General features: G+C 43.6%; 1 protein-coding gene across 1 annotated transcript; it reads right to left on the bottom strand.

Annotated features, from left to right (window-relative positions):
* Window positions 1–37,752: 37,752 nt before the first annotated feature.
* Window positions 37,753–59,446, bottom strand: wnt7aa (wingless-type MMTV integration site family, member 7Aa). Its single transcript, XM_070894709.1, has 4 exons — window positions 59,376–59,446; window positions 57,512–57,738; window positions 55,058–55,329; window positions 37,753–38,232 (listed from the first exon to the last, which is right to left on the bottom strand). Exons 1-4 carry the CDS (start codon window positions 59,444–59,446, stop codon window positions 37,753–37,755), a joined length of 1,050 nt encoding a protein of 349 aa, XP_070750810.1.
* Window positions 59,447–72,089: the final 12,643 nt, after the last annotated feature.

Genomic DNA, 72,089 nt, shown 5'->3' with positions numbered 1-72,089 from the left:
AATAACCTGCTCACTGATGCTTAGTTTGGGTTCTGCCAGGGCCACTCAGCTCCAGATCTCATGACAGCCTTGGTTCAAACATGGACAAAAGAGTTGAATTCCAGAGGTGAGGTGACTTGGCCTGGAGGGTATTGCACGGAGCAGTCCCGTGAAATCAGTTTTTAAGTCGGTTCATGAACTCCCAGGCCATCTGCAATTTCTGCGGTCTGGAGGAGTCCGTGTTCCACGTGTATGTTGAGCGTGTGATATAATCTGAACGTTGGCACACGTAACTTACTTACACAAGCTTTTCTCCAGTCCTGCCCAATATTTATCCCTCAATCAACATATAGGTAGAACAAAAAACTCTTTTATAGCCCGACCTGTGGAGGTGTTCCCTTGCAGGTTAGGGGGCTACAATTAGCGGCGGGCCCTGGGACATCATGGCCCCCTGACCTGCGAGAGAACACCTCCGCAGGTCGGGCTATAAAAGAGCTGGAGCGGTATACCTCCACCGCGAGCTGCTCCAAGTGTGCGACGACTTTGAGACGGGCGACTGGGTGACGCCTTCAAAACCCGGGTCGCCGTTTTAGAGTGTGGCCAGGAACATCAGCGGGGCCCAGGTACAGAGGAGTGGGAAGGTCGGGGCGGATGAGCGGCGAGAGTTTGTGGCGTAGGTGCGGCAAGAGATTGTGATGTAGGAGCAGTGAGAGATCGTGGCAGAGGTGCGGTGTGAGATCGCGGCAGAGGTGAGGCAAATGTTTGGCGGAGGAGCGGTGAATGTTTGTGGCGAAGATGCGATGAATGTTTGTGGCGGAGGAGCGCTGAGAGATTGTGGCGGAGGTGTGGCAAAGGAGGGTACGGGGCTCAGAAGAGCCGAGGGCCCAGGGGCAGCACCGGGCCAGCCCACACTGTGATATGTGTGCGCACTAGGTCTGTGCAGCAGAGCAGGTCTCCAGTCGTCCTGCTTAACACCTGCCACTGGATAAAGCCCGTGCAATGGTCACCACACATTAAAAAAATCCTCGCACAGGCACCTTCCACTCTCTCAATTGGAGTTCAGGACTGGAACATCAGGTCCTTCATTGAAACACTTGTGAACTCGTGGAAGCAAGTCATCCTCGTTCGAAGGACCGCCTATGATGATTGACATCAAGGCAGCATTTGACCAAGTGTGGCATCAAGGAGCCCGAGTAAAATTGAAGTCAATGGTTATCGGGGAAAAACTCTCCACCGGCTACAGTCATACCTAGGACAAAGGAAGATGATTGTGGTTGTTGAAGGTCAATCATCCCAGCCCCAGGACATTGCTGCAGGAGTTCCTCAGGGCAGTGCCCTAGGCTCAACCATCTTCAGCTACTTCATCAATGACCATCATAAGGTAAGAAGTGGGGTTGTTCACTGATGATTGCGCAGTGTTCGCAACTCCTCAGAAAATGAAGCAGTACATGCCCGCATGCAGCAAAACCTGGACGACATTCAGGCTTGGGCTGATAAGTGGCAAGTAACATTTGTGCCACACAAGTGCCAGGCAATGACCATCTCCAACAAGCGAAAGTCTAACCACTTCCCCTTGATATTCAACGGCATTATCATCGCCGAATCCCCCACCAACTTAAGAACATAAGAACACAAGAACATAAAAAATAGGAACAGGAATAGGCCATTTGGCCTCTTGAGCCTGCTCTGCCATTCAATAAGATCATGGCCGATCTGATCATGGACTCAGCTCCCCTGCCTGCTCCCCATAACCCTTTATTCCTTTATTGCTCAAAAATCTATCTCCGCCTTAAATATATTCAATGACCCAGCCTCCACAGTTCTCTGGGGCAGAGAATTCCAAAGATTTACAACCCTCGAAGAAATTCCTCCTCATCTCAGTTTTAAATGGGTGGCCCCTTATACTGAGACTATGGCCCCAAGTTTCCACATGATTTACTCCTGATTTTTAGGAGCAACTGGTGTAGAACGGAGTATCTTAGAAATCGGAATTCTCCACATTTAGTTTCCTCCAGTTCTAGTCAGGTAGAACAGTTTCACTTTGGAACAGAATTTTTTTTTTCAAAAGGGGGCGTGTCCGGCCACTTACGCCTGATTTCAAAGTTTTGTGAGTGAAAACTTACTCCAAACTAACTTAGAATGGAGTAAGTGAAGATTTTTGTACGCTTGAAAAAACCTTGTCTACACTTTAAAAAATCAGGCGTAGGTTACAAATTAGGCGTAGGGAACGAGGTGGGGGGGGAGGGGGGGGAGGGAAGTCATTAAATTCTACAATCAATCCTTAGTTATACTTATACAAATATTATACAAATAAATTCAACCCTGAATAAAAATTTATAAGCAAAGAAAAGATTAAATAAACCATGTTCCTACCTGTGTGAAAGTGCTTCAGGCAGGCCTTTCAGGCAGCGGTGTGGCGTCAGTGTCTCAACGGCAGCGGCAGCAAGCAGCCTTCGAGCTGAGCTGCAGTGCTTGAGGCAGGCCTTCATTCTCTTCGTGGCTGGCCGCGAAGAAGCAGCACCGGACGGACCCGAGGCCATTCGGCCATGAGATATCAGCGGCGTCAGTGGCTGGCCGGCAGCCGAAGAATCAGCGGACCGATGTGAGGCCATTCGGCCATTAGATAGCAGCGGCGTCAGTGGCTGGCCGGCAGCCAAAGAATCAGCAGCGGACGGACGTGAGGCCATTCGGCCATAGGATATCAGCGGCGTCAGTGGCTGGCCGGCAGCCGAAGATACAGTAGCAGCCTTCGAGCTGTGAGGGGGACTGAGGCCATTTGGACAGGGAGAGGCAGCCACATCGACAGTTTTATATTTAAATTTGCAGAATGGGTGCTGCATTGTCAACACCACGTATTATTGCAAAGTTGAATTGGCACTCTTATTTCTCCAAACACACAGTCCTTACTTTGCATGCACCAATGCAGCACCGGTTCTGCAAGTTTAGCAGTGAAAAGCTGAACTCACTGATTTCAGCAGGTGATTTATTCAGCAGTGCTGCTAAAAGCACTCCCTCACACACAGAAATACCAAAAAAAATTAAATTACAAGCCTTTGCAGGGGTCCAAGAAACAAATCTTCACTTTTTCTGTAGTATTTTTAAAAATGGCCGAGTGCCAATGTTTGTGTGAGACTGCGCATGCGCGAACGCTCCAACGCGCACGCGCAGGGTTGCCGGCACCACGAAGGCTAATTTAAATTGTACCCGCCCCCTGCTACTTAGAAAATCGGCGCGAGTGTTAGGCTCCGCCCCCTGCTGCGAAGAGTGCGCCGCGCTAAGCAGACATCGAGCTCCAAGGAGCTAGAGAATATCGGATTTTGTTTTAGGCGCAGTTTTCGGCACGAAAAACAGGCGCCTAGCTCGGAGGTGTGCCGTTTTCGCCGCGGCACGAAACTTGGGGCCTATGTCTCCTAGTTTTAGTTTCCCCTATGAGTGAAAATATCCTCTCTGCATCCACCTTGTTGAGCCCCCTCATTATCTTATAAGTTTTGATACGATCACCTCTCATTCTCCTGAACTCCAATGAGTATAGTTCCAACCTATTCAATCTAACTTTATAAGTCAACCCCCTCATCTCCAGAATCAACCTAGTGACTCTGAACAGCTTCCAATGCAAGTATATCCTTCCTTAAATACGGAGACCAAAACTGTACGCAGTACTCTAGGTGTGGCCTCACCAATACCTGTACAGTTGTAGTAGGACTTCTCTGCTTTTATACTCCATCCCCCTTGCAATAAAGGCCAACGTTCCATTTGCCTTCCTGATTACTTGCTGTACCTGCACACTAACCTTTTGTATTTCATACATCTTGGGGGTCATCATTGACCAGAAACTTAACTGGACCAGCCACATAAATACTGTGGTAACAAGAGCGGGTCAGAGGCTGGGTATTCTCCGGTGACTGTCTCATCCCTGACTCCCCAAAGCCTTTCCACCATCTACAGGGCATGTCAGCAATGTGATGGAATACTCTCCATTTGTCAGGATGAGTGCAGTTCCAACAACACTCAAAAAGCTCGACACTATCCAGGACAAATTAGCCCGCTTGGTTGGCACCCCATCCACCACCTTCAACATTCACTCCTCCACCGCCGGCGCACTGTGACTGCAGTGTGTACCAGCTACAAGATGCACTGCGGCAACTCACCATGCCTTCTTCGGCAGCACCTCTCAAACCTGCAACCACTGCCACCTAGAAGGACAGGGGCAACAGGCACATGGGAGCACCGTCAACTGCAAGTTCCCCTCCAAGTTACACAGTATCCTGACTTGGAAATATATCGCTGTTCCTTCATCGTCACTGAGTCAAAATCCTGGAACTCCCTCCGTAGCAGCACTGTGGGAGTACCTTCACCACAAGCAATGCAGTGTTTCAAGAAGGCGGCTCACCACCACCTTCTCAAGGGCAATTAGGGATGGGCAATAAATGCTGGCCTTGCCAGCGATGCCCACATTCCAGATGAAGGACATTTTTTAATTTAACATCAAGTTAAATGCACCTATTTAATAAAGCTAGCCCTTAAGCAACCAATTAGTTCAAGAAGTAAACTGCAACAATTAAATAACAAATACATTAATTAATTAATTAAGACATGGCAGTGCAGGCAGTGTGTCAGGATTGTAGCATGTGAGAGTGTGTGGACAAGGAGACTATCCCAGATGGCCACATCTGCAAGAAATGCCTTGAGAAACTCCAGCTCAGAGTCATTGAGCTGGTGTCTGAACTTAAGAGATACTCCGATGCACAAGGGAAGAGGAGGAATTACTGGGTAATTTACTCCAGAGTACATTCACACACTGGAGGAAAGCACAGGTGCAGGAAGGGAAGAGTCTGATTGTCAGTTGGCCGGGTAAAGGGAACGTAGGAGAGGTACAGAAGGAGGTCCAGCAGAGAAGGTTCCTGTCCAACAGGTACAAAGTACTCGATAAGGAGAAAGACTGTGGGAAGGACAGCCAGAATGACGATCAAGGTGCCATGGAACAGGAGGCTTTCCAAGGTGAGGAGGTGCAGAGTAGAAAGTTTTCAGTTATAGGGGATTCTGTAATTAAGGGGATAGATAGCATGCTTTGCAGTCAGAATTGAGAATCCCGAAGGATGAGTTGCCTACCTGATGCCAGGGTAAGGGACATCTCAAAACAGTTGGAAAAGAATCTGGAAAGGGAGGGTGAGGATCCAGTTGTGCTTCATGTTGGAACCAATGACATAGGAAAGATTAGGGAAGAGGTCCTGTTAAAGGAGTATCAGGAGTTAGGAGCTAAATTGAAAAGCAGGACCTCACTGGTAATAATCTCGGGATTATTACCCAAGCCATAAGAACAACAAAATTATGAAAGTCAACACGTGGCTAAAGAAGTGGTGTGGGAAAGATGGGTTCCATTTCATAGGACACTGACACCAGCACTGGGACAGGAAAGAGCTGTACTTTTGGGATGGGCTGTACCTGAACCAGGCTGGGACCATGGTCCTAGCGGAAAGGATAACTCGGGCTATAAATAAGACTTTAAACTAATAACATGGGGGAAGGAACTGTTAGAAATTGCAGAAACTTAACAATAGAAGAATTGGGAAAATGAGAATAAAGGATAAACTAAAGGAAGGAATAAGGATAACAGGAGATTGGATAAAGTCACAGAGCATAAAGGTAAAATAACTATTTAAAAAAAAGAGAGGAATAATAAATAAAAATAATTCAAACTGTTGGTGCAGCAATGTATGTAGTATTCAACACAAAATGGATAAACTGGAGGCAATAATTTGTAGACAGGATCCGGATATAGTAGGGACAGTAGATGACAGAAACATAGTTACAAATGGAACAGGGTTGGCAACTAAGGGCTACCTTTTACATTTTTGTGCCGATTGCCCAAAAATCGGCGTTATTTCCGGCGTGGGCGGTACAAATGAGTTTTCAGATCGCCGGCTTCTCGCCCATTCTCAAAGTCCCTAGTCTCCATTTTTGAAATTGGACATTACCGCGAGCGATATGAAATGGGCAGTAGCGTTAAATCTCTCTGACCTTTTGCTGTAAAGTGGTGCCATCTTTAGCAATGGCATGGCAACGCTCGATTCCCGCAATTCAGGAGGTCAAGGGTCATCATGACATCGGCAGAAGAAGAGACAGAGAGAGAGGGAGCTAAGAGGGACTGAAGGTGTGTGTGGGTGTGGTGTGGCTGCTTTGGGAGGAAGGAGGGAGAGTTTAGAGCTTTACAGCAAATAGGGAAACAAAAATTAGCTGTTACTAGCCAGATATTTGCCCAAATTTGGCCTATAATGGAGGGAGAGGAGGAGGCATCACAGCACGCTATGGAGACTGACGCTGGCGAGAGTAGTGAGCTGGGAGAGGAGCACATTGGAGGGCGCAAAAGAGTGAGGCGGTTCTTGGATGAGGCAAATGCTTCCCTCCTGCAGGAGGTCGAGACACGCTGGGGTGATTTGACCTAGGGAGGGCAAGGGAAGCCCACCCCAAAGGCCTACCAGAAGAGATGGGCCAAAATAGCAGAGGTGGTCTCGTCGGCGACCAAAGAGGTGCATGAGGGTAACCAATGCCGCAAATGATGGAACGACCTTGTGGGGTCCGCAAGTATTACATGTACATATGTATTTATATAATTTTGATTTGTAACCGTCATGAGTGACTATCAGCAGATGTGAGGTCTTCCACTTTTACCGGGAATGTTGTACTCAAAGCCTGCGGTCACGGTGTACATCTTTAGGTAAAGAATGATAATTATCATAATAATCATGGTTACTTCTGTCGGTTATGTGTTATCAGTCCCTGTGACAGTACCTAGCAATGATATCACGCAATAATCTCATGCCATGTCATCCTGTTACCTTTTACAGAAGAAGCTATCGACGATGAGGTCCGTGCAGAGGCGAATGGGTGGGGGGGCCATCAGTCCCCACCGACATCACTGACATGGAGTAGCGGATGCTCGCACTCATGGGAAGCACACCCGGACAGCCACGCAAGCAGCTGCAGACCCTGAATGATGCCACGTGAGTAAAGTTTACACCATTGCGTGATGTAAATTCAATAGATGCCACAACCACTCATACCTGAACAATCATATATGATAGATGATTTCTAAAATTGTCCTAGAAATAATGCTGGCCTAATGAAAATCATTGCAATGCACCATGTGTTAATGGTCATGAAATGTGATGTCTGTGATGATCTTGATAGCGGTGGTGCTTTTGTCGTGCATATGCTGTGTGTAGCGCTGGAATCACCTTGTGAACCTAGCACCCTCTTCTCCTGTAATAACCTCATTTATGTTTTGCAGCTCAGTCAGCAGCGCGGCCCCAGGCAAGACCTCAAAGGCGAGAAGGTGGGGGCATGGGGCCGGACTCGCCAGACGATCCTACATCTGCTGAGGAGCTCCGATTCTCACCCGTCAATCCGCTGGGTCTGTTCTCGACGGATGAGAGCTCGGACTTCGAGGAACCTGCATCGCCGTGCTTCAAAAGCCATTCCACCCCAAGGCCATCCAGTGCTCCTCCGGTCATTCCCGCTTCCACTCTGGGGGTACCAGGCCCAAGCACCTCGCCACAGAGCACCCCATTTGTCCCCAGGACAGCGCCGACCCCGCGGAGGCCTCGTGGACGCGGCAGGTCTGGTCCACGAGCACCACATGAGAGCAGAGAGATGGTACAGTTGTCCAGGAGGACTGTAGATATTGATGACCAGCTCCTCAAAGCATTGGGGGGGCATATCCCGACAGCTGGCCACCATGACTGAGTACATTCCACGGATGGCGGAGGCCCTGAAGGCGATAGCCAGAAACACTGCTGGCACAGGCCTCCCAGTGGTCCCAGAGCGTGGCACTCCTCCTCTAGGTTCTGCACCACCACTGCAAATGACAGATGAGAGACAGGACCAAGATCCTGCTTCTGTATCAGAGAATGCTCCCCCCTCGGCAACCCCCACTCTCGTAGCCGTGCAACCACCATCTCTGCCTTCATCCCCCCCCAATGAGGCACCGCCTGAGGAGCTCTTCGGCCAGGCGCCGTGGAATGAGGAGGGGAAGGGGTACAGGTGGGGAGAAGAAGGAGAGGGGGGGGAAGGGAAGTGAGGTGCATGTCCGCAGATAATGGCTGTGTTATATCTTCGTGGGCATGGTTGCATAGCCAGCCTGATTGTCTGGCCCTAGGTCAGCGTCCAGCCCCTCGTCGTCCTCTTCCTCTCTCACTTGAGGTGGAGCATCAGTCCCTTCTAGCAATTCTTGTCCCCTCCAAATAGCCAGGTTGTGCAGTATGGATCACACGACCACGAACTTACCTACTTGCTCAGGGTTGTATTGTAGCTCCCCTCCTGAATGGTCCAGACATCTGAAGCGCTGCTTAAGCACAGTTATTGTTTTCTGGACCACATTGCCTGTGTCTCTGTGGCTCTGCTTGTATCGCTTCTCGGCCTCGGTGTGGGTGTCACGCAGACAGGTCATCAGCCAGGTGACTAGGCCATATCGGTTGTCACCAAGCATCCAGCATTGTCTTTGTGGCTGACTCTTAAATATGTCAGAGACAGCACTCCCACTCAGGATGTGAGCCTCATCAAAGCTGCCCGGACATTTAGCATTCACTGCCATTATGATCTGGTTGTGGTCGACAACTAGTTGGATCTTCAGGGAGTGAAATCCTTTTCGGTTATGGTTGTGTGTGGAGAAAGAGTCAGACTGAACAAAGTAAAGTGTGACCTTAGTCTTTTATTGCAGGTCTCCAGAGTGCCTCTCCAACCTGTGAAGCCTTCTTAAATACCTGTGCTCCCAAGGAATTATGGGATCCCTTGAGACACTGGGGAATGGGCCCTATGGTGGCTGTAAAGAGTAAATACAAGTCCACATATATAACATTCCCCCCCAAAGTCAATAGTGTAACTATTTACAATGTGAGTCGATCTGGGGCCCTTCTTGCCCTGGTTGATCGTCTCGGTGTGAAAGCTGGTGTTGTTGAATCATTTGTTGGGCCCTCGCTGGTGTGGATGATGGGTTCTGCTTCGTGGTTAACCATAGTGCCAGTTGCCACTGGTGTGTGTGTTGGGGGATCAAAAAAGGTAGGGTCCAAGGTGGGTTGCTCAGGATAGTCCGTGAATCTGAGTTTGATTTGGTCCAAGTGTTTCCGGTGAATGAGTCCATTTGAAAGTTTGACCCGAAACACACTGCTCCCCTCTTTGGCCACGACAGTGCCGGGAAGCTACGTGGGACCTTGTCCATAATTTAATACAAGTACAGGATCATTGACTTCAATCTTGCATGACACATTTGCGCTGTCATGGTATGCACTTTGTTGAAGCTGCCTGCTCTCTACCTGTTCATGTAGATCAGGGTGAACTAACGACAGCCTTGTCTTAAGTGCTCTTTTCATGAGCAGTTCAGCAGGTGGGATCCCAATGAGTGAGTGGGGTCTCGTGCGGTAGCTAAGCAGGACTCGGGATAGGCGAGTCTGCAGAGAGCCTTCAGTTACCCTCTTCAAGCCTTACTTGATGGTTTGCACTGCTCTCTCTACCTGACCATTGGTTTAAATGGGGCAGATGTGACATGCTTGATCCCGTTATGGTCATGAATTCTTTGAACTCAGCACTCGTAAAACATGGTCCGTTGTCGATCACCAGGACATCGGGTAAGCCGTGAGTGGCAAACATGGCCCGCAGGCTTTCAGTGGTGGCAGCGGATGTGCTAGACGACATTATCTCACATTCAATCCACTTGGAGTACGCGTCTACAACCACAAGGAACATTTTACCCAAGAATGGGCCTGCATAGTCGACGTGTACCCTAGACCACGGTTTGGAGGGCCAAGACCATAAACTTAGCGGCGCCTCCCTGGGTACATTGCTTAACTGCGAGCATGTATTACATCTGTGAACGCAGGACTCTTAAGTCCGCATCGATACCGGGCCACCACAAGTGGGATTTGGCTATCGCTTTCAATGTTACGATGCCTGGGTGGGTACTGTGGAGGTCATTGATGAAGGTGTCTCTGCCCTTCTTGGGGACCACGACTTGATTGCTCCACAGAAGGCAGTCTGCCTGTATAGACATTTCATCTTTACGCCGCTGGAACGGCTTTATCTCTTTCTGCATTTCCACTGGGCAACTGGACCAGCTCCCGTGAAGCACAGAACTTTTGACGAGAGATAATAAGGGGTCCTGGCTTGTCCAGGCTTTGATCTGCCAGGCAGTGACGGGTGATCGCTCACTCTCAAATGCTTCCATAACCATGGCTAGATCTGCGGGCTGCGCCATTTCCACCCCCATGGTGGGCAATGGCAGCCTACTGAGAGCATCGGCGCAGTTTTCTGTGCCTGGCCTGTGGCGGATGGCATAGTTGTATGCGGACAACTTGAGCGCCCATCTCTGGATGCGGGCTGATGCGTTGGTATTTATCCCTTTACTCGGAAAACAGGGATATAAGTGGCTTATGGTCAGTTTCCATTTCGAATTTTAGCCCAAACAGGTATTGATGCATTTTCTTTACCGCATAGACACAGGCTAACGCTTCTTTTTCAAAGATGCTGTAGGGTCTCTCAGCCTTAGACAGTCTCCTGGATGCATAGGCAACCGGTTGCAGTTTCCCGAAATCATTAGCTTGTTGCAATACACACCCGATGCCATATGACGACGCATCACATGCTAGTACCAAACGCTTATATGGATCATACAACACAAGCAATTTGTTTGAGCATAACAATTTTCTCGCTTTTACAAAGGCATTTTCTTGGCTTTTGTCCCAAACCCATTCACCCCCTTTTCGTAGTAAGACATGTAGTGGTTCTAGCAGTGTGCTGAGACCCGGTAAGAAGTTACCAAAGTAGTTCAAGAGTCCCAGAAACGACCGCAGCTCCATCACATTCTGTGGCCTCGGTGCGTTCTCAATTGCCTCCGGCTTTGTTTTGCTGGGCCTGATGCCATCCGCCGTAATCCTCCTTCCCAAGAACTCCACTTCAGGTGCCAGGAAAGCAAACTTCGAGTGTTTTAACCTGAGCCACACACGGTTGAGTCAACTAAGAACCTCCTTCATGTTCTGTAGGTGCTCGACTGTGTTACGGCCTGTCACCAAGATGTCGCCCTGGAAGACTACGGTGTGCGGGACCGACTTCAGTAAACTTTCCATGTTTCTCTGGAATATCGCCGCCGCTGATCGGATTCCAAACGGGCATCTGTTATAAACAAAATGAGTCTTATGCGTGTTGATGCAGGTGAGGGCCTTCGATGATTCCTCCAATTCCTGCGTCATGTAGGCTGAAGTCAGATTCTACATTGCAAAGAGGTCGTCGGCCTTTTGTAGTGGGTATTGGTCCTGCAGGGAGAAATGATTGATAGTTACTTTGTATTCGCCACAGATACTGACAGTGCCGTCTCCCTTAAGGACTGCGACAACATGACAGGCCCACTCGCTGAACTCGATCGGTGAAATGATGCCCTCTCGTTGCAGCCGGTCTAGCTCGATCTCTACCCTTTCTCTCATCATGTACGGTACTGCACTCGCCTTGTGATGGATGGGTCGCGCCCCCGGAATTAGCTGGATCTGCACTTTTGCTTCTTGAAATTTCCCGATGCTTGGTTCGAACAGTAAAGGAAATTTGTTTAAGACCTGGGCACACGAAGTGACATCAGCGGGCGATAGCGCTCGGATGTCGTCCCAGTTCCAGAGTATCTATTGTGTTCCTAACAAAGATGAGACTGCACACAGGGAGTTAAAGTAACAGTGACCTCAGTCTTTATTAAGACACTCCAGAGTGAGGAACAGGCCTTAGGTGCCGGCTTACATACAGTGCTCCCAAGGGATGCTGGGATCCCTTGGGACTTCAGGGGATGCACTCCCTGGTGGCGGAACATGGTGGTGCATGCTTTACAGATACACAACATCACTCCCCCCCAAAGTCAAAGTGAAAACTATTTACAAGGTGAGGCGGTTGGGAGTCTTTCTTTCCCTGGTGGACCGCCTCGGTACAAATATCTGTTCTGTTGTGTTGGCTGTACCCTCGCTGGGCTGGCGTGTTGTTGACCCTGCAGGGCTGCTGGGTGAGCCTGGCCTTGCTGGACTGTTGGGCGCGATTTCCTGGTCCGGCGTGGTGTCATTGATCCTTTGGGCGTGTGTTGTGGGCTTGAAAAAGGTGGTGTCTGCTGTGGGTTGTGCAGGGCAGTCTGTGAACCGCAGCCTCGTTTGGTCCAGGTGCTTTCTGCAAATTTGTCCATTGTCTAGTTTGACTACAAACACCCTACTCCCTTCTTTAGCTATCACCGTGCCCGCGATCCACTTGGGACCATGTCCATAGTTTAGCACATACACAGGGTCATTCAGATCAATTTCCCGTGACACAGTGGTGCGACCATCGTTTACATTTTGTTGCTGCCGCCTGCTCTCTACCTGATCATGGAGGTTGGGGTGAACCAGCGAGAGTCTGGTTTTAAGTGTCCTTTTTATGAGTAGCTCAGCCGGGGGCACCCCTGTGAGCGAGTGGGGTCTCGTGTGGTAGCTGAGCAGTACTCGGGACAGGCGGATTTGGAGTGAGCCTTCTGTGACTTGTTTAAGGCTCTGTTTGATTGTTTGTACTGCCCGCTCCGCCTGCCCATTGGAGGCTGGTTTAAATGGGGCCGAGATGACATGTTTGTTCCCATTGCGGGTCATGAATTCTTTAAATTCGGCACTGGTGAAACATGGCCCGTTGTCACTGACCATTATGTCAGGCAGGCCGTGGGTGGCAAACATGGCCCTCAGGCTTTCAATGGTGGCGGTGGCGGTGCTTCCCGACATTATTTCACATTCAATCCATTTTGGAAAAGCATCCACCACCACCAGGAACATTTTACCGATAAACGGGCCCGCATAATCGACATGGATCCTTGACCATGGTCTGGAGGGCCAGGACCACAAACTTAGTGGTGCCTCTCTGGACGCGTTGCTCAACTGAGCACACACGCTGCATTGCCGTACACAGGACTCTAAGTCAGAGTCGATACCGGGCCACCTTACGTGGGATCTGGCTATCGCTTTCATCATTACTGTACCCAGGTGTTTGCTGTGGAGATCCGAGATGAACGCCTCCCTGCCCTTTTTGGGTAGAACTATACACCGCACAACAGGCAGTCTGCCTGAATGGACAGCTCGTCCGTTCGCCGCTGGAACGGCTTGATTAGCTCTTGCATTTCAACGGGGATGCTCGCCCAGCTCCCATGCAGTACACAGTTTTTTACGAGGGACAGCAGAGGATCTTGGCTGGTCCAAGTCCTAATCTGGTGGGCCGTGACAGGTGATTTATCATTTTCAAACGCTTCCATGACCATCAACAAGTCTGCGGGCTGCGCCACCATCAACAAGTTTGCAGGCTACGCCATTTCCACCCCCGTGGTGGGCAATGGTAGCCGACTGAGAGCATCCGCACAATTCTCGGTGCCTGGCCTGTGGCGGATGGTATAGTTATATGCTGATAGCGTGAGGGCCCACCTTTGTATGTGGACTGAGGCATTAGTATTTATCCACTTGTTTTCAGCGAACAGGGTTATGAGGGGCTTGTGATCGGTTTCCAGCTGAAATTTGAGGCCAAACAGGTACTGATGCATTTTCTTTACCCCGAACAAACACGCTAATGCCTCTTTCTCAATCATGCTGTAGGCCCACTCAGCCTTAGACAAGCTCCTCGAGGCATAGGCGACAGGTTGCAACTTCCCCGCAACGTTGGCTTCTTGTAATACACACCTGACTCCGTATGACGACGCATCACATGCTAGCACAAGTCTTTTACACGGGTTATACAATACAAGCAGCTTGTTGGAGCATAAAATGTTTCTGGCTTTCTCAAAGGCAATTACTTGGTTTTTTTCCCCATACCCAGTTCTCACCTTTACACAATAACACATGTAAGGGCTCTAAGAGGGTGCTTAACCCCGGTAGGAAGTTACCAAAATTGCTGAAGAGTCCTAGGAATGACCGCAGCTCCGTGACGTTCTGTGGCCTGGGCGCGTTCCTGATAGCCTCTGTCTTGGCGTCTGTGGGCCGAATGCCGTCCGCTGCGATCTTTCTTCCCAAAAACTCCACTTCTGTTGCCATGAAGACGCATTTCGACCTCTTCAGCCACAGCCCTACGCGATCCAGTCGCTGGAGGACCTCCTCCAGGTTTTGTAGGTGCTCGACGGTGCCCCGACCCATGACCAATATGTCGTCCTGAAAAACCATCGTGTGTGGTACTGACTCGAGTAGGTTCTCCATCTTTCTCTGGAAGATCATTGCAGCCTACCGAATTCCAACAGGGCATCTGTTGTAGATGAACAGTCCCTTGTGCGTGTTGATGCAGGTGAGGCCCTTCGAAGACTCCTCCAGCTCCTGCGACATGTAGGCCGAAGTCAGGTTGAGCTTGGTGAATGTTTTGCCTCCTGCCAGCGTCGCAAGTAGGTCGTCTGCCTTAGGTAGCGGGTATTGGTCCTGTAGCGAGAAACGATTAATAGTTACTTTATAATCGCCGCAAATCCTAACCGTGCCATCACTTTTGAGTACTGGAACAATCGGGCTGGCCCACTCGCTGAATTCCACTGGAGAGATAATGCCCTCACATTGCAGCCTGTCCAGCTCAATTTCCACTCTCTCCCTCATCATCTGAGGTACCGCTCGCGCCTTGTGGTGAATGGGTCATGCCTCTGGGACCAAGTGGATCCGCACCTTCAACCCAGAAAAGTTTCCAATGCCAGATTCAAAAAGGAAGGAAATTTGTTAAGAACCTGGGTACATGAGGCCTCATCGACATGTGATAGCCCTCGAATGTCAGCCCAGTTCCAGTGGATTTTGTCCAGCCAGCTCCTTCCAAGCAGTGTGGGGCCATCATCCGGGACAATCCAGAGTGGCAGTTCATGCACCGTGCCCTCGTAGGTGACCTTGACCATGGTGCTGCCCAGGACAGTGACAAGCTCTTTGGTGTATGTTCTCAGTTTTATGTGGACGGGGCTCAGGGCTGGTCTGAGTGCCTTGTTGCACCACAGTCTCTCAAACATCTTTTTACTCATGATGGATTGGCTAGCACCAGTGTCCAGTTCCATGGCTACAGGTAAGCCATTCAATTTTACATTTAGCATTATAGGTGGACATTTCATCGAAAATGTGTGCTCCCCGTGTACTTCAGCATCTAGCCTCCTCTCTCTGAGGCTCGAAATTGCTTTGATTCACCATGGACCGATCTTCCTCTGCCACGTGGTGGTTACCAGGTTTTGTAGAGCTTGCAGCTTGTCTGCAAGCTCGTTGGAGGTGCCCCATTGTTCCACAGCTCTTGAAAACATACCCTTTGAAGCCGCATGACTGGGTTAATGGAAGCCTCCACAACGCCAACAAGGTGTGAATTGCTTTGCATTCATCCTTTGTTGCGGACTCTGAGAAATCTGGGTCACCTGAGGCCTGCTGGCAGTTGCAGACTCGTGGTTTCTGCCCTGTACATTTCTGCTCACAAACACAGTTCCAGTTAATTTATGAACATTGCTAGCACTTGTGTGCTGAGAAATTTGTTTGGTGTTATCACTGGTAGACATAAACGCCTGTGCTATCGCAATGGCCTTCTTGAGGGTCGGTGTCTCTACAGTCAAAAGTTTTCATAGGATGGTCTCGTGGCCAATGCCCAGTACAAAAAAGTCTCTGAGCATTTGCTCCAGGTAGCCATCAAACTCACATTGTCCTGCAAGTCGCCTTAGCTCGGCGACGTAGCTCACCACTTCCAGACCTTCAGATCGCTGGCACGTGTAGAACCGATACCTCGCCATCAGCACGCTCTCCGTCGGGTTAAGATGCTCCCGAACCAGTGTACACAGCTCCTCATATGACTTATCTGTGGGTTTCACCGGAGCCAGAAGATTCTTCATGAGACTGTAGGTCAGTGCCCCGCAGACTGTGAGGGGGACCGCTCTCCTTTTTGCAGCGCTTCCTTCTCTGTCCAGCTCGTTGGCTACAAAGTACTGGTCTAGCTGTTTGACATCGGCTTCCCAGTCCTCACCCCCTGAGAACGTCTCCAGTATGCCCACAGTTTGCTGCATCTTTGCGTTGGATTCATATACTCGTCGCCAGTTATTGTGTTCCTAACACTGATGATACTGCACACAGGGAGGTTAAAGTAACAGTGACCTCAGTCTTTATTAAGACACTCCAGAGTGAGGAACAGGCCTTAGGGGCCGGCTTATATACAATGCTCCCAAGGGATGCTGGGATCCCTTGGGATTTCAGGGGATGAGCTCCCTGGTTGCGGAACATGGGAGTGCATGCTTTACAGATACACAACAGTATCTTTCCCAGCCAGCTCCTGCCGAGCAGCGTGGGACCATCGCCCGGTACCACCCAGAGTGGTAGCTTGTGCACCGCTCCAACGGTAGCACTGCCGATTACAGGAATCAGTTCTTTCGAGTAATTTCTTAGTTTTGTGTGAACTGGAGTTAAGACTGGTCTTGAGGTCTTGTTGCACCACAGCCTTTCGAAAGTCTTTTCGTCCATGATGGACTGGTTTGCGCCTGTGTCCAGCTGCATTGACACCGGGAGTCCATTTAGTTCAACATTCAGCCTTATCAGGGGACAATTCGTGGTGAATGTGTGCACCCCATGTACCTCTGCCTCCTCTATCTGAGGCTCTGGTTCATTGTGATCCTCCATGATATGTCCTCCTCTGCAATATGGTGATTTGCAGGTTTAACAGGCTTAGCAGCACGCCTGCACACTCATTGGAGGTGTCCCATTGTTCCACAGCCCTTGCAAACGTACTCTTTGAATCGGTATGAGTGGAAATGATGATCACCCCTGCAGTGCCAACAAGGTGTTAATGGCTTTGCATTCATCACCCTTGATGGTGGACTCTGAGTCATCTGCGGACGTGCAGCTGCAGGTATGTGTGACCTGTCCTGTATGTTACGATTCGAAAACGGCATCACTTTGTTCACAGTACTTGTAGCAGCCTTTGTGTGTTGAGAGATTTGCTTTGTATCGTCACTGGTGGCAATAAACGCCTGGGCTATCGCTATGGCCTTACTCAAGGTTGGGATCTCTACAGTCAAAAGCTTGCAAAGTATGGTTTCGTGGCCAATGCCAAGTACAAAAAAGTCTCTGAACATGTGCTCCAAATGTCCTTCAAATTCGCAATGTCCCACAAGGCGTCTTAGCTCAGTGACATAACTCACCATTTCCTGGCCTTCAGACCTTTTGTAGGTGTAGAACCGGTACCTCGCCATCAGAATGCTTTCCTTCGGGTTCAAATGCTCTCGGACCAGTGTGCACAGATCATCATACGATTTCTTCGTGGGTTTCACTGGAATGAGCAGATTTTTCATGAGGCCATATGTTGGTGCCCCACAGACGGTAAGGAGGATCGCCCTTTATTTGGCAGTGCTCTCTTCCCCACCTAGCTCGTTGTATTGGTCGAGTCGCTCCACAAATGTTTCCCAATCATCTCCCTCCAAAAATTTCTCCAGGATGCCCACTGTTCTCTGCATCTTTGGGTTCGCTATCTGTATCTCATCGCCAGTTGTTGTGTATGGAGAAAGAGTCAGACTGAACACTGTGAGCTCAAAGTAAAGTTTGACCTTAGTCTTTCATTGCAGGTCTCCAGAGTGTCTCTCCAACCTGTGAAGCCTCCTTAAATACCTGTGCTCCCAAGGGATTATGGAATCCCTTGGGACTCCAGGGGATGAGCCCTCTGGTGGCTGTACAGAGTCAATACAAGTCCACATGTATAACTTATGCAAATCTACAAAGTGAGAAGCAGGCATAGAATAATAATGGCAGATTTCAACTACCCCCAAATAAACTGGCAGGAAGAAACAGAAAAAGGAGAAAAGGGAATCGAGTTTTTACCGTTATATATGGATGCTTTTCTCACTCGATTTGTAAGAAGTCCAATAAGATAAACATTACTCCTGGATCTTGTAATGGATAATGAACCAAATCAGATAGGAGCAGTATGAGTAGGAAAGCATCTTAGTAGTAGTGATCACAACATAGTAAGGTTCAAGATTAGGACTGAGAGTGACATAAGTTTTGCAAAGACAGAGGTAATAGATTGGAAAAAACACATGGTAAGGAAATGAGGATGGAACTAAAGAAGGCAAACTGGTAAAAAAAATTATTGAAAAACACAGAGATAGAAAAGCAGTGGGAAATCTTTAAAAGGGTAATCAGCAGAGTTCAAGAGAAATATATTCCACTAAAAGCCAAAAACAAGGCAGTGAGAGCTGAGTGAGACCAGAGCTGGGATAAAGAGTGTGGCAGAGAAGGCCCAAGAACAGAGGCAGCGAGAGCTGAGTGAGATCGGAGCTGGGATGAGGAGCGCAATGTTGATGAGTGTAGAAGGAATGGCTTGACATTGTAGGGATGCTAAGTGGGAAAATGTTTGATAAAAGTTTTGATTCTATAGATTCCTAGGGATGCTTTATGGAGCTGGTGTGGGGTGGTGTCAACCTGGTGCATCATGTGGCAGCCAGGGTGTACAGAGTCAAGTGAAGTAAATCTGGCCATGGTGAGGCCATCCCTGGCATCCAAGCAGCAATGTGGTCGGGTGCTGATGCCCTCTGTCCTGTGCAGCATCAGCTGATTGCAGAGAAGGTTGTTGTTGGTGCTGCTGCTGTGCCTGGTGCTGTTGGTGTTGGTGCTGATCGTAGGGGAAGTTAGAAAAGTATATGAGAGAGAAGGGAAGAGAGGGATATGCTGATAGAGTTAGATAAGGAAGGATGGGAGGAGGCTCAAGTGGAGCATAAATGCCAGCATGGACTAATTGGGTCAAATGGCCTGTTTCTGGGGCGTATATCCTATGTAATCCTGTGTATGAAGAGAGGTCTTTTCATGCATGCACCCTTACATTTCTGAAGGTCTGACTTATTTCTGGTAGTTGTTGTTGCTCCCCTGGGGCTTGACACTGCATTCACCCTCGCTGCCACCTCCTCAGGTGCTTCGGGATTGTGATTGGCAGGAGGGGGCACGTCCCTCAATCCCAGAAAACGTGCCACTCCACTCCCTGAATGCTTCCAATAGGGTTTTTATGGTCTGGTCAGTGTAAAGTTGTCCATTCCTCTCTTGGCAATGCTCATTCTTCAACAATAAACAACTCAATAAACAACTGCTCCCTCCACAATGTAATTTCAGATGTTTAAATGGCTCAGGATTTCAGTTTGTGGCTGATAGTTGGGCTTATTACTTGTGTTGCTTCATTGGATGGCCCACTTTGCATTAAAGCACACATTTTATAGCAGCTCCAAGAAACAGTAAAATGATGTTAAGCCAGCAGGACCTAGTAACTATCAAAAAGGATCATGCTCAATTAACCCCGCAATAGACCCTCAATCTTAAATTGGCATTCTCTTTTGCACAGATTAGTACAATCTTTTGTTTTAAGATTGTGGTTTACTGAATTTAAAATACTCCTCATACATAGCCAGCTAAATGAATTATTGTTTAGTACTAGATCTTAAAAGGTAATTATAAATTTGGTCTGTATAAGATTACAGATTGATGGCTAACTTGCTTACTTAGCTCAACAATACTATCTTTGGATCAAGACTGCATTCATTTTTAATTTAAAACTTCACCCAAAAATTTCATTGACAGTAGTTTAGAATATTTAGCCTTTGTAAACTGTTATATAAAAATGATTGCACATAATTGCTGATTTCTTAAAACAGAACAGTTATATAGAATGTTTCAAAAAGAGTTACAAATTATTTCTCACTTTGCATTCTGATTTTTAATAGGACAGAACTTTTTAATCAAAATTCAGAATGAGATTCTTGAACAGAATCTATAGTTGTATATGAAGACATGCTCATAAGGAATTCTTATCAAACCAGCAAAACATTACGACTTTTTAAAATATGGTGATTGCCAATTAAATTTAAAAATGTGCCCCCTTGTTAAAGAACCTGTAAATTAACAAAAAAACGTTAAAAGGAACCTTAATAAATCAAATTAAAATTTTGTTCCCTGTTGTACTGATGCACTGCTGTCCCTCCGGTGCCCACCAGTCACTGAAGGCCTCGAGCATACCGGTGGATACAACATGCTCCATCTCCAGGGACACCTGGGTTGAATGTAGCCACAGAAGGGAGGCAGACAGTCGGACTGAGCGACCCCCTCGACCGCCCGCTGCCTGGATCTGTTAATGGCCACCTTGGTCAGGCTCAGGAGCAGTCCTACGAGGAGGTGCAAAACATTATAAGACTTTTCTCTTCTGTTATAGAAACATAGAAACATAGAAAATAGGTGCAGGAGTAGGTCATTCGTCCCTTCGAGCCTGCGCCACTGTTCAATAAGATCATGGCTGATCATTCACCTCAGTACCCCTTTCCTGCTTTCTCTCCCTTGATCCCTTTAGCCGTCAAGGCCATATCTAACTCCCTCTTGAATATATCTAACGAACTAGCATCAACAACTCTCTGCGGTAGAGAAATCCAGAGGTTAACAACTCTCTGAGTGAAGAAGTTTCTCCTCATCTCGGTCCTAAATGGCTTACCCCTTATCCTTCGACTGTGACCCCTGGTTCTGGACTTCCCCAACATCGGGAACATTCTTCCGACATCTAACCTGTCCAGTCCCGTCAGAATTTTATGAGATTGTGTTAGCAAGATCATGTCATGGTTCTCATTCTGCCAGAACAAAATTATAACCAAATAGTAAGATAATAGGAACACTGACAGTGTCTGATGGTAGAGGCCTAAGAGGTAGAAATTGGACCTTGTTGTATCTGTTTTATGGGCAATGAGGGGCAAATTCAGGCACACATGTCTTGCACCTCATGGACTTTTGAAAGACATCCAACGCAATACTGGGTCAGGCCATTTTTCAGCAGTCACTGGCGGGTGCCTAAAATAACCATTATGCTCTTTACATATGCAAATGAGGCACCTAACAGCCAATTTTCCTTGTAAGCTGTGCTTTATTCGGCACAACCTGTTTCTTTTAATGCACGGCATGGTCCCTTTAAATTTCAACGCATGCGTGGTACTTACAATGTAAAAGTCGGTGAGCGGCCTGCGCAGAGCTTTTCCATTACTGCGCAGCCATGAGGAAACATTGCTGACACCTATTTTAGGCCCCCTTGAAAGAAAAGAAAGACTTGGATTTATATAGTGCCTTTCAGGACCACCGGACATCCCAAAAGCACTTTACAACCAATGAAGTAATTTTTGAAATGTAGTCACTGTTGTAATGTAGGAAACGCCGCAGCCAATTTGCACACAAACAGCAATGTGTTAATGACCAGATAATCTGCTTTAGTGATGGTGGTTGAGAGATAAATATTGACCAGGACACTGGGGTGAACTCCCCAACTCATCTTTGAAATAGTGCCATGGGATCTTTTACAGTCACCTGAGAGGGCTGATGAGGCCTTGGTTTAATGTCTCATCCGAAAGATGGCACTCCTTCAGCACTGCACTGGAGTGTCAGCGTAGATTTTTGCACTCAAGTCCTGGAGTGTGACTTGAATCCACAAGCTTCTGACTCAGAGGTGAGTGTACCACCCACTGAGCCACTGGCTGACGAATTCTTCAGTGCAGAAATTGGGTGGCAATGAGAATTCTTCAGTGGCTGCTGCGGCATAAGCAGCGGCTGCTAATGGAACGGAAGTTTTCTTTTATAAAAGTTTTCAAAAAACATTGCTGTGGGGCCAGGAGGAACAGGAGGACAGGCACGGGCAGCTAACCCAGTTAATGTAAATGAGACCAGAGGCTCAATGCCTTGAGGCCGAGCAGGAGCTGATGGTGTGCTGCTGGTTCTGCATCCTAAAATAGGCCATGACCAATTTTTACCCTGGAGTGTATTGGATAGAAAGAGCTGAAGTTTCAATCACAGGAAGGCTGCAGTTTTGGGCAAAAAGAGTTAGAGCTATTTTTTTATTCATTCCTAGGATGTGTCGCTGGCACATTTGAACTGTCAATAACCAGGGGGCATAAATTTAAAGTAATTGGTAGAAGGTTTAGAGGGGATTTGAGGAGAAATGTTTTCACCCAGAGGATGGTGGGGATCTGGAACTCACTGCCTGAAAAGGTGGTAGAGGCAGAAACTCTCATAGCATTTAAAAAAATACTTGGATATGCACTTGAAGTGCCGTAACCTACAAGGCTACGGGCCAAGAGCTGGTTAGTGGAATTGGACTGGATAGCTCTTTGTCGGCTGGCACGGACACAATGGGCCGAATGGTCTCCTTCTATGCTGTAAATGTCTATGATTCTATGATTCTATGAATGTGTGATCAGTTAAAGTCTTGAGTTCTTCAGGATGGGGAGGATCTGATCTTTGAACTATGGATGAATGCAAAAGCACCAATCTTTGAAGGTAGAAATAGGGAAAAACAAGTTATGTCCAGGAAAAGATGTGAATTTTGGATGCGTCAGCACATTGCTTTAGGGTGGTATTGTAGTAAAAGAGGTTGAATGGATAATTGAGTTGATGGGTTGTGGTCTTTCACTTTAAACCAAACCTTTAATTATAGGTATCCTAGTTATGATGGATAGTCAATTGCATTTCTGTACTTGTAACGCAAATATATATTTTATATTAAAAAAATTGAGAACATTAATGATTTCATACAGGATTCTATTCAAGGAAATTATGTGCTTAATACAGTAAATGAAAAAATCGGTAGAGAATTGCAGCTTGCTTCTGCAGTAAGCTGGATTGATTGGTTTGACACAGAACCGTGCAGTAACAGACAGAGGTATGGCAAATCTCCAGCAAAGCAGTTCATGACTGTTCACCATAAATCACGCATACTGTCTCATTCCAGGTGTACACAGGCGTTATAAGAAATACGTGATAAAATTTATGTTTGTAAATACAACTCCATCAAAAAAGTAACTGCTTCAGGCCATTTTACAGGAGTGCAAAAACCAGGTTTGGTTCAGATGTTCGGTTCAATCAAATCTAAAAAACCTGGGGGTAAAAATTCCACTTCTGTGCTCGCCTGCCCATGATTTTCCATTTACTACCCTTGAAGCCAAAATCAAAACTTTAAAATAACTATTTTATTTAGAAATCAATGAAGTACAAATTTATCACCCACATGAAGTACACTGGTTTTTACTGTTTCCTCTTTCTGAAGTTTGTGGGTTCAAATCCCACTCCAGAGACATGAATACATAATCTGGGCTGACGCTTCAGGGCAGTACTGAGGGAGTGCTGCACTGTCGGAAGGAGCCATCTTTCGGGTGAGACATTAAACCGAGGCCCTGTCTGCCCTCTCAAGTGGCTGTAAAAGATCCCATGGCAATATTGCAAAGAAGAGCAGGGTGTTCTCCCCGGTGTCATGGCCAATTTATTCTTCAGCCAACACCTAAAAACAGATTATCTGATCATTTATCTCATTGCTGTTTGTGGGAGCAGGCTGTGCACAAATTGGCTGCTGCGATTCCTCCATTAAGGCCGTGACTACACTCCAAAAGTACTTCATTGGCTGTAAAGCGCTTTGGGACATCCTGGAGTCATGAAAAGCATTATATAAATGTAAGTCTTTCTTTCTTCTGCTTTGCTTTCCCTGTATACCATTTTCATTGGACTACTTTTACCGTCTTCAGTTTTATCGAATTGATAGTCTATGTTCTATTTTCTACTATTGTAATGGTGCTTTCTGTTCTGATTCGCAATAGTTTTTCTAGGACTTGGATATTGGATTAAAAATACCAAGAACTGGAATTACTATGGCAGCTATAATTTAAAGATACGATTACTTGCTTTTGCTGGACTCACTAAAGTTCCTTACATCTGATTAATGGGTGCAAGTGATCAGAAAAAGTGGTGCAGATTTCTTACACCAGATTTTTACTCTTCCTGGCACCCCATTCAATTTTACAATTGGGTTTTGTACTGGTGTCGGAAGTGTCTTCCCAATTTGCAGTTAATTATTTTGGAAGTAGGCACTGGTGATATCAATTAGACTTCCAAAAATATCATAGCATTTAAGCTGCTATAACACTCAATCATGTATCCATCTATAGACAATGAGTGTCCAGAATTGCTTGGTGTATACTATTTCTAGAAATGAGTTTAAAATATCCTACAGTACAATTTCGATCAGCATTTTGCAGCTATTTCTGAGCCTTTTATCTTATTTTATTGTTTCTTTCCAGTATTCACATAGTTGATCGAGAGGCTTTCTATCTGGTGCCCTGTCTCTGTTTTTCTTTCTAGTATGTCTCCAATTCTGGGACAATGGACTTCCCAATGGGAATCCCCATTACATGTTTTTGAAGGAAAACAGGAAGTAATGGAGGGATGCCAGGCAGGTCAGGCTTCACTCGAGGCAGACTATGGACACCTTCTAGTGGACTCCCTATCATATTTATAAGCATAAGCACATGATCAGGCTACATGCAGTCTAGAGGGGTAATTTTAACTTTGAGAGTGAATCAGCAATCTGTTTTTCAAGTCTCCCGATTTTATTTCCATTGACTTTCTTTCTTTTCTAGTAGAATACATATAGAACCTCGTGTGCTGTACAACAGATTATGGTTTCAAGTTATGTGCTGTAGATGCTGTGTAACAGAATATGGTTTAGAATTGTTATCTATATGCATGTAACAGAATATGGTTTGAAATTGTGTGCTATAAGTCCCCTATCAGTTTGTAATCTTGACAATTTGATGCCTGGAAGAATTTTCTTCTTGTATTATTAATTATATTTGCTGGCTATTGGATTGTTAATAGTGTTCTACCAAAGACTGAAAATGGAAGAGGATGGCAATGGTGATTATTGAAAACAGAGAGTGGAGGAAGCAAGACTTTTACTTCATTGCTTTTACAATTCTTACAGAAAGTCCAACAAACACTAATGTGACTATCATGGCCCACTTCATCACTATCATCAAAATCCTTCCTGTGCTTACCTCATGAAAATATCTCGGACCTCAATCATTTGTTTTGCATGGAGTAGCTTTGTACCTGCTTTAAGAAATACCTTTTTTGTGGTGGCATGTAATGCAGTTATGTTCTGTATTGCTGCCCTCTCTCCTTAGCAGTGTCTCCAGTCCATGCCCAGATTGTGAGCAAGTTGGACGCCCTGCTCCCATGAATTCACCAAAGCCTGAGTTAGAAATAGGAAGCAAGTAACTGTGTCTGGGAACAACAGTTCTTCAAATTTTACCCTCGTGGTTGAGATCAAATCTTTTCAGAGTGGAGGTATTAAGCCTGTATGTCACCACTGCATAATATTACATCTTGGTGCTCTGATTTGCTGTAACACTGCACTGCCTCAAATCATGCACCTTGTGACTTAGGCAAGACTTGTTCTGGTCTCATTACCTTTCAAAATTTCTTCTGTGAGATTTGTTGTAATTTCCACAATGTATTTGTGTTTGTCTACCTATTTAAAGCTTCCACCACATGGAACAATCTGCCTGGCACTTACCAAAATCTGTAAAATGTGAATTATTTAAAATTGAATTCTCCTCTTTCTGACCTGCTGTCTTCAACTACAGAGGGAATAAATGGGTGGAAATAATGAAAAGAAACATTATTTGTGAGCAATATTGTAATGGAATTCTCTCCACTTGCCTGAATCAGTGCAGCTCCAAGAACACTCAAGACGTTCGACACTATTCAGAACAATGCAGCCCGCTTGATTGGCACCCCATCCACCACCTTAAACATTCACTCCCTCCACCAACGGCACACCACAGTAGCAGTATGTACCATCTACAAGATGCATTGCAGCAACTCACCAAGACTTCTACAACAGCACCTCCCAAACCCACGACTTCTACCAACCTCTACTAAGGACAAGGGCAGTGGGTGCATGGGAACACCTCCATATTCCTTTCCAAATTATACACCTTCCTGACTTGGAAATAAATTGCCATTCCTTCAACGTTGCTGGGTCAAAATCCTGGAACTCCCTACCTAACAGCAGCGTGATAGTACCTTCACCACACAGATTGCAATGGTTCAAGAAGGCAGTTCAGCACCATCTTCTCAAGGACAATTAGGGATGGGCAATAAATTCTGGCTTGACGGCGCGTGAATGAATACATTTTAAAAATGTATTAATATATTTGACTAAATCATTGTCTTATCAGTTCTTGGGACTACATTTTGGGTATGCCTGGCTGCTTTACCACATTCTGTGAATACTGAAAGCTATAGGCTAGGCATATTTTTTGTAAACAGTTTTGTATGTGCAAAAATATGGAAGGGGTGCTGGGAGTTTTAGGTTTATGGCGACATAGCCCCAGCTTGTACATTTTAACTCCCAATGTGATAAATTGCATTGAAAAAATTTAGGGTATGACTTCAAACAACAAAACTATTCTATTCTGCTCACAACTCATAGCTAATAGTGGCAGTACAAACTGCAGAAGACTGATGGGATGCCACACCATCCAAGCTGCTCTAATAGCAGCTTGTCTCCAGAAGCAAAGGGAATTTTAAGGGAGTTAGGATGAAACAATCCACCACTTGCTCAAAATAAAGCTTGAACCCAGGTCTGTCCAGCCACATCTTCCAATAATCAGATTTAAGACTTTCAAAGATGCTTGAAGGTCACAGACAATGTCCAGCTGCCTGGTTTTAATGGGGTTAGATTATTAGGTACACTTCTCACCATAATGATTTTAATCATCTTTCACTCAGATACCAACCCTCACAGCAGGTGGATTCACTCAGTCTGTTCCTACTGTAATAACGGGAAGTAATTGCAGTGCCTCACCTGGGGGCCTCATGAACATCCTCAATCCCAAGTATTGGAGACCTGGCAGGGAAGGCATGAGTTTTATTCTGGGAGAGTAATGAGTCATCTGTTCTGTGATCAAGGTTAATTACAAAAACACATATAAAATGGAGGTTTTGCAGAAGGACTGCTCAGCAGTTGAAATTATGAGAAAACTGGAAGCAGCCAAGTTAAGAATAACAATATTTCAGTTTCCAACTCAATTTGCATTGACTCTGTGATCTCACCAAAACACAACTACAGCCACGCACAAACTGTCTTTAAAACAGGAAAGGACACTGCTCAAAAAACAAAATGGAAATGCAGACCATTTTAAAAACAAGAGAAGAAACACAAGGAAAATAGATATTGCAAATAAACTAAGATGGTACAATGAAAAGAACAGATGGAAAACAACAAAATAATTTTAAAATAGCAATTGCCCACAACTTAAATTGTTCTTCTATTCGCTCTCTGTCAAAAATTACATTCTCTTTCTGTCACACTCACACTCACATCTTTAGTCACTCACTCGCTCTGTTGCACATTCACATACTAGTGAATTGCCACAGGTCTTGAAAAATAATTAAATTGAAGCAGCACAGAAATACAGCTGCTATAGCAACCAACATACCTCCAACGTGACTCTTTGTTGACATGAGAACAGATCTAGTAACACAAGCTACACCAAGAAGGCGATTTACATTTCCTTCAGTGCTTCCATTCTAGTTAGACTTAGATTTATTTGGCAATAGCTTTCTATGAGGGTTCCCCCGATCATCCACCATTTTTCTGGGCTTTCTGCAGATTTCTCGCTGAAGTTGCAGTCGATGATTGGGAGAACCCCTATAGAAGTTCACTCCCAAAGAGCTTTAAATTCCTAAAGGATAAAAGAACAGTATTTGAAATAGCAACTGTGATAGTTCTGTGAAATTGTCTGTAGGGACAGATCTACTTGAAGACATGGTGACAAATCTAAAAAAACAACACCACAGACAGACATTTTTATGTATTTTTTTGTACGGTAACAATCATTATTATTAAAACAAATCTTATCATTAAAAACAAATAGCCAAGTAGACCTTCATTATGGGACATAAAATAACTAGCATTTCCATACTGCTTGACCTAAGTTGTTCAGTTCAGTATTAGTGGTCGCCAATCCACAACTGGCAGATCACTATTTTTCTGATAAATCTACATATAGATACTGTTTTGTTTCAGAACCATATTTCTGATGTTTCTCAAAATACTTTGTAAGAAAAAACATTTATTAGCATATTTCAATGGTTAAAAAAGTACTATGCCTGAGTAGGTGGTAGTACAACTGATATTAGAAGTATTCTTTCAAATGGCAAAATAATATAAGCATACTAATAGCAGCTATGAAGAGAAACAGCAGTGATAGAAACCACAGGAAAGGCAGCAACATAAACATAAAGAATAGTGGATTGTTGAATGTGCCATTCTATTCTATCAGCACTAAAATGAGCATTATGTAATGTAATGTTGAACTTTTAGGAGCCACAGCAGCGGAAGCGGGAGTTCCAGGCCCAGATAAAGGGCCCGAGAGTTGGGGGGAGCCAGCTGGTGGAGGGACAAAAAGTTTTTAAAAATCGAAATCGAGTGTGATGTCACAGCCAAGCGGGTAAGTGATTGGCTGGTGGATTGGTGAGTATTTTTCTTTTTCTTTTCAGTAGGAAACCTTTGGCATTGCTGTAAGTAGGAACTGCAAGTAAATATATGTGATCTTTATTATCTAAGGAGAGCTAGATAATTAAATCGGCTGTTTGCTGAGTAGCTGCTGGGTGTGTTGTGCTAAGGTTTAGAGTTTAGTTCTACTCGATAGTTGCGAGTGTAACTAGAGGGATGGCAGGGCAGCTCAGTCCCGTGGATTGCACATCCTGTGGTATGTGGGAAGACCCGGTGCTTCGCGCAGTCGGGGCGACCACGTGTGCAGGAGGTGTCTCCAGCTACACCAACTCGAGCTCCGTGTTTTGGAGCTTGAGCGACAACTGGGGTCACTGCGGTGCATCCATGAGACTGAGAGCAATGTGGATAGCACGTTTCTAGAGGCGGTCACCCCGCAGCAGACAGAGAGGGAGTGGGTGACCACCAGACAGAAGAGGAGGACTAGGCAGGTAGTGCAGCAGTCCCATGAGTCCGCCTCACTCTCCAACCGGTACTTTGTTCTGAGTACCGGTGGGGGCGATGGTGGCTCTGGGGAGTGCAGCCAGAGCCAAGTCCACGGCACCACGGGTGGCTCAGCTGCACAGGGGGGAGGAAGAAGAATGGAAGAGATATAGGGATTCAATCGTCAGGAGAGCAGACAGGTGTTTCTGCGGCCACAGACATGACTCCAGGATGGTATGTTGCCTCCCCGGTGCCAGGGTCAAGGATGTCACTGAGCGGCTGCAGGGCATTCTGGGGGAGAGGGTGACCAGCCAGAGGTCGTGGTCCACATCGGTACCAATGACATAGGTAGGAAGAGGGTTGAGGTCCTGCAGGCAGAATTTAGGGAGCTAGGAGAGAGATTAAAAAGCAGGACCTCAAAGGTAGTAATCTCCGGATTACCCCCAGTGCCACGAGCTAGTGAGTACAGAAATAGGAGGATAGAGCAGTTGAATATGTGGCTGGAGAGATGGTGCAGGCGGGAGGGCTTTAGTTTCCTGATGTATTGGGACCGCTTCTGGGGGAGGTGGGACCTGTACAAGCTGGAAGGGTTGCACCTCAACAGAGCCAGGACCAATATCCTCGCGGGGGGGAGTGTTTGCTAGTGCTGTTGGAGAGGGTTTAAACTAGCTTGGCAGGGGGATGGGAACCTGACAATAGATTTAGTAGGGAGGGGAGTAAAGCTGGAATTAGAAAACAAAAATAAAAAAAGTGAGTTCGAAGGAGAGAGGAAACAAACAGGAAAAAAGGGTAAAAAAAACAAACTTAAAGGCACTTTGTCTAAATGCACATAGCATTTGTAAGAAAATAGATGAGTTGACGGTACAAATAGATACAAATAGATATGATCTGATAGCCATTACAGAGACGTGGTTGCACGGTGACCAGGACTGGGAATTAAATATTCAGGGGTACTTGACAATCCAGAAGGACAGACAGAAAGGAAAAGGAGGTGAGGTAGCTCTATTGATAAAGGATAGAATCACTGCAATAGTAAGAAATTATATTGGCTCAAATGATAAGGGCGTTGAAACAGTTTGGGTGGAAATAAGGAACAATAAGGGGAAAAAGTCATTGGTGGGCGTAGTCTTTAGGCCCCCTAACAGTAGCAACTTTGTTGGTCGGAGCATAAACCAGGAAATAGTGGGGGCTTGTAAAAAGGGAACACAATAATCATGGGTGATTTTAACCTCCATATTGATTGAACAAATCGAATTGGTCAGGGGAGCCTTGAGGAGGAGTTCATAGAGTGCGTAAGAGATGGGTTCCTTGAGCAGTATGTAACAGAACCACCAGGGAGCAGGCTATCTTAGATCTGGTCCTGTGTAATGAGACAGGATTAATAAACAATCTCCTAGTAAAGGATCCCCTCGGAATGAGTGATCATAGCATGATTAAATTTCAAATTCAGATGGCGGGTGAGAAAGTTGGATCTCTAACCAGCGTACTAAGCTTAAATAAAGGAGATAATGAAGGTTTGAGGGCAGAGTTGGGTAAAGTGGACTGGGAAAATAGATTAAAGTGTAGGATGGTTGATGAACAGTGATGTATATTTAAGGAGATATTTCACAACTCTCAAGAAAAATATATTCCAGTGAGGAGGAAAGGGTGTAAGAGAAAAGATAGCCATCCGTGACTAACGAAAGAAATAAAGGACGGTATCCAATTAAAAACAAGGGCATACAAAGTGGCCAAAACTAGTGGGAGGACAGAAGACTGGGAAGCTTTTAAAAGCCAGCAAAGAATGACAAAAAAAATGATTAAGAAAGGGAAGATAGACTGTGAAAGTAAACTAGCACAAAAGATAAAAACATTTAGCAAGAGTTTCTATAGGTATATAAAAAGGAAAAGAGTGGCTAAAGTAAATGTTGGTCCCTTAGAGGACGAGATGGGGGAATTAGTAATGGGGAACATGGAGATGGCAGAAACTCTGAACAAATATTTTGTATCAGCCTTTACGGTAGAGGACACTAACAATATTCCAACAGTGGATAGTCAAGGGGCTATAGGGGGGGAGGAACTTAACACAATCACAATCACTAAGGAGGTGGTACTCAGTAAGATAATGGGACTAAAGGCATAGAAATCCCCTGGACCTGATGGCTTGCATCATAGGGTCTTAAGAGAAGTAACGGCAGGGATTGTGGATGCATTGGTTGTAAATTACCAAAATTCCCTGGATTCTGGTGAGGTCCCAGCAGATTGTAAAACTGCAAATGCAATGCCCCTATTTAAGAAAGGTGGCAGACAAAAAGCAGGAAACTATAGACCAGTTAGCCTAACATCTGTGGTTGGGAAAATGTTGGAGTCCATCATTAAAGAAGCAGTAGCAGGACATTTGGAAAAGCAAAATTTGGTCAGGCAGAGTCAGCATGGATTTATGAAGGGGAAGTCATGTTTGACAAATTTGCTGGAGTTCTTTGAGGATGTAACAAAAAGGGGAACCAATGGATGTGGTGTTTTTGGACTTCCAGAAGGCATTTGACAAGGTGGCACATAAAAGGTTACTGCACAAGATAAAAGTTCATGGGATTGGGGGTAATATATTAGTATGGCTGGAGGATTGGCTAACTAACAGAGAACAGAGAGTCGGGATAAATGGGTCATTCTCAGGTTAGCAACCAGTAACTAGTGGGGTGCCGTAGGGATCAGTGTTGGGACCCCAACTATTTACAATCTATATTAATGACTTGGAAGAAGGGACTGAGTGTAACGTAGCCAAGCTTGCTGACGATACAAAGCTGGGAGGAAAAGCAATGTGTGAGGAGGACACAAAAAATCCGCAAAAAGACATAGACAGGCTAAATGAGTGGGCAAAAATTTGGCAGATGGAGTATAATGGAGTATAATGTTGTGAGGTCATGCACTTTGGCAGAAAAAAATCAAAGAGCAAATTATTATTTAAATGGAGAAAGATTGTAAAGTGCCACAGTACAGCGGGACTTGTGCATGAAACACAAAAGGATAGTATGCAGGTACAGCAAGTGATCAGGAAGGCCAATGGCATCTTCGCCATTATTGCAAAGGGGATGGAGTATAAAAGCAGGAAAGTCTTACTATAGCTATATAAGGTATTGGTGAGGCCACGCCTGGAATACTGCATGCAGTTTTGGTTTCCATATTTACAAAATGATATACTTGCTTTGGAGGCAGTTCGGAGAAGGTTCACTAGATTGATTCCGGGGATGAGGGGGTTGATTTATGAGGAAAGGTTGAGTAGGTTGGGCCTCTACTCATTGGATTGGAATTCAGGAGAATGAAAGGTGACCTTATCGAAACGTATAAGATTATGAGGGGACTTGACAAGATGGATGCAGAGAGGATGTTTCCACTGATAGAACTAGAGGGCATGATCTTAGAATAAGGGGCCGCCCATTTAAAACAGAGATGAGGAGAAATTTCTTCTCTCAGAGAGTTGTAAATCTGTGGAATTTGCTGCCTCACAGAGCTGTGGAAGCTGGAACATTGAATAAATTTAAGACAGAGATAGACAGTTTCTTAAACGATAAGGGGATAAAGGGTTATGGGGAGCCGGCAGGAAAGTGGAGCTGAGTCCATGATCAGATCAGCCATGATCTTATTGAATGGCGGAGCAGGCTCAAGGGGCCATATGGCCTACTCCTGTTCCTATATCTTATGTTCTTATTATGGAGCTCGTACATTGTACTGGCTTAATCTGGTCAAATGATCATAAGGGAAGCAGCATCTGCATATCATGCATCTCTGTTTCTTCTGGAAACTGCAGCAGGTAAATGACACCGGAACTATTTGGGAATATTAAAGCTAATGCTAGGCATCATCATACCAGAGCCTGTGCCACATATGCTGAGGATGAAATCTCTGCAGTATCTTCACCATCACTGCTTATCTCCAGTTCAATATGGTTCTTAGTCCAGCTCAGCAAACTAATGACAACTTTAAAAAAGATGTAAGAGTAATTAACATGTTGTGGAACTTGTAGAACTGATCATGGCCATCAGTCCGGCACTCCAATTTGAAGTTGACTAGCTATGGATAGTTGACAAATTGCATGATGGTAACATCCCATTGTTGAACACCTTTTGCAAATTCATACAGGACATGTAAAAAAAATGAATAGAGGGTTTGAACCTTCACTCACAAATAGATGGAGAGGCAGTCTTTTAGTGCTTAAAAAAGTAAAATCTTATCTTTAGGCTGTATGACAAGTGGCAAACATACAAATTTCAGTAATTTTCCACAACATTGTACCCCCAAATTATACCACAAAATACCTGCCCTATAGTGAACAGGTCAAATACATCTAAAATAATTTTCTTAATTTGTAATGAATTTTCATAGCTCCAAATCTCGAATGCCTCATCTCAAAACATCTATACAGCCCACTCACAAAGTTTAGTATAAAATGAATTTGATTTTAATTAAAGCTGAAATCTTGAATATAATTGAATGGGTCATGTAAATAAGGTGATCTGGTAAAAAATGATATTACAGCAATTCCCTGCTATCTTCTTTGACAGTTTCTAGCTCCGCATAACAAACAAAATGCCTGGTAGTTTTCTTTACTTCTGCCAAAACTATATTTAATACAATTTTTTATACATTTTTAGATGCAGGCATTTGCTGTTTAACGTGTATGAATTGGATTTTTTTCTGTTCAACAGTTCAGTATTCAGGGTAGTGGAACAACTATAATTCTAAGGCCTTAGACTCTTAACCAGGAGGCCAGCCTTCTGGACTGGATTTCATGTTCAGACTCCTCCTAGAGAATGTATTTGTCAGTACAGGATGGTCATCTGCAGAGGCAGGGAATGGACTAAGATTAGAATCTTTCTGCATCACTTATAGGCTTCTCCTGATGGATTAACAAAGGGATAGCAATGAATATGCTATCTGTGGATTGTACCATCCAAAACCCTCTGATTAAGGTGTCTAATTTGAATGTTCCAATTGAGGGACAGAAGACATAAATAAAATGCACTTTTCACTTTCTGTCAAATCACTAATTTTGAAATATTTGCAATTGCTCAACCAGAAATCTTTGTGCAGCATGGTTGATTTTGATTTGGGACCATAATAAGTGGACTTTCGTAGCAGTAAAATCTAAATAAGCTTGAAAAGAAAAGTGCAGCTAGTCAATAGACATAGAAATCATGAATTCTGATAATGTGCTTAAGTTTTATTTTTAGTATATTCCTACATGGGAATGTGTGTCTGGTAGCTACTGCTGGCTTTGCTTGGGTGCTGGAATATGAAAAATGACTTGGGTTCTGGATTCAACCATTTTCAATAGTTTGTATAATATGTGCAACCCTGAATATTTTGGGAATGCAGTCTGTGAAATTTCAATTGAAGTGCTAATGCCTCCCTCGGAAAATAGATGGAGTGACAAATTTGAGGAAATAATCTTACTATCACACAGCACTAAAAGCATCCTGCAATATATTACATCAAATTTACAACAGAAATGTGCAAACCCGAGATGATCTGGTTAAGGGAGGCTGGGCCTCAGAAACAGAAGCTCTGCTTTTTGTCTGTCAGTGATCTATACAGTTTGGTTTTCAGTATGAATAAGATAATTGTGAACCAAGTGGTTTCAGAACTCCTTTGCCCTTTGTGCATTTGTAGAAGAAAGCAGGAACAGGGACGTGACAATCATCTGCTATATAAACCTTTTTTCTTCCCCCCACCCCCACCCCAAACCCTGCACAACCCCCCACACCCCACACCAATCATTATATTACTTTTGACTTTCAAACAAAGGGTTACCAAATGTTACTTAGTTTTGCATAGTTAACATTTCGGTAATGGGTAGTCAAGATTCTCTCAGCAACTATACAGCATTTTCTAAAGCAATTTGGCGTTGTTGTAGCAACTTGTGGTAGAGCTCTGAATAAAACAGATGTCACTGTGGCAGACTGATGCAAGAACAATCTATCACTACGTTGTTACCACTCCTCCTGTCCAAGCAAGTCATCAGAATGACAGTTTCAGCTGCATAATCATCACCATAAGCTGTTAGCAATGTCTTCCTTCAGCCTGTTATTAAACGATGTGATGTTATGATATAAATGTGGAGTATTTCTTAGTTAGTCTCCGTGACCGCTTGGTTGAAGAGCTGCTAAACCAATGAAGCACTGACCACTTGCAAGCTATTGTTCACATGTTGTCTTGTTAGACTGAGACTCACAAATTTCTCTTCCTCAAACCAAAACGTTGTGCATTAAAATATTCTCAGTCCGACAATTTGAGGTTTTGTCTTGGTGAGAAATGGATTTCATCCAATGATCTCTCTGTGGGTTTTATTTGGAAAATTTTACAACCTTTACTGCTTTCTCACATTCGATTTATGCTAATTATTTAAGGTTGCGAAATATTGCAGTTTATGAAACTGGATAACTTTCTATATTATACAAACAAGGTCATCAAAACTGTTAAATGCTGCAGTATTGGAATTTAATGAAATTGTTAATAGAGCAGTACTTTAGTTTCTGACAATTATTCATAATAAAATACAAGTGTAGTTTTTTGTTTCTGAGTAAGATTGTGAAATGGCATTATATGCATCACCTGTGTCTGAGATGCACATAGAAGTCCATACAAAAACTTCTTTTGAGCAGCTTGGGTTATCATGGTCAAGACTGTGGAATAAATGATATATGCTACATGAACCCGGTGTGTATTCCCTATGCATGTCTAAAAAACTAGATTATAAATTTGAGATCTTTGTTTTTTTCATTATTAATTTTTTCAATGACATATGGTATTGGATTTTCCTTTTTGGCAAGAAGACATCTCTCGAAAGTGGATGTTCATCTGTAAGTGAGATAATTACATATAGATATATATCTATATGTATATATCTAAAAACAAGCTCCATAGGAAACAACATAAAAATTAGACATCAAAGTACCTTGCAAATATTTTCAGAGAGGGCAGAATTTGAAGTGGGCACATAGTTGTAGTACATATTGGTCCATGGAAATTAGTTGTTTTAACTAAGTGAGAATCTTAACTAAATAAAAAATTCAAAATCTGATAGGATTTTAGTCTGCATGTTTTGGAGCTAGCACAAACTACAGATTTCTGCATACTCTTGGTCTAACATAATACTGTAGAATTTTAAAGTTTAATAGCCATAGTACACTTGAAAGTAAAAAATATACAAGATTTACCTGTGCTGTAAAGTGCTAAACAGTGAATGGTAGTGAAACCTTCTTGAATTCTCAGCATTCTTTATGAAAGAAATAGACCACTTTTCATTGTTGTTACAGATAACAGCTCTGTCTGTTATCTGTGTGAATCAGACAGTGTGTATAGTGCTAGTTTGTACAGTCACAGTCTGAAGCATGGCAATGACAAAATCAATTTGACACTTCCACAATATGGAGCTTTATCTCAAAGCACACACAGCACATTTGCTAGTCATAACCCCACATTTTAATGACTGACGCATGCGGGAAGCAATTTAAATTTTTTTTCTGAAAGGGATAAATGAGTATCCAGTTAATACCAAACATGAATTCAAGCCAACTAACAAAATTGATGCTACATACCCTGTTCTTGTTTTGCATATTCTGCAGTTTGAAATGCAATAATGAGCCAGTTTGTACACACACATCCGGATAGAGCTAATCTAAGAACGTTAATTGTGCATTTGGACGCATCTACCATTTGATTCTGAATTTATCCAGCTTGCTGCTGTTCTGTCCATAAACTAATCAGTCTTAATGCTGTTAAATTCCCTCAGATCTATTACAAATAATCATAGCTTTTATGCCTGTTTTAAGAAAAGTACTGGTTATAGAGTTATACAAGCAGAAACAGTATAAATAAAATATTCATATAAAAATAGTCTCTTACAAAATATATTCTCTTAACCTATGGTTCCTTTTTCCACATGACGGGATTTGTCTGGAGTATCAAGTTTGATAATCTTTAGTTCAAATGGTTTATAATTAGTTGACATTTCAAAGTGAAAAATAATCAAGTTTTTACAGTAGTTTATAATGATCACAACCAGTTTGATTTTCCAGACAACTAGCAGCAAAACAGCAGAAGATTTACAAAAGATGCCTGCTTTTGTCAGTTAAAAGCCTGATGCTGCAGGACACAGAATGTTCCTGCAAATACAGCTATTAGAAATATCTGAGCAAAACCTAATATATACAGCCAAACAAATCCAATTCTTGCTGTATCTAAAGAAATTATTCCACAAAAGAAAGTAAAACTCTTTCTTTGTCGGAATGCCCCAAGTTAAGTAAAGTTCTTTTTAAATAAATTAATATTAGTTTTTTTTCTCTAAATATATTGTTAAATATTGTTGTTACTATTTATTTAATGTTGCTGGTATAGTCAGTCATTATGTCCAAGTGCCCCAGTCCACCATGGTGTTCTTAATGGCTGTGAAAAAATGTGACAGAAAAGAAAAAGCTGAGAAGTCAGTGTCTATGGGAAACTGAAAACAGTAATACTTGCTGTAGCCAATCCTGTGAGATCCAGACAGGCAAGACAAGCAGAAGCTTTTCACAAATGCAGAAACCTAAATCTGCATAATCCACACTCAAAGCAGAAGTTCTCACAGGGGCATTGTCAACCCTGTCCTGTTTATAGTCCATATTTAAAGGGTTTTTTTTTCAAGCCAAGTTACTGCTGATTTCACTACGGCTCTTTCAACCTTGTGCCATTTTCTGTTCAGATCTGGATTTATTTCAATGCACTAATTGAAATAGGCTTTAAGTATTTGAATTCTGTGTGGTATATTTATGGAGATGGTAACAGGTGCTTTTTTTTCTTTGTAATCCAGATGAGCTCATGAATCTGGCAACATTATCGGGCAGGGATCCTCAAGCTTTTGCACTCTATAAGAGAGCGAGACATTATTTGCAAACTCACAGCCACTAGGTTGAGATCATGTGCAAATGGAGGAATATTTCCTTTTGAGGATATGACTCTCCTCCCTATAAAAGATCAATTTCATTTACATGTATAAACTTCCGTTCGTTCGCTGCAAGTGTTGCATTTGACGTAGCAGCACCAGTGGAATTTGCAGTTGCACTGCCAGACTCTGGAATACTGGTGAGTGTTGTATCCTCGTCCACAACACATCAAATCGCAACTGTTATTTTGCGAGGATGTCTTGTTACACATTCTGCCCTGTGTCCCAACGCTCCCAGTGATTGGATCCTCCTCGCAGTAGTTAGGAGATTTCTCAATGTACACTAAGTCTGTCATCATAGGTTTACGATATGAAAGTGGCTTTTTAATCTTCAAGAAGACTGGTCGCTTGTTTCGATGCGTCCTTACTGGTTCAACTTGAACTGCTTCATTGTATTTCTCTTTCAGGATGTAGCCCAGTTCTCTGAATTTAGGAAGCATTGTCCAGCATGTTTTAGTGGTACAAGATCCAGACACTCCATGACATTTGCATTCTAATTTCATATTTTCTCCAAGGATCTAGAATGAAGCAAATGCAATACATGTAATCAAACCCACAATAAAAATGTCAGCCTCTTCTGCACTTGCACCAACTTATAAGAGCCTTAAATGTGACTGTTTTATAACAGTGTCTGACTGGACACTGATGAGATTTAAAAAGCAGTATAGGTTAATGGGATGCAGCAAACCAGACCCAAGAATCAGTCCATCTTCAAGGACTCATTTCTGACCATAATTCAGCTGAAATGTCAGAAAAGGTATCAACACTGAGTTACTATCAAAAGTCAGGGTGACAGTAGTCTAATAACTTCATAAAATTTACAAATAGACAATGATGAAAGTCTTCTGAGAAATGGTTGTTTTATGATTAGATGGTTTAATGCTGTTTCTATCAGTAGCATCACTTCAGGTGGTTTTCTGGCAGTGCTGGTGTTTGATTTGATGGCTTGCCCTGTTCTGGGTAAACTAAATGATTAAATCAAACTGTCACTTGCCCCGAGATGAAACTAAACACATTTTAGAGAGCTGGGTGGTGCAGTCGGAACTTTCACCGTTGAATCCTAGGTTTGAATGCAGCCCAGATGAGATGAAAGTATCTTTCTTCTGCACAGCACAAAACTAAATCGCATTATGCAATAACGGGCAGTCTAATTTAAAAGAAGCTAGGTGTGGGAAATGGAAAGATCATCTTAGTGCAGGTCCAATTGCAGGTTTGAGGATGTTTTATTCTACATCTTACCCATGTTATAGCTAATATGAGAATGCTTAATCCCAATTCTGATTGCAAAAAGTGAATAATGTTCCCATCCTTGGTGTCATGGTGGGCCCAAATAATGATCGCTGTACTTATACATCACTGCTGTCAGGAGGTATGTAGACAACTCCCACCAGAACCTTGCATCCATTACTGTTCCTTAGATGCACTCACACTGTTTTCACTACCTGTTCACCCTGACTGAAATCCTTTCTTTCCACTGCTGTGATTGTGTTTTTTAGCACTATTGCTACTCCACCTCCTTTCCCAATTTCCCTGTCCTTTCTGAAAATCCCACACCCGGGAATGTTTAGCTCTAAATCATGTCCAGCTTGTAGCCAGGTCTCTATAATGGTTACTACATGATATCCTTTCAGATGAATTTGTGCTTCTAACTATTTTTTATTTTTATTTTTAATGCTGCATGCATTTGTGTACATAACATGTATTGGGTAACTGTCCCTACTCTGCCCATATGTCCTGATGGTGCATTTCTCACACTTTTTGACCTATCACACTTGATGGCTGCTGTGCTGCACGTTGCTATACAGGCAATTTAATATATTTCTATTTGTCATCACTCCTGCTTTATTTTTAACAAATATTTTATTATGACTTCCTATAATCTTCTCTGTTCTCAGAGTATTTACATTATCTTTATCTCCTTTTGTACTCTTATCCCCTCTTTATTTTATCTTTAGGTTATTATTTTTTCCACCCAGACCTTCCTTACCGGCTTAAGTTCCCTTCCACAGTCCATTTATATCCTTTCTGCTAGGACCTTGATTCCAGCCTGGCTCAGGTGCACCAGCAGTATAATGTCCTCCTGTTCCAGTGTCCAATGAAAAGGAGCCCTTCCTTCCCACACCAGTCTTTCAGCAACACATTTACATTCCAGATCTGGTTATCCCTATGCCAATTAGCACGTGGCTTGGGTAATAATCTGGAGATTACCACTCTCGAGGTCCTGCTTTTAATTTAGCGCCTAGCTCCTTTCTAAAATGTTTTATTTATTCTCCGGATGTGGGCATTTATTGCCCATTCCTTGTTACCACACTTGCTAGACCACTTCAGAGGTAACCACGATGGTGTGGAACTGGAGACACATATAGTCCAGACTTGGTAAGAATGGCAGGTTCCCTTTCTTAAAGAACATTAGGTTGGGTTTTTACGACTTCATGGTCACTTTTACTGGTCCCAGTTCTTTATTTCCAAAACTTTTAAAAATTGAATTTAAATTATCAAACTCCCATGGCAGGATTTGAACTCACATTCCCAGGATTATTCATCCAGACCTCTGGATTTCACGTCCACAAACATAATCACTACACCACCATCCCGATCCTGATACTCCATCAGCAGGACCTCCGCCCTGTTGCTTACTATGTCGTTGGATCACAACAACTGGTTCTTCCTCCATTTTCAAGTTCCTTTCCAGTCAGTAAGAGCTATCCCTTACCCTGGTCGGCAACACAACCTTCTGACTTAGATGCAAGAGTGCTTTAATTTGAGTCAAGTTGGCACGTAAAGCATCCATATTATTAGGCTCTATCAGAGTATATTTTTTGTTTTATTTTGCACTTTATACAGACTAAAATAGTTCCCAACTTAAATTCAACTTCTGAAATTCTTGCAAATGTAGTTAACGATTACTAGCGATAATAATTGTATCCATATTTTGAAACAGTAGTGAATGCTTCTATTTTTACTCCAGTGCTCAGTGTTGTATCTTAGAGGGCAGGCAATCTACTTTGAAGCCTCTGCCAATGTTGCTCTAGCCCGGCTATTAAGAGACATGCAAGGGCAGCTGAGCAACAACTTTCCCTTATTCCCTCTCCTCTTGTGGAGAGCCGCATGGCTTTCAGTTGGCATTCTTCAATCAACAGCGTAGCTGAGCTCAGGATCTGGATGGAACAGGGTTAAAATTGAATCAGCATCTTTCACTACTATGTCACTACAAAGCTGCATTCCCAAGTATTACACCAAGTCGCAGTACCGCTTAATGCCTTGCAAAAAGGGGCATTGAGAACTACAGCAACAAGTTATGGCAATGTCCTTTCTTCACTGGGACCTGTGTTTGCAGTTAAAACACATTGTTGGAATAGAGCATTAAAAACTTCACTCTGCTACTAGCCCGTGATATACCTGATCGAGGGATTGTTGATTCTGACACTAGTGGGTCTATGCCAGCAGCAGGAACCTCGCCCACCATCAGCATATAGCAGAAAACCACAGGCGCACCGCTAGTCACAACTACTTAAAAATGATCCCTTAAATATCAAAGGTGCTGCAATCCTCAGCATCACCTTATTAAAATACCCACCAGGTAGATCAGCATCTATGAAGAGTTGTGGACTGAAATTGCTCCCTTTTTTAAGGCCCGTTACTGCCTCTGAGAGGGGTGGTAAGGCCTTTCCACCCGGGGGCAGGTGGCGGATGTGACCCATCTGCAATTGCCCCTGGGCCAGGGGTGGAGGTAACGGGTCTCCTGCCCGCCCGCCCGGCGCCAACCCCTTTTGGATCCTGCGAGGACAGCATGGTCGGCGCCAGTCGGTGCTCTCGACAGCTTCCTTTAAATGAAGGGGAGGGATGTTGTGACGCAACAGCACGACACGGCATGTCCACATCGCGCTGATGGACACCGCACCACTCCCACCCCGCTCCTGCCCCACTACCACATCCAACAGCGCCCAAAAGCTCTGGGAGGCATTTTTTGATTTAAAGAGCCCAATTTCCCATTATCCCGCCGGGCAGTAATAATCCAAATAATTCGAATTATCCGCCCAAAATGGGGCGGAGTGCAATTTTCCTCCTTCAACTCATAAGTAGGAGTCTCAAGTTTCAATTGCACTTACACTCAGTTTCCCATAAAGATCAAAGAGCATATTTTCCCATTATTACACTTGGACATATTGAATTGCCTGAGCAAGGCACAGAGCAAAATATGGCTGCAAGAACCACACGCATGATTTTTCCATCTACTTAAGTTAGTGGACGCAAGATTGATCAGGCTGCTTGAAGGCGTGTGATCCTTCATCTCTGTGCTGTGCTCAGGTGATTTAACACACCTAAACTCAATAACAAGAAAATTCATTCTAAGTATTATAAATCTCAGATGGTTTATTTGTCGGAGCAAAGGAAAACTGCTGGAGCAATTCTTTTCTGCACCACTGGTGACTGAGTAAGAAGTAGTTTAAATGCACCTATGCACTGTTTCGCATCTTGGACTATCCCTCATGACCAGGGTTAACATCAGTTTGAAGAGCAGGTAACCATTCCATTGTCTAAATATTGCTATTCAAAAGTATGATCCGTACTCTTTAGATTATCAACTGTAGATTATCGATCAATAAATTTACATTGATGGCTTCACAACTGTTAATCTTTGAGCGTAGATATCATTGCAGATAAAGTGTACAAAATGCAAAGGTCATTATATTTACAATGACATCTTCCACTTGGAAAAAAGACACAAAACAATGAAACCACCTTCAGGAACTTTTCTGTGCACATGTAAAATATATTTTAAAATTTCATATAGCACACTTTCTGTGAGTGTTCACGTTTACTTTTTATAATGTTTTTCTGACACACTATTTCTGTCACATCTGCCTGTCACGTTTAAACTTACCTACACTGCAGTTTTATACTTTGCTCTTATTAAGTCCTCCCAACTATGCCTCCAAGGCAGGCTGAACTGTGGTGTTAATATCCATCCACCTAAAACCTCTTAAACTTAGGCCTGTTGCCCAGTAATCCCCCGACTACATCTCCTCACCTCCTCAATCCCCTTGTCCTGATATTATGAGCCCTGGGCCGTGCTTTCGCAATCCCCAAGGCTGTATTTGTGCAAGAACATCGGCGGGTCCCAGGTACAGTGGAGGAGTGGGAAGGTCAGGATGGATGAGCGTTGAGAGATCGTGTCGGAGGAGCGGCGAGAGATTGTGGCGGAGGAGCGGTGAGAGATCGTAGCGGAGGTGCAGCGAATGTTTGTGGCGGAGGAGGGCAAGAGATCATGGCGGAGGAGCGGCAAATGTTTTTGTAGCGGAGGAGCGGCGAGAGATCGTGGCGGAGGTGCGGCAAATGAGGGTACAGGGCCCAGAAGAGCCAAGGGCCCAGGGGCAGCATAAGCCAACTCAGACTGCGATATGCGTGCGCACTAGGTGGACCTTGGTTAACCCTTGCCACTGGATAAAGGCCTAGCTCTGTCAAGCCCGTATGGTGGCTGATGTGCAACGGTCACCATACGTTAAAAAAAAATCCACACACAGGCATCTTCCACCCCTTCAATTGGAGTTCAGGACTGGAACATCAAGTCCTTCATTGAAACATCTGTGAACTCGTGGAAGCAAGTCATCCTCGTTCGAGGGACTGCCTATGATGATGATTTGTGCCCCAACGGCAATCTCCCTTTCCACCTAGCCCTTGTTTACCCCACCCTGCCCACCCCAACCACCAATCTCAGACCATGTCACCTATTAGCAATGGGCTTTAAGTTATATTGAAGCATTTACTATGCATTTACTATTATTTACTGCACCTTTACTGTAATTTACTGAGCTTTCATTATTGTTTCTTGCATGTTGCTATAATTTACTCCATCTTTACTGTTATTTACTGTGCACATTCCATTATTTACTACAAATTATTGCCAGTTACTTTGTTTTTGATTATTTACTGCACTTTTGCTGTTATTTACTGCACTTTTAAAATAATGTGTAGAACTTTTAAAATAATTTTATAATTATATAATTTACTGCACTTTCATTGTCATTTACTGCACTTTAACTATCATTTAATTGCTCTATTATTTATGGTGATTTTATTAGCTTTTACTGCACTTTTACAATGAGTTTATTGTGAATTTACTATCGTTTACTATGGTTTTACCATCATTTGCAGGTGTGAAATGCTTCATTCTCTGAGGAGTTGCCAATGGAGCTGAACATTGTGCAATCATCTGTGAAAAGCCCCACTTCTGACCTTATGATGGAGGAAAGGTCATTGATGAAGCAGTTGAAGATGGTTGGGCCTAGGACACTGCCCTGAGGAACTCCTACAGTAATGTCCTGGAGTTGAGATGATTGGCCTCCAGCCGTTACAAAAGTTGTCGGCCCTGGCCCAGTGGTAGCACTCTCGCCTCAGGGTCAGAAGGTTGTGGGTTTAAGTCTCACTCCAGAGCACATAAAGTAGGCTGATACTTCAATGCAGTACTGAGGAAGTTCTGCATTGTCGGAGGTGCTGTCTATCGGATGAGATATTAAACTGTCTGCCCACTCAGGTGAATGTAAAGAATCCCGTGGTGCTATTTTGAAAAATAACAAAGGAGTTCTCCCCGGTGTCCTGGCTAATATTTATCCCTCAACCAACATCAATAAAACAGATTACCTGGTCATATATCTCACTGCTGTTTGTGGAATCTTGCTGTGCGCACATTGGCAGCTGCATTTCCGACATTACAACAGTGGCTACACTTAAAAATGGTACTTCATTCACTGTAAAGTGCTTTGGGACATCCTGAGATCGTGAAAAGTGCTATACAAATGCAAGTTCTTTCTTTCATTTCTATCTTCCATTCTGCCAGGTATGGTTTCAGCTACTGGAAAATTTTCATCTTAATCCCCATTGTGCTTTTACTATCATTCACTGCATTTTTATCGTCATTTACTGTGGTTTAGCCATAATTTAATTAGCTTTTATCATCATTTGCGGTGCTTTTAGTATCCTTTACTGCGGTTTTACCATTATTTGCTGAGTTATCACCATAATTTACTGCCATGATTATCATTTACTACATTTTTTCTATTTACTGTGCTATAACTATCATTTACTGCACTTTTACTATCATTCACTGTGCCTTTACTATATTTGCTTTTTATTATCATTTACTGCACTCTTACAATCATTTACTCTGCTTTTATTATCTTTTATTGTTTTACTATCACTTATTGCATTTTAAATGTCTTGTAATTACTAAGAACGTGGATTTGCATTGTCGGAATAGGATTTTCAAAATCAATTAGGGACGCCTCTTTTAATTTCACTTTAGTAATGCATGAGCTCAGTATTCACTTTAAACAAATGGCTTCTCTTTACCACATTACACTCAAAGTACTTTATTTGGCTGTAAAGCGTTTTGAGAAGTCCGGTGGTCATGAAAGGTGCTATATAAATGCAAGTCTTTCTTTTTTCTCCAGCTCAATTCTGGGGAGAGCAAAGGATTAATGAAGGCTCAGAGCCTTAATTTTCCAATAGTTCCCTCTCACCCTGCCTCACCCTTGGCACCAGTATATGTTTCCCCTTCTTAGCTCCCTCCTGCCACCTCTTACCATCTTGCCACCATCAACTGCTTCCCATACCCATGCCTATATCGCCCTCTCTGTTTACCACTCCCTGCCCTACCCTGCCATCTCTCACATTCCCCACCACGAGAATCTGTACCTTGCCCTGCTTCATGCTCACCATCTCTCTCTCCATCGTACTGTCCCAAGCTAATGTACCTTTCCCCCTTTCCTGATCCCTCCTGTCACCTGTCACCTCTTGCCACAGTGCCCATGGTAACATAATAAAAATGCAGTAAGAACTTCAAACCAATTGCTGGGTCACGGCTATGAATGCAGCTCCAGCACTTTTCTCAACAGCATCTCACACGTCCTCTCCCGCTAACTTCTGTTCCCAGTAGTCAGACAGCCAACAACCCTCTTTCCCAATGCACCCACACTCCACCACAATCATCCCAGTGCTCCCACACCCTAAAAACCCCTCTCCCATTGGTTCCACACACCACACTTGTAACACACTACTCCCAGACCCTGGAGCCCTTCACCACCACCCCAATACCCAAGGACCCTCCCCACCCCACCATCACCGATGCTCCCACACCCCTCCATTCCTCACATACCTTACTTCCTGTCTCCCACTGCTCGCAATCCCCTTAGACCACCCTCCCATGAATAAAATTATATCACCTCCCCCCATCCTGAATACTGAGTACAACTTGAAGCATCTTCCCCGGCATCATCCTCGGGATCCTCGATTGTTTTTTAAAAGTAAGGCAGCAAATTCATTACATAGCTTAACAAACATAAAATAATAATCAATGCCACTGATTTACAATCTGATTCATAATAGGTCATAATTATATCATTTAAACCCAAAGTACTGCTAACATCCCGTAATACATTGTAATAAAATGCAATTTAAATTATTCAATCACGATGGGTGGGGGGGGGGGGGACTTTAACCAGGGTCAGGTGGGAGGTTAAAAAGTTACAAATGTGAATCCCGACCTCAACCATCTCGAATGTGCCAAATTCCAGTTTTAACGGAGGGGGTTGGACAGCCAACCCGCTGACAGGAGGTGGATTAGCACTTTAAATATTATAATGAGGGTTTCACCATTTGAAATGTAATTGTGGACGGGCAGGTTTCCCAGTCCTGAGAGAACAAGCCAGTTAAAGGGAGGCGAGGACTGCTGAATCCAGGAGTTGTGTCTTTCCATTTACCCACTGGTTCCAGCATCCCTGCCTCACCAATACCCCACAATCAGACACTGCCCTGACCCTTCTGATCTCCCCCCAACCTTCGTCCCGAGACCTCCGACCCACGAGGCCTCCGATCTCCAGTTCCCCCTCTGGCCTTCGATCCTTCGCTCCTGGCCCCCCAAATCCTCCACCAGCCTCCGATCAGCTGTCCGACTTTCCGACCTCCCCCTCCTGCTCCCAATCACCCTTCGGCCCCCCCCCGATCGCCTTTCAACCTCCCCCTCCGGCCCCCGATCGCCTTCCAACAGCACCCTCCGGCCCCCGATCGCCTTCCAACAGCACCCTCCGGCCCCCGATCGCCCTCTGGCCTTCGATGCCCCCCTGATCCCTCCCTTCCTCCTCTCTGTGGCCTGATGCCTTAGGCCTACCCGCCTGACAGCAAGCCAGCCTCTCCATCTGTCTGGCTGCGAGATTCTAAATGCTAATCAGGCCCTGCCGCTTAATTCAGCAGGGCCTGTGGGAAATCCGTTCTCCTGGGTTTCCCGACCGTTTTCCAGTACCCCTCCCCCCACCTCCTGCCCCCCCTAAATCACCACACCCGACCCACTTCAAATTAAAATTCTGGTCTATAAAACAGTGGCCCTGATAATATATAGTATGCTACATATCAAAAATCAGCACAACCTCTGCCTCACCATGAGCGTTATCACAGGAGATTTGCTAGTATGTATAAAAGAGTTGTGTGTTTTTCACACTTAAGATACCATATTTCAAAGCATCAAAAAGTGTATAAAAAAGAGCCAAAGACAAACAGTAATTTCCTGCTGGTTTCTTCGAACCAAAAAGCAGGAATTTATCGGCACATCCCAATCTGCAAACCTCCCCCAGGGGTAGGGCCAGGAGGAGCAGGAAGTCGACTCTCCCAGCCCCACCACCCCCTCCATTGAGACTAATATTCCACTGAAAAGAAAATCCGTTCCCTGCTTGTCAACTGGGACATGATACTACTCCAAAACTCTCAGCCTTATAGACAAAAAAGATGGCCTGTCCCCTATGTATATACAGGTACAGACACGAGGTACAACGTACCCATATCAATACTGAGAAAAGTAAATGCAATAAAGTGAATGTATTCCCCATCTCATCTGCCTCTTCCAGATGCTGTCCATCCATATTCAGGCACAATAATTCAGGGTTCCAATATTTATAATTCCTATGGATTGGCAAAAATCCATGGATACAATGAAAATTCCTCCAATTTCTCAACAACAACAACTTGCAAAAATATAGCACCTTTAGTGTAGAAAAACATCCCAAGGCACTTCACAGAAGGAAAAAAATTGGACACAGAAGTGGTATTAATAGGGATGACCATAGCTCAGTCAAAGAGGGATCTTACAGAAGGAGAGGTGGGACGTTTAGGGAGAGAATTCCAGAATGTGGAGCCTAGGTAGCTGAAGGCATGGCTATCAATCATAGGGCACAGGAAGGGGGCATATACAACACGCTGGAGTCAGAGGAATGGAGACTTCAGGAGTATAGTAGTGCTGGACAAGGTTGCAGAAATAGGGACGGATGAAGCCATGGAAGGATTTAAATACAATGATTAGCATTTTAAATCTGGGGACCGAGAAGCAATGTAGATCAACAAGGACAGGGTGATGGGTGAACAGGACTTGGTGCAGCATAGGATATGGGCAAAAGAGTTTTGGAGGAGCTGAGGTTTACAAAGGGTGGAGGATGGCTGGCCAGCCAGGAGAGTATTGGAATAGTTGAGTTTGGAGGTGACAAAAGCATGGATGTTTCAGTGCAAGTTGAAGTATGATAGGGATGGAAGCAGGAGGTGGAAGTAGGCGTTCATTGGGATAGAGAGGATATGAGGTCAGAATCTTAGTTCAGGGTCAAACAAGCTACCAGGGTTGTGAATAGTATGGTTCAGCCTGAGACAGTGGACATGGAGGGGTTTGGAATCAGTGGCAGGGGTAGAGATAATGACTTTAGTCTTCTCAATGTTTAACTGGAGAAAATTGTGACTCCTCCAAGACTGGATGTTGGACAGGCAGTCTGGTGGTACAGAGACAGTTGGGGGGTGGGGGGGGGTATAGCTGAGCGTCATCAACATACATCTGGAAGCTGATCTATGGCTATGGATGTTGCCATGGGACAGCATGTAGATGAGGAAAAGAAGGGAGCCAAGAATAGATGCTTGGAGGACTCCCAAGATAACATTGCAGGGGCAGGAAGAGAAGTCATTGCTAGAGAGGCTTTGGCTACAATTGGATAGGTAAAAGGAACCAAGAAAGGGCAGGCTGACCAAGCAGAACAACAGTATTAAAGGAGGATGTTGCAGTGGACTATGTCAAACGTTACAGATAGGTCGACGAGGACACAGTGAGACAATGCACCATGGTCACAATCATTCAGAATGTCATTCATAACTTTAATTAGGGCCGTTTCAGTGTTGTGGAGATGTAGAAACCTGATTGAAGGCATTCAAAGGGAGTTGGGGGAGAGGTGAAAATAAATCTGAGGGGCAGTAACATGTTTAAGGATTATGAACAGGAAAGGGAAATTGGTGATGGGATGATATTTTGTAAGGACATGAGGTCAGTGTTTTTTGGGGGAAAGGGATGATGATGTCATTTTTAATAGAGAGTTGGATAGTCCCTGAGGAGAGGAAACCATTTATAATTTCAGCTGGAGTGGGAGCTAGGAAGGCGAGTTGGTTCGTCAACAGTTTAGTGGGAATTACAGGCCCAAGCCTCCCAAACTTCTAACATTATCACTAGGAACCAATTCTCGGCAATTATTGCCTCAGACGTGAAATGGGAACACACAATTTCCATAAACAATTTACAATTTACACTGACGCTATCTCTTGTCTATATTCGCCCTCTCTACAGTTTGGTTATTGGTTAGCTCTCAACTAGCTACAACATGTAATACATGAAGACATCACTGAAATAAACCTGGTATCTCAAAAAGCTTCAGGTCATCATGGCTCTGCAGCTGTTGGCAAATTCCACATCACTCAATATAATATATTCCATTGCTTTCAAATCTACTGTTACCTCTAAGTTACAAAAGTATGCCCCAAGCTCCTTACAACTATGCTTCCAAAGCCAAAAGATCTCTGACAGACAGATCTCCTCCTTCTGTTCAATATCCATCTTCACATCAACCGAGCACACAGAAAACTTGACAGAAACCTGAATGGCCAGAGGCTGCCACATAATGACAGAGGAATAGAGAAGATATAGAAGCTGCTCCTTGATAATCAAATGTAGCAGAATCCAAGCATAGTAAACCAAAATCATACATGTAATGTAACACCGTCACAACAAGCATCACAAAATCCCAGCAATGGCTGCTGAATGAGTCTTGGGATAGTACTTGCTATAGATACACATACCCACATGCTCTAGCCTTTGAATGCTTGGAGTAGTACTTGCTACAGATATACATATCCACACGCTCGAGATCTTTGAATGCTTGGAGTGGTAATTACTATAGATCCACATATCCACATGCTCGAGACCTTTGAATGCTTACAAAGCACAAGGGCCAGTGCCAGTCCCAATCTCATGCCTGTATTGTATGATGGCCAGAAAACTTGACACATCAGCAGTGGGCAAGTTATTATAAGCAGTGATGCATGAGGCTGGTATTCCCGTCCCTAGCAAACCAAGTTAAAATCCCTGTCCAATATTTTGCAATCTAGGCAACTAACATATGGCTGGAACTGAGTAAGCACAAGAAACTTTGAGCACTCATCCTTAAGCTTGTCTTGAGGTCTTAAGCTCTACAATATATGCAGATATGCAGGTGATTAGGGCCTTTAGGAGGATTACGTAGATTTAGTACTATTAGGTTTTATGGCCCAAGGCTGTATCTGATAATAGCTAAGGACACTGGGAGCTGGAATACTATTTATCAGAGATATAGACAGCACTGGGGAGAGTACCTCTCTATCACAGCACCACAACATTTAGATTTCCCATGTCAGCCATCCTTGCATTCTCTGTGAGGAAAATTTGGGTACATATTTTCCAAATTAGTACATGGAATATTTTGTTGTAAGTCGAGTTGGATTAGACTTAAATTCCCTGAGGTTGATTCTCCTATAATATGCAACATTACAATGGATGTTGCATATTATGATTGCTTTTGATTATTCTCATAGCACTATTAAATGACCAGCTATACACAAAGATATGAATAAATGAGGGAGGCCATTCATGTCATTCATCTTTCCATCGAAACCTATCCCCTCACCATCACAGCATCTAATTGGTTGTTGAATGATTCCAAAGATTTTGCTTCCATTATCCTTTCCAGAAGACCATTCCAGGTATTGATCACTCTTTGCTGGAACAGATGCTTCCTGACATCAGCCCGGAACCTGCCTTTTATCTATTTCCCAAAACCTGCAATCTTAGTTCAATTTGAAATAACGTCCTGAGTTAACCATTTCTGTTGTACTTAGCATGTTTTTATATATCAATAAAGGCCCTTCTCATATATTTTCTTTCAAGGCTAAAGTGTTTACTTTTTTCGAATCTTTCCTCATAACTCAAGTCTTCTGACGAGAGGAATCAGCCTCGTTGCCCTACTCTGCAGGGTTCGAATGTTTTCATTATGTCTCAATGATCCGAACTGAACACAGTACTCAAGGTACAGCCTGACCAGAGCACTATACAATTCAATGTGACTTCCTCAGAATTACACTCTGCTGATTTGGAACTATAGCTCAATATGCTGATTGTGTTGTTAATTGCTGCAATGACTATAAGTGTTGAGTCTACTATCACTCCCAGATCTTTCATCCTCCCTTTCAGCTAGTTCAACACCATTCATTCAAATATGAATGCCCTCCATGTTTTCTTCGATGGTGAAGCACCTTGCACTTATGTCTATTTAATTTCATCTCATTGTTCTGCTGAATTTGTTAGCTTTATCGGGGTCCTTCTGCTTAATCAGCTTCAACTAACCCTGCCCCTTCCAGTTTAGCATCATCTGTGAAATTGACCAGCTAGCATTGTATTTCCGTATCGAGATTTTTTATGTAGAATAGAAATAGTAGGGACCAAACAATGATCCCTGAGACACTCCATTCAGTACATGTCTCCTGCTGATGTCATTCCACTAACTATACCTGCTGTTTCCTCTCTTTCAGTCAATTCCCTAACCACTTAGAAACATAGAAACATAGAAAATAGGTGCAGGAGTAGGCCATTCGGCCCTTCTAGCCTGCACCGCCATTCAATGAGTTCATGGCTGAACATTCAACTTCAGTACCCCATTCCTGCTTTCTCGCCATACCCCTTGATCCCCCTAGCAGTAAGGACCTCATCTAACTCCTTTTTGAATATATTTAGTGAATTGGCCTCAACAACTTTCTGTGGTAGAGAATTCCACAGGTTCACCACTCTCTGGGTGAAGAAGTTCCTCCGCATCTCGGTCCTAAATGGCTTACCCCTTATCCTTAGACTGTGACCCCTGGTTCTGGACTTCCCCAACATTGGGAACATTCTTCCTGCATCTAACCTGTCTAACCCCGTCAGAATTTTATATGTTTCTATGAGGTCCCCTCTCATTCTTCTGAACTCCAGTGAATACAAGCCCAGTTGATCCAGTCTTTCTTGATAGGTCAGTCCCGCCATCCCGGGAATCAGTCTGGTGAACCTTCGCTGCACTCCCTCAATAGCAAGAATGTCCTTCCTCAGGTTAGGAGACCAAAACTGTACACAATACTCCAGGTGTGGCCTCACCAATGCCCTGTACAACTGTAGCAACACCTCCCTGCCCCTGTACTCAAATCCCCTTGCTATGAAGGCCAACATGCCATTTGCTTTCTTAACCGCCTGCTGCACCTGCATGCCAACCTTCAATGACTGATGTACCATGACACCCAGGTCTCTTTGCACCTCCCCTTTTCCTAATCTGTCACCATTCAGATAATAGTCTGTCTCTCTGTTTTTACCACCAAAGTGGATAACCTCACATTTATCCACATTATACTTCATCTGCCATGCATTTGCCCACTCACCTAACCTATCCAAGTCGCTCTGCAGCCTCACAGCATCCTCCTCGCAGCTCACAGTGCCACCCAACTTAGTGTCATCCGCAAATTTGGAGATACTACATTTAATCCCCTCATCTAAATCATTAATGTACAGTGTAAACAGCTGGGGCCCCAGCACAGAACCTTGCGGTACCCCACTAGTCACTGCCTGCCATTCTGAAAAGTACCCATTTACTCCTACTCTTTGCTTCCTGTCTGACAACCAGTTCTCAATCCATGTCAGTACACTACCCCCAATCCCATGTGCTCTAACTTTGCACATCAATCTCTTGTGTGGGACCTTGTCGAACGCCTTCTGAAAGTCCAAATATACCACATCAACTGGTTCTCCCTTATCCACTCTACTGGAAACATCCTCAAAAAATTCCAGAAGATTTGTCAAGCATGATTTCCCTTTCACAAATCCATGCTGACTTGGACCTATCATGTCACCTCTTTCCAAATGCACTGCTATGACATCCTTAATAATTGATTCCATCATTTTACCCACTACCGATGTCAGGCTGACCGGTCTATAATTCCCTGTTTTCTCTCTCCCTCCTTTTTTAAAAAGTGGGGTTACATTGGCTACCCTCCACTCCATAGGAACTGATCCAGAGTCAATGAAACAAGTTTCGCCTTAAGCTTATCTAATAGATTTTCACACCAAGCTATATTAAAGGCTTTCTGGTAAGCCTACATCACAAGCTTTCCAATGTACACTTGAGAGTTCACTTCCTCAAAAAAGTCAAGAAGACATTGGAAATGAATATATCATGCTGTTGTGTTTTGTCGTTTTGGAACATGATATTGTGATATTGGTAAAGAAGTTGTAGAAGATGATGATCTAGTCAGAGACTGGTGATAACATAGAACCCTAAAACATTCACAGTTTCAGTTCAATATTTTTAAGGGGGAGTAATGATTTTTTTAAATACAGAAAGGAAAATGTTATCTTGTTTTTCTAACTACAGATAATGGGGCAAATTATCAGATTCCTCGTGATAATGTTATTCATTAAGTGTTAAGAGCCTTAAGATATGTCTAAGTAATGGTTTATGATATATTTAATCAGAATACAAATGTGATACTATAGTTGATAAAATGGAATGATTGATATAAAATTTTGTCTCATATGATCTTATACATTCGTCAACATTTATTAGTGTTTTTGAGGAAGTGACATCTCAAGTGTTCAGTAGGCAGAGTGTAAATATCTTGAATTTCGGTGAGAAGTTTGTTTTCAAATAATATTTATAGTGTTTGGATTTTTTTTGTGTGTGTCTGTTATACATTCAACATGTTCACGTTCCAATTCATTATTGTGCCACTTGCATTAGATGTCATTGTGTTGAAAATAAGGAGCATTGTGATTGCTCTCACTCCTGAAATATAAAAGTATGCTAAATTATTTTCTAGGGAGGTGGTACCCTTTATATCCACGTAAAAGCTACCATGTTTCTTTCACTGGTTTTGTAACCTAATAATTGCCTTTCTTATAGCGTATCCAAAATATACTTTGGTTCAAAACATGAACAACTTCTTTATAATCTGGGAGTCACCATATTAGTTAAAATGGAAGGGCATTTTCAATCGATTGAATACAAAAGTCTACAAGCTCAACTTAAAATAAAATATGCACCATTAGTTTGTGTCTCTGTTGATGATTTATGTGTGTCCCAGACTGATGGAGCACAAGGAAAAAAAGGCTTTAAAAGCAACTGGTGTCAGTGAAAAGCAGGCAATGAAACCACATTACATTGCACCGCTGTGCATTCTCAGCTTGGTAGCCAGCCTAATGCCATCTTGAAAAATGATGCTAACTTGTAAGCAACGACTGAAGCAGTAACAACCATTGCATATCCAATCAAACCACCTAAATCTAATATATAGATAATTTCACACAGTTTCAAAGATCAGAAACTATCTTAGAGTTCAGTATCTTAAAATGCAAAGTGATTGTGAACAATGTATAGTAACTCAGCACTCTTATTTACTTAGTTTTTTTGGTAATATAAATTTAAACTATTAAAAATACCTCTATATGTGAGGACATCATGTTTACCTTTTAAAACCATTTCACCCTGTACTTTATACACAGTGGCACAAAAATATAATATTGAATGTTTTTTTTTTAAATCCGAAGTGACTTCAGGGTTATCTGTAATGGATTTAGCAATACATCACCTTTAACATTTTTTCTGCCCTGTATGATTGGTTGCAATTAATTATGCAATTGAGCTCTTCAAGACCCAAAGAACAGATGTGATCTAGAATTCCAGGCTAAAGTAAAAAGCCTTTTAAAATGGTTCTGCGTGTATCATTTTATTGCAAGGTGTTTACCTTGGTTAATGGAGTTTTGCATTTGATATGTCATTTTCTCAGTGGTGTTTGGGAGCTAGCTAGGTATTAATACCTAATTATTTCACTTATTTACCATTTCTTCAAAGATAATTGAAAAATCAGAAAATTGTATATATATATATATATATATATATAGTTATTTATTTTCTATTTAAGACAAGTGGCTATAATTCTTACCTTCCGCCCTGCCTCATTGTTATGCAGGTTCATAAGTGTCCTGGCATTTTGTTTGATTTCTCTTGCATCTACAAACACTTTGGAGAATCCAATTCCATATCTGATGTCTGCAGAACAGCCTCCCCATTTCCAGCCTTCCTCCTGATTGTAGTGACCCTGTTTTTCTTTGTCACAGCCACAGTCACTCAGGTTTCCCTGGGTGCATGCGGCAGTAATAGCATGAGCTACTCCAGCAGCAATAATAGCATAAGTGAAGGCTGCTTCTCTGCTTCCTGCAATCAAGATATTGGGACACACATGTTAGCTTGTTTGATAGACCAATGATAATCACAGCACTTCATGTTTTACATTCAGATCGCACAATAATGTTTTGTGCTAAAGTTTTACTTTTTAAATAAATATTTAAACTGTTTGACAGAAATGTACCTCATTTTAAATCTGAATAAAAACATCAGTTTAAAATCCCAGAAAGTTCACTTGATGTCAACCAAACCCAAAACGATGTAAAGAATAATGTAATAGTGTGTAATTCATTACAAGATTTGCATTTAACAAATAAAAGAATTAAACATGAAGGTAATATTACCAGCAGTAATGGTTACGAGAAATTGAGATTTTAAAAGCACATTTTGCAAAATAAGCGTTGTGGTTGCTGCACAGTGTGACAAACCATAAGGCATAGAGAGTACACAGTCCAACTCGATAGACTACCTCGGACAGGCAATTATCCTCAACGATCTTGCTGTCGAAGATGGTTGATTTCATGAAATGTGATTGCTTTTGTAAGGGTTCCTTTTTTGATCGTCTTGCAAAGTCGCTTTTCATTTACACCAATGTGTATAGCACACTTCATATACGTCAACAAGGCACTAATGTCTTGGTTCGGCCTCAAGTAAAAGCATCCGATTGCTGTCATGTGACTTACCAAAACAAGGCATCTTATTTTTCCACATTTGTGAAACTAGAGTAGTTGTGCATTGTATGTATTTTAACTGTTGGCTATGCTTATATCCTTTATATCTGAATAAAATTGAATGGTGTGAACTTTCGAAAGTAAAAAAAGACAGGGACGAGAATAACTCATGAGGGCCATGTTTGGAGGGAGCTGTATTGTTATAAACTGAAAGGTTTCTGTCCCAGAGCTATAATCACCGCAGTAAGTATTCCGTGATGGCTTGGTTTATTGAAGTATATGTTTCTGTATTATGTTATTTTCTGTGTTTCATCCTTACTTTTGTACATTCTGCATGAAATTCGCCTCTAGAATATCAGCTTTAGGACTCCATAGTTGTTACAAATTCTACAATTTGCTGCACACTCTTTGAGTGTGTGCCAATGAGATTAGATACATTATACAGATACATAAACGGAAGGGGACGAAATAGATATAGAAGGTAGTTGACCTTCTTTACAGAAGCAGGACATGCGATCTCTAAAAACCCACCCTTTATTTGACATAGTTAAAAAGCAAGATAAACCATATATACTGGGTCAGAGTAGCTGCATGATTTATAGCACAGATAACTCGCTCTGTTTTTTGTTGGTTAAGGGCACTGGTTTATTTATGGCGAAAGTTACACCTTGAGTTCTTTGAAGTCAACATGATAAAATGTTTACCGCATTACGCGTCTGAAAGTCACTAATCACCAGATGCTTCAAAGGACAGTTAAGTATTCTGTTGCAGTGGAGCACTCTCAAGTTTGACAATGATTTTAATAAACTGCCCACGCTGGAAAGACTGATAACATGTGTGTGCTGTAACCAAGAAACGAGTTGGTGTTCCTGATTCACAGCCAAAGGTAGGAGAGTAGTGCTGCTGTTTGAATGAACTTGGTTAAAGTGATTGGGGAAGGGAGACACTATTTATGGACCATCAAAGCAACTAGCCGCAATAGCAAAAATGTCCACCTGTGGGAAGTAACATGAAAGGTAGCTTTTTGATTGTTTTGCTTTGAAGAGACTCCGGAATATACATATCATGGATTTCTACCAATGAAAGATCTGTGCAAATTCCAATATTGATATTAGGCATGATTTACTTTCAAAACCACAATTTGAAGACAACTTTAGGTTTATTCTTGAATAAAGCGAGTGATTCAAATGTTTTGTCAATTCCTCTGGTGGGCCAAGTATACATATAGTGAGTGTTCCAGTAAACAGTAAACCCGTGATTATCGATTTGTCCAAAATTGTAATAAACAGGAATAATGTGTTGCTCAAGATTTTAAATGGATTCCATTTTCGCCTGTTTCGACAACTGGCTGGACAGGTTCCAGAATGGAACTTTTTTTGTTTGGCTGATTCTGTGAAATTAACTTGAAATTGACTAAACATTGGAACATGAATACTATAGCTTTATGTGAGGGTTATTGCCTCTGTATATTTTGCACAAAGTTCCCTATATCTACTATAGTGAGGTTGGAGTGGACAGCAGTTTTGCATTGTCTAACGTACCCACTCTGAGCTCCTTGCCAAAGACGGTCCTCTCGCCCAGTGCAGAGCAGTTCCACCGACCGTATCGGAACTGGAATTGACACTCGTTGATTCCCATCTGAGCCCCTTCCCCGATGACGATGATGGCATCGGGGCGACTCTGACAGATCGCTCGCTGACGAGGCGCCAGTCCCGGTATCTTACTGCAGATAATGTTCGCTCCTAGCGCCACCACCGAAGAGAATCCGCTGTGGCAAATATAGGCACACATTTGGTGAGAAAGCAAACACGACGACTAATTATTAACCTAAACACGTAATTCGCAGCACAAATACAATGGAGTCATTTTTAAAGTCCCATATGAATGTTTCCCCCATAAGTTTGCACAGTAACTTTTTTTAATGATCTGGTCATTTAGACAGATCCTTCGGAGCATTGATCTAACCTTGTCTAATATTGTTGATAAGTTGGACTTTGATCGATCTCAGCTATTGTAAATTTGAGCAAAAATTGCTTTGCAAATCCTCCCTTCTATCTGGAGTCTTTTATTTCCAACGTTTGATGCGCCTGGATCCAACCAGGTCGTATAAAAATAAACCTCAACATTTGTGAGTGTGGGTCGCTGCACGAATTGGAGCGGCTTGCAGCCTCCATTCATATTGGGGATGGTGACCCGGTCCGTCCTGGGAACTCAAGGAGCAGCCCCACAAGATTGCAGGGGTGTATTCACGAATGTATTCACGAAAACAAAATCGCAAATGTAAATCTTAACAATTTAGCATTAATTACAACATGTAAATTATGTATCTCACTGAATACTGGGCAAGCTCATCTCAATTAAACGCGCGACGTGGTTAAAAGTAATCTGTGCTCATTTTGTGACCATTAAGCTGCATCGTAATATCAATACATTAACATGAATGAGTGTGTTTACCCATCAATGTGATATAAAACAAACCTAGTTACTTCATTACATGAAGATAACCTTGAACCAAGAATGACTATTTGACTTATATTGGGGCAGTTCTAACATTTGTTTCATGCATTCACTTCCCTAAAAAACAACTTTTAACCTTTTCTTCCCTATGCGTATACCCTTATATATACACGCCGCATTTTAAGAAAGCTGTTGAAGTGAACGAGGCGAAGTGAGCTGGCGGACCCCACGCCATGTACAATGAGGGAAGCAGGCGCGGGTTAACTCTGTATGGTCGTGCTATCCCATACTGATCGATCTATAGAGCGGGTGATTGTGCAAATCACAGCCATCCCATTGTGTAATCGGTCGCCCCGAGTCTCCATATCAAGGATGTATAATTGAAGCGGCACTCGGGAGAGAGAGAGAGCGCAATGCCAAAAAACAACCGCCTTTCCTGCTCCACTTTCTACATTAAGCATTCTCCTTTTCAGAACAGCTAAACAGACCAACAAGATCTCACCAGCCCGTGTACTTCGTTGCACTTGAGATTCTAAAATGTTTCATAAACTATAAAACCTAATGGTGAAGTTTGAGTAGAGCGTGAAGTTGCAGGTTCCGCGACATGGTACACCGTATATTTGGACTCCACGTTGACCATTCCGTAATATAACGTGCTAACGCTGTTCTATTCTCCAGCCCCACACGATTATACTATAGCCCAGGTTTCTGCTTTCACTCCTCAATGTAAGCGTTTAATTCATTTACGGTGGAATATACTTTCTTCCAATAGTAGCTAGCGTGTATTAGGCAAACGCAACAGTGCCTGTGAGTTTTCAGGATCTAACCACCGCAACACACAGCGGACTTTGTTATTATAGACATAAAAACATAATCATATCGTCAAAGCTTGCAATGAAAAACACTGACACGTCTAGACACGGCAACCTTTCCCCGAAAGCCACTTACCCTATCTTAAGATACACGATTCCCACGCAGAGGAAAATGTGAAAGAGCCAGCGCCTGGTTTTTCGGTTCATGTTGCTAAGTTGTGTATGGTGGATGCAATTCTTTTCGTGCTGTTTGACTTGTTGATCAGAGTCCCAGGCAGAGACAGTCCACGGTATTTAGAGACAAACCGACTCTTGTGATCTCAGCTCCTGTGCACCCAAAGCAAAAACCAGCGTATATTGTAAATCCCAGTGAAGAATCGATCTCCTGCACTTTTTTTTTACAGATTATCCATCATCTGTATGCGTGTCACACGTATCGAGATTGAAATGGGAGGCTGGCTTAGAGATCGCACAGGATCCCAGGCATTCACCACAGTGAGTCGCTGATCTTCCCCGGGTTCTATATATCTATCTCATCTATTTGGGCGTGTTCGTTAGGAAAACGCAGCAGACCCACAAAATACCTTTGGAGTGCACACACTCACCTTTTTTTCGGGGGGGGGGGGGTGAGGGGAGGAGGGAGGGGGTTTCTAACCAAGAACCTGCAGAATTCTCAGGATGATCTAACAAGTTTCCATTTAAAAGAAACGTAACTTAGTACAGACAAGACCCAATTGAATTTTAAAGGGATTGCTTCGCACCGAGGAGTTTGATAAGTTAAGGAACTTAATACCAACTTTTTGTTTCAATTATTTCGGTGCTGCAATCAGATCAGCACACTGATCAGATATTTTCACCGCGGATTCTCTCACTCTCCCCCTGCTGTCTCACTCACACAATTCAAAGCCCTTATAAACGGCTGCCTGTGCAGTATTCGGCCTCAGTTTTATCGATATTTAATGCTGAGTTTTTTTTCAGCTAAAGATCCATTGACCACTTGGCACAGTAAATTGTGAGCTGGTTTGCCGCAAGGGAATGGAGGTCCTGCCAATGAGGGGTTTGCGGAGCAAAGGGTTTCTCATGCTGTGTGATAAAAAAGGGAACCGAGGCACTTTTCTGACTGACCCGCCCTAACGCACCGCCCTCTCACTGACTACTAGCTCAGTCTTTTCCACTTGTTAGATTTTTATAGTCTTCTGACTCCCCTCCCCCCTCAGCTTACATTTTGAGTCTGGATTAATAAATTGTCCCTCTATATATCTGTCACCAACCGATCTTACTCTTTCAAATGTCGTTAGACTGAATTGGGTGATCACTCATTCAGCACTCCGCCAAACTGTACGCGAAGCTGTCATTACAGGACAATCTAGATGGTGTCAGGCATATGGGTTTAAAGAGCCACTAACTACCCTGAATAAGAAAGGGCTCGGATTGCTGGACAGTGATTCATCTAAGTCCGAAAGAATTCGGTGTTTTGAACCAATAATCGTAATCAAATTCACTAGACAAAAAAACCTTTCCATACTTAGTCTGTTGTATAATTGGGAAATTCGGCAGTCAGAGATTTAAAGGGGGAAAGTGGTCAGGTGAAATATTTACAGGAAACCTAAACGCTTATTTTGTTTATATATAATGACCTAAATCAACAAAGCAGCAATAAAAAGTGACCAAATAAAACACGAACAGTGTTTGGAAGGGCACCGTGCAGAACCTCCGTTTCCAATTGCCTCCTGCACACAGGGTATATGATGCCACACTTCATCGTTAGTCGCCGTTTGACAAATCTCATTTCAGGCAATGGTGTCAGGCGAGCAAATAGGACAGATGCAGATCATTTCTGCGAGTCTTTAGCCCATGGTGCAGAATGCGTGACGTTTGCTTTCGGATAGAAATGTTTGTATCTGTTTAGGTTGCTCATTAAGAATTCAAAGTGTTCTTTTTTCAAACTCTCAGACGAAATTTCAAGTAGAAATAAAATTGTTTACCAACTCTGATAACGTGGAATTAAAGTTGCTCGAACGTTATTTTCTTTTGCTATAAGAATACTCGTTTAAACTCGTTTTCAGTTAAAAACTTACCATGATGTTATAAATTGACTAGATCACGACCAGCATATGTTAAATATCTCAACTCGCTAAGCAACCAGAAGTCCTGCATGGCTAAGTGATTTTACTACTGCCGAGTTACCTAGATCTGTTTCTCTTGTGGAGATATTTCGCATTGCCATGGTGCCCATGACATATCTAAATTTGCCTTTGCTAATTAAGTTTGAGGAAACTATCTGGAGGGAGGAGTCTCGCCCCTTTGGGACAGGGCAAACTGCTGGCTAATTCAGCCTGTGCTGATCAATGATGGTGGCCAGTTTGGTCATTGCCACAGGTTGCCCAGTGCTGGCTGCCTTGTACCAAACAAGTGTCTTTGACGGTGCTCGCAGGACGTCATGACGTCTCCGGGGTGGGACGTTATTTCACTTGACTTTAACATTATACTTTTGTGACAAGTGCTGAAGAATGTTAGACCTCTTTAATGTAAACCGGATGTATCACGAATTAACTTCTGGTCAAGCTAACCATTTACTAACCATGTGCAGTACTAATACTACGTTGTAATGTACTTTCCAATATTTTATGCTATAATTTAAAGAATAATAGCATATTTGAGTAGCTAGTACAGCTTAACAAGCTCGTTCTGTGCAGAATTTGGTACAAGTATCCAATTTAACTCACTTAGATAGAGTATAGAATTAGTGGATGAAGTTAGTAGACTTGGCTTTTATAGGCTGGAATAGAGCAATGTTGCATAATACAATGTAGGGTTAATGCAGAATAAATAAAATATAGCCTCTTTAAAAATATATATATAGTAGAAACAAAACAGTGTAGTGTCACTTTATGGGTACAGTTATACTACACAGCTGGTTTGAGACAAGTATCTGTCGAGCAAAGTATCTAAACTCTTGCCTTCGTGGGCTTCACAGGTGCCCACAGTGTAGACTGTTGGGGCCACATATAAATGTTGCCATTGATTTGCATATATCTTAAATTGCTAATACCAACAGATCTTGGTCTACTGAATTAGGATTTATTCACCAATCAAGCAGCAGAATGAAAAACAGCCATTTCCAAATCTACAAAACTACAAAATTCAAACAGAGCAATCCAGAAAATCAATATAAGCGTAAGTAGGAATGAGTTAGCACAGATTTAGGAGTCCAGTTAACAGTGCTCAGGGGCTGCATCTGGCCCCAGGGTTGCGGGTTGGACATCCCTAGTGCAGAATGTGAAGCACCTTGGAAATAACATCATTATACTGCAGGCTGCGAATCATAACTTGTCTGTCAGGAGATACCTCTCCATATTCATGTAAAGATATTAGCTCCCTGAGTAACTCTTTTTTAATGTTAGGAGGTTTTGGTTTCTCATGACGTTAAGATTCAATACTGAATTTATAAAGTATCAAGACTACCTCTGCACTTTTCAAACTTGTCTTCACACCGCACGGAAGTTATACTCTACCCTGTGCTGACTCCGAATGGTGTGAGACAGATTTTCGTGTATTCTGGACTCAGATTGAGACCTGACTCCAGGTTATGCTGCCAAATTCGCATCACGTGTATGTACCCCAAACCACTTTGCACCAACTGCAATCTGGTACTTCAGTCAAAGGCAAATATAGTACAGGAGAGGCAGATCAGCACAATTTCGGATTAGTAATAAGTTTGTCTTTTACATTATGTGGATATCTAGCTAGAAATGTAAAGTTATTTTAATATAGTATATAGAATTAGAAAAGCATATGATTAGCATAGTGGAAGCAGTGCAGCGTTGGCATCGTGTGGAAGTGTACAGTACAGTGGAGGCAGTGTGAGATTAACAGCAGAAACCGCCGCAGTTCAGTATATGATTAGTGTACAGTGCCCTCCTAAGGATTTATTTGTAAAACCACATCAATGGGAGCCACGTTAGGGGAATTGTTTTAAGTGTTTATAGAAAGATCGCGTATTAGTTGTCTCCAAATATTACCATAATTCCATGTATACCAATAACAAGTCAGATTAAAGGTCGAATATGTTAATTCAGGACAGAATAAGATGTATATCGATAGGTGGGATATAAACACCAATCGGTAGAGTAAATGTACCGAAATTAATCATTATAAAGGACTCAGATGAAGCAGCATTTTAACTAATTTGATGGTACTCTTTGGGTTTCTATATAGTAGTGGATGACACAAGAATGGGTTAGTGGTTTGATTATTTAAACTACAGGAGGAAAACTAAATGTAATATGAGCTGTTATAAAGTGGCTTCAAAAGTAATTGACTCTTGACTTAATGGAGTACAGATGGTAATCGTAGTTCTTATCCAACTATTGATTTTCATCAGCTCCAGTCGTGGCACAGTAACGCGTGTCTATCCAACATAGCAGAAGCAGGACTCCTGGATACATTTTCTACCCAAGCTCATTTCAATTCAGCACCTACATCTTCTTTAAGAGTCTTAGAAGCAAAACTTCATCAACCCTTTTGAAAAGCTGAGTAATTTGTATCCAGTGGACAGCCCTGATCTACTAGCTCAGCCATTTCCTCGAAGATGTGGTGTGATAACGCTCATGTCAAGCGCCTGGGGACGTTTTACTAGGTTTAAAAGCGCTATATAAATACAAGAATTGAAGAATTGTGGCAGATTTGTAACCTCTTGCTCTCAGATCTACACTGTTAATCTGCTATGCTTCTTTATCCTTTAAATGAGCATTGCTATGATTCCATTAAATGATGGCTTTCGATGTTTAAATAACAGGTCTCTCGTTCGCTGACTACACGTCATTCCTTTTAATCTGAATATCAAAAATAGGTATGGTTCAGTCCTCAGTACAGCCCCCGCATTTAATACCTCGCCATTTCCTCACTCATCTTCACGAGGATTCTAGAATATATCTAGTTGGCTCCAGGCCCCTATATCCCTTCCACGCTGGAGTCTCTTCATTACACATGGTTTACTCACGAAGAATTAGAATTACATAGAATTACAACACAGACAGAAACTCTTTAGCCCAAACAGTTCGTGTTGATGTTCTCCACCTGAACAATAGTTCTAATCCCACATGACTACCCTTCCCATATCCCTTGGTACAATTACACCATTAGAGTTTTGTTTTTACCACCTGGTAAGACCACGGCACGGCTCTGGACAATGTGGACCATTTTCCATACCTCGGGAGCATCTTATCAATAAGAGCAGACATTGACAACGAGATTCAACACTGCCTCCAGTGCGCCAGTGCAGCCTTCGGCCGCCTGAGGAAAAGAGTGTTCGAAGACCAGGCCCTCACATCTGCCACCAAGCTCATGGTCCACAGGGCTGTAGTAATACCCGCCCTCCTGTAAAGCTCAGAGACATGGGCCATGTACAGTAGACTCCCCAAGTCGCTGGAGAAATACCACCAACGATGTCTCCACAAGATCCTACAAATCCCCTGGGAGGACAGACGCACCGACATTAGCGTCCTCGACCAGGCCAACATCCCCAGCATTGACGCACTGATGACGCCCAGTCAGCTCCGCTGGGCAGGCCACATTGTTTACATGCCAGACACGAGACTCCCAAAGCAAACGCTCCACTCGGAACTCCTTCATGCCAAAGGTGGGCAGAGGAAACATTACAAGGACGCCCTCAAAGCCTCCCTGATAAAGTGCAACATCCCCACTGACACCTGGGAGTCCCTGGCCACAGACTGCCCTAAGTGGAGAAAGCGCATCCGAGGGGGACGGAGCACCTTGAGTCTCATCGCCGAGAGCATGCAGAAATCAAGCGCAGACAGCGGAAAGAGCGTGCGGCAAACCAGTCCCACCCTCCCTTACCTTCAACGACTATCTGTCCCACCTGTGACAGGGACTGTGGTTCTCGTATTGGACTGGTCAGCCACCTAAGGATTCATTTTTTGAGTGGAAGCAAGTCTTCATCGATTCCGAGGGACTGCCTATGATGATGATGATGATGATTGAGCACAGTCTGGAAAACAGGGCAAAGAGCAAAGTGAGGTAGGAAGACCTCACACAGGTAATAGCTACCTAAATGTTTTCTCCATTTAAATTAACGGAAGGAAAACCAGGCAGGTTTGCTAAGAGATGTATGATCCTCCCTACCCAATTTTCCTCTCTGTGCCCCGCCTAGGCAATGTTTATCATCCAGGCAATTAAGCCAAACGTCTATCTAGTAGAAACTGGGACATGTAAACAAGCTGTTTGGCCCAACCTGTCTGAGTTGATGTTTATCCTCCACATTGCTGACAGTAGGCCTAAACCATGGATCCGCCCCATTCCTATCTTCTTCTTAGGCAGTCTCCCGAAGTTTCCACACTAAACTGAGTTCTCAGGTGACTGATGAGACCAATGCGGGATCTACAGTCTCTGTCACAGGTGGAGCAGATGGTGGTTGGAGGGACGGGTGGATGGGGTGCTTGATATGTCGTACGCTCCTTCTGCTTTTTGTGCTTGGCTTCCGCGTGCTCCCGGCGAAGAGACTCGAAGTGTTCGCTGCCTTCTTGGATGCTCCTCCTCCACTTTGAGCAGTCTTGGGCCAGGAATGCCCAAAAGTTGGCGGGGATGTTGTATTTTTTCAAGGAGGCTTTGAGGGTGTACTTGAAACATTTTCTCTGCCCTCCTGGGGCTCGCCTGCCGTGATGTAGCTCAGAGTAGAGCGCTTGTTTCAAGAGTCTAGCATCGTGCATGTGGACAATGTAGCCCACCGGAGTTGGTCGAGCGTGGTCAATGCCTCGAAGCTGGGGATGCTAGCCTGAGAGAGAACGTTGACATTGGTGTGCTTAACCTGCCAACGAATTTGCAGGATTTTGCAGAGGCAGCAGCGTTGGTGGTACTTCTCCAGTGCTTTGAGGTGCCTACTGTACATAGTCGATGTCTCTGAAGCATATAGGAGGGCAGGTATCACTACTGCTCTGTAGACCATGAGCTTGGTGCTGGGTTTGAGGTCCTGGTCTTTGAACACTCTTTTCCTCAAACAGCCAAAGGCTGCACTGGCACACTGAAGGCGGTGTTGGACTTCGTCATCGATGTCTGCCCTTGCTGATATTAGGCTCCGAAGGTATGGGAAGTGGTCCACATTGTCCAAGGTCTCATCGTGGATCTTGATAACCGGGGAGCAGTACTGAGTGGCAGAGGCAGGTTGGTAGAGGACCTTTGTCTTACTGATGTTTAATGAAAGGCTCAGACACTCATACGCTTCAGTGAAGGTGTCAGCGATGGTTTGAAGTTTGGACTCCGAGTGTCCACAAACGCAAGCATCATCTGCATATTGTAATTCAATGACAGAGGTTGGAGCAACCTTGGATTTGGACTGGTGGCGTCGGAGGTTGACCAATTTCCCGCTTGTCCTGTAGATTAACTCCACTCCAGCGGAGAGCTTGTTAAGGGTGAGATAAAGCATTGCAGCGAGGAAGATTGAGAAGAGCATTGGTGCAATGCCACAGCCTTGCCTGACAGCGGTCTGCACTTGTATTGGGTCTGTGGTGGATCTGGTGTTGAGAATCACAGCTTGCATGTCATTGTGAAGCAGGTGGAGGATGGTGAAAGGTTTTTGGGGACAGCCAAATTTGAGGAGGACAATTCATAATCCCTCGTGGTTGACAGAATCAAAGGTCTTTGTGAGATCAAAGAAAGCCATGTACAGAGGTTGTTACTGCTCCCTACATTTTTCTTGGATTTGTCACGCAGTGAAGATCATGTCCGTTGTGCCCCTTAGTGGGCGGAATCCACATTGCGACTCTGGGAGGAGCTCTTCAGTCATTGGGAGGAGACGATTGAGGAGAATTCTTGCAATGATTTTCCCTGTAATTACTGCAATCTGACTTGTCCCTTTTCTATATTCCTTTATAGAATCCCATAGAAAGCTACACATCATAGATTTTGAGCCAGATTGACCATGCATTCTCCTACTTTCTTTTTGTACTCACCGAAAGATTGTTCCCAAAATTCCTTTCAGTTTGCTGTGACTTGTAGTCATAAAATATAATCGTGACTAGGAAATTGGATGGATGCTGTGGACCAGATTAGACAATCGAAAATGCTAGATGTCTTAGGCAAAAAGTACAAAGAATTTGAAGTAAAACTGTTGAATGTAAACAATTGCACTATATTTCCCAAAGAATAAACGTAATTGTATTGTGTTGAATTTTTATGTTAACATACTTTGCTGTTCTGTATGCATCCTTCGTTATTCATGTTTTTTTTCAAAGCAAGAAGGTAAAAATAGGTAACTATAGAGAAAGCAAATCAAATTCTTGGAAGTATTGCTAAGTCATTAACATATAAAGCTAAGCAGACAATTATTTAGGTTAATCAGGATCCTGCTCCTGAATGTGCTTTGCAATATATGATTTTCCATGTTGCTTGTGTTAGTGATGCAAAAAAATAAGAAGGAAGACGATTGAACACTTCCTAGATGTTGTCCTCATAATTGGAACTAATGTGAATCTCTAAAACAGCAATGGGAAGCTGCAATTTCAGCATTAGTAACATTGTGGGTTCAACCTCGCAGGAAAAAGCTGACTTCAACAGAACTGCTGGAGAAGTGTTTATGCATGAAATGCTGGTTCACCAGCAGTTTATCTTGGATTGGTGGGTCACACAGCAACCACTAAGGCCCACAGACTGCAAGCAGTGGAAGAGGTGATATACTTGTAAAAGCTGGATCACTGTCCAAGAGGACAGTTAAGATAGTCCATAAAAAATTCACTGACATCAAGGTCACCAATGTAACTGAATTAAATTTAAATTTATCTCATACTATTTTACATCATACAGAGGCGTTCTTTTTATTGGAGTTTAGGAAAGCCACGTTTGTTGTAACCACAACTGACAAATGTAGTACATCATGAGGAAGATAAAAGCTGATGTTATGGCAAATGGTAAAATTGAACAAGGGAGCTAACTGTAAATGCCATTATGGCTTCTGCAGAATTATAATTTAGAAAATTGCACCATGTGAGAAGTTGGAGTCAATTATGTAACATAAATGGAACTAAACATATGCCAACTGCATCTCTCGCAGGTCGGGGCTATAAATAGAGCTGGAGTGGCCCTGGACAGCACGGCATCTCCCGACCTGCGAGAGAACACCATCGGCAGGTCGGGGCTATAAATAGAGCTGGAGATAGCCTCTTCAGGGAGCAGTGCGAGCCATTCCAGGAGGGCAACGGATTCGAGGAGGGCGACTGGATTGACGTCACCAAAATCCAGGTCGCCGATTGGAGCGTGGGCAGGACCATCGGCGGGGTTGTGACCCAGGTGCAGGAGGAGCGGTGGGGTCGGGACGGAGGAGCGGCGAAAGGTCGGGACGGAGGAGCGGTGTGAGGTCGGGACGGAGGAGCGGTGTGATCGGGGCCCAGGAGCGATGTGATCAGGGCCCAGGAAAGGCGAGAGTTCAGGGCCCAGGAGAGGCAAGAGTTTGGTGCCCAGGAGAAGCAAGAGTTCAGAGTCCAGGAGAGGCAAGAGTTTGGGGCCCAGGAAAGGCGAGAGTTCAGGGCCCAGGAGAGGCAAGAGTTCGGGGCCCAGGAGAAGCGAGAGTTCGGGGCTCAGGAGAGGCAAGGTTGGAGTCAAGAAGCGGCGGGGTTGTGACCCAGGAGCAGCGGTGTCGGAGTTAAGGAGCCCAGCAGCCAGGCAGAGGCCCAGGAGCGGCGCAATGTACAACAGCGCAGTCGGGGCCCAGGGAAGGTGCAGCATGGGCCAGCCCACACTGCGATATGTGTGCGCACTAGGTCCGTGCAGCAGAGCTTGGTCCCCAGTCGTCTTGGTTAACCCTTGCCACTGAACCAAGACCTAGCTCTGTCAAGCCCATGCAGTGACTGGTGTGCAATGGCCACTCCACGTTAAAAGAATTCACACACAGACATCTTCCACCCTTCAAAATTTAGTTCGGGACCTGAAATGTCAGGTTCCTCATTGAAACACCTGTGAACTCAACCCTTTTTGGTGTGGAAGTGGGTCATCCTCGACACGAGAGATTGCCTAATACTATACTAATAGGGAAGCTTTTCTGCTTCACACATATCAGAAAATTGCATACCTCCAGCCTGTGATTTTCTACACATTAATTTTAATGGACAGTAAATCATAGGCCAAGGATGGCTAATTTTTCGATATGCACTCTTGGAATGTGTCGGGAGTGCTGCAGTGAAATATTTCCCCTCTTACATATACAAGTAATCTCGCCATCAAACTGCTTGTTGCAGCCCGAGGTGTCAAATAATACACTCTGGCATTGATGGAGCCCGTTACGGGAAGAGATCCCTACATCCCTGGGAAAGAGCTCATTTTTGAATTTGTTAGGTCAAGACAACTTTTTGGAGTTGGTCACCCCTAAAGGTGGGAGTTTTCCCACCACAAAAAGATATCTGTTTCTATAGCAATGATGTACAATATGGAACTGGAGGTGGAACATCATGGGTGAAGGTGTGGTGAATCAGGTTACGGGGCCCAGAAGAGCCGAGGGCCCAGGGGAAGCACGGGCCAGCCCACTCTGCGATATGTGTACGCACTAGGTCTGTGCAGCAGAGCAGGTCTCCAGTCGTCCTGGTTCAATCCTTACCACTGGATAAAGGACTAGCTCTGTCGAGCCCGTGTGGTGACTGATGTGCAATGGTCATCACATGTTAAAAAAATCCACGCACAGGCATCTTCCACCCCCTCAACTGGAGTTCAGGACTGGAACATCGGGTCCTTCATTGATACATCTGTGAACTCTTGTGGAAGCAAGTCATCCTCGTTCGAGGGACCACCTATGATGATGATGATGGAGGATGTACATAGCCTTCCAATGCATCCAACTTCTCTTCGAGATTAATCGTATTGCTATGACATGCTGTCTCCCTTAGCACACCCATACTAATACCCATACTAATAGGCCACAGCTGGAGTACTGCGTACAGTTCTGGTTACCACATTACAGGAAAGATGTGATTACACTAAAGAGGGTACAGAGGAGATTTACGAGGATGTTGCCAGGACTGGAGAATTTTAGCTATGAGGAAAGTTTGGATAGGCTGGCATTGTTTTCTTTGGAACAGAGGAGGCTGAGGGGAGATCTTACTGAGGTGTATAAAATTATGAGGGCCCTAGTAGAGTGGATAGGAAGGGCCTATTTCCATTAGCAGAGTGGTCAACAACCAGGGGGCATAGATTTAAAGTAATTGGCAGAAGTATTGCAAGGAAGTTGAGGAGAGCTTTTTTTACCCAGAGGGTGGTGGGGGTTTGGAACTCACTGCCTGCAAAGGTGGTAGAGGCAGAAACCTCATCAAATTTTTTAAGTATTTGGATATGCACTTAAAGTGTCATAACCTACAAGGCTACAGACCAAGAACTGGTAAGTGGGATTAGGCTGGATAGCTCTTTTGCTGTAAATTTCTATGAGTCTATACTGCTAAATGTTCCCCATTTATGATGCACTGACTGTTGATTTTGTTGGAGACAGTTTGACATATTTTGACTCTTAAACACAGAAAGATGACTGGTATCTTGTAAGCACGTAGGAGATACATCAATGCATTCCACAGTAAATATTGCTTTAAATATTATCAAACATTCAGAAGCTGCCAAATGCAGCAAGGCAATATGGCCTAGAAATTGGGTACCGTGACATTTGGGGGTGGTAACACTAGCAAGGCGCGAGACTTTGCACCAGGCGCAGAAATCTCGCCCCTCGCGATAACTTCGGGTTACCACCCCAGAAAGGAAGTGGAGTGTTAAACCAAGCGCTCCATTTCCTTCCTGGGGCGGGAGTGGGGTGCACGGTTCAGCAGCGCTATGCCATGGACCGTGTAGCATTGCCACATATGAGGGGCTCCTCCCTGAATTAAAGGTCTCTGAAGTAAGTACAGTAATGTAAAGACAAACAACATGGAAAGTCATTATTACCCTTAACTTTTAACAATGTCAGTTTTTGCAGCTCAGCTGAATAATATGGGAATTATCTCCTGGTGCTGCACACTGGTTTTTGCATTGCCCTCATTAGCATCCTGATCATGTTGGATATCACAGCAAACTGGTGTCATCAACCAAATAGAAAATATTAGGTAGAATTTCCAGCACCTATCCACCCAGCTTATCATGTCTGTAATCTTGAATGTTAGCCTTTTATAAGATGTAACAGCTACAGCAGATTAATGTAAAAGATGCTCATATTCATGACGCAAACTATCTGCACAATGAGTGATATCCTTTCTATTGTTGTAGGGATATTGCTTGGTCTGTTGGAGATTGAATGGGTATGTGTTTGCAATCATTGGTGTTTTGCACCCTTGGAAAACTATCAATATCAAAGAAGTCTTGCTCCTTGCATCTCTCCCGTAGCACATCGCAAGATGCGAGCCTTATCAGAGTCTTGGTGACATTCTGCAGGCATTAATGCAACAAGGATTGGCTAATCAATATGGAATTCCCTATTGCAGCTTGGAAGGAGCCAGAAGTTTAACAAATTAGTTACCAAACTTTACCAAATTTCCCTGGATTCTGGGGAGGTCCCAGCAGATTGGAAAACCACAAATATAATGCCCCTATTTAAAAAAGGAGGCCGACAAAAAGCAGGAAACTATAGACCAGTTAGCCTAATATCTGTGGTTGGGAAAATGTTGGAGTCCATTATTAAAGAAGCAGTAGCAGGACATTTGAAAAAGCATAATTCAGTCAGGCAGAGTCAACATGGATTTATGAAGGGGAAGTCGCGTTTGACAAATTTGCAGGAATTCTTTGAGGATGTAACAAACAGGGTGGATAAAGGGGAACCAATGGATATAGTGTATTTGTAGAAGGCATTTGACAAGGTGCCACATAAAAGCTTACT

Source organism: Pristiophorus japonicus, chromosome 12 (genome assembly GCF_044704955.1).
Source record: "Pristiophorus japonicus isolate sPriJap1 chromosome 12, sPriJap1.hap1, whole genome shotgun sequence".
Lineage (NCBI taxonomy): Eukaryota > Metazoa > Chordata > Chondrichthyes > Pristiophoridae > Pristiophorus > Pristiophorus japonicus.
This window is presented reverse-complemented; position numbering and strand designations above follow the sequence as displayed.

What these genes read in the sequence shown, in the direction of transcription:
- wnt7aa (XM_070894709.1), bottom strand. Translation starts at nt 59,446, where the DNA reads ATGAACCGAAAAACCAGGCGCTGGCTCTTTCACATTTTCCTCTGCGTG. An exon ending in ATCGTGTATCTTAAGATAGG is followed by an intron (nt 57,739 to 59,375) that starts GTAAGTGGCTTT and finishes TATTTGCCACAG; the next exon opens with CGGATTCTCTTCGGTGGTGG. An exon ending in ACAATGAGGCAGGGCGGAAG is followed by an intron (nt 38,233 to 55,057) that starts GTAAGAATTATA and finishes GCTTCATTCTAG; the next exon opens with ATCCTTGGAGAAAATATGAA.